A 72,089-nucleotide genomic window follows, 5' to 3' on the forward strand; every position below is an offset into this window, starting at 1 on the left:
TTCATCAATAGCTTGGAGTCCATGGTAATTCCAAGGTTTCTTACTTCTTTTGATATTTAGAAGATGGTCCCAGAAGTCATGCCAGGCCAAGTGTGGGTCATAATTTTTCCAACTGCCACTTGGGAGCATTTTAGTTTTGTATGCATTCAGTTTGAGTTGGATCCATGTCATTCACTGATCAACGGCTCTGAAGCAACTGAAGAGTTTTGAGTTTCTAATTTCTTTGGTGCTTCCATCTTATTAAGTATTAACAGACAAAACCGTAATGCCCCCGCGCAAAGGTAATAGTAATGTCTCCACAGCACCTCATTATTTATCACTAAAAATATCAGCTCCAAATATGTTTTGAAATATTTTCTCCAAACATCAGCTAAAGAGTTCTGAAAATACAGATATTGTTGTTTTGAAACGTGGTACACATATATTAATTAAATCAACCAAAGGTTTCTAATTAAGTAGGTTGAGCAGCACACCAGAGAGCAGCTTATAGGTAGCTAGAGAGCTACCAGTAGCTCATGAGCAATTCCTTGGAGAAGACTGAATTAGACTAACATACCTGAAAACAAAGATTTGTAGGGAAAATGTTCACCCCTGGAATAGACATCTATACTGACATGGAATGAGGGTGTCACCCTCTCAAGCGAATAAACAGGTGTAATCTTTGACCTGATGATGTGCCCAGCACAGGGTTCTTAGGTCAAAATGATGGGTATCTCTCTATTTAGGATGAGATGAATGTCACTCCTACATCGGGATGTTTATTCTCTTAATAAAAACAGTCTGCAAGCTGATGCTTTACATATGGCAACTTCTCTGCAAACTTTTAGACCTATTAAGGAAGTAACTGCAGTAGTGGCTCCATTTGCAGAACCGATTTTGCGACACAGATATCCCAACCAGACAAACAGGGATCTCTCGATAAGATGAACTGTCATTAATAGTGGTGAATCACTGGCCTCTGCCAAAATGTCGGACCAATGGGCACTCCAAATTGGTTTAAATGACCCAATTATTACAGTTTTGGAATATAGAAAATATTTTTTTCTTGTCACTGGCTAATGCAATGTGCAACCCCCTACATTATTTCCAAGTGAAACTGCTGTCTAGGTATAGAATGCAGATACTTTCTATAAGCATGGTCCCACTTAGTTTGTCTTGCATGGTTTTGCTGGCTTCAGGGCTCAAACAATGTTACAGACGGTATGTTTTTCCATCAAAACATCTAATTATATTAGTTTGGTTTTCAATGAGGTCTTGGTAGATAGTCGGGAAAATACACTAGTGTTTTGGAAGGTAAATATCAAATGTGGGATGCAGTGTGTATTTAAACCACCCACATAAATGACTATAATGTATGATTCCAGAGAGCACCATTGTATTTGGGCTGGACTGCCATGTCAAACCACTGCAAGGTTGCATTGCAAAGCAAAAAGAATTTGCTAAATAGAAAAAAAAGTGTTTACATATATATTAGACACGTCGCCCTTAGGGTGTGTCTTGCAAGTCCACAAGGCTGGGTGGATATAATATGAAAATGAGTCATGATAGACGTTAGGGACAAGTATGTCCCCATAGTGAACTGTTACAAAAAGCTTAATCTATTTAACTTGACAAACAATGGAAGATAATCCAAATATTTGACCAACTGCTGAATCTCAAGAACTGTAATGCCCATTTCAGGTAGTACTCAATTAAGATATTGAACACAGGGTCAGAAGTTCATTTTACAAAAGAGTGAACGAAACATAACATTACAGCTTAACATTTTTGCTGAATTTTGGTCTTTAATGGCTGGTCATATGCAGAGCTGAAGCCTCCATGACCATCCAATAAAAACAACAATTCTGCCCAAGCTATGTTCTCTCATTATGTGTCATTGGTAGGAACCTTTGAACCTGTCTTTAATATATTTATCACTGTATAAGTATGCATTTTCTGTGTACAGGCATATATGTGGCCCAACTGGAGGTCTGCCTTTTCTAAATGAGCTGGAGGTCTGCCCTTTCTCAATGAGATGACTAGATTGAGGGTTTGCATACAGTGCACCCCTTCACATTTGCAATGCACTACCCTGTCTGCCAAACTCTAAATCGAAGCCCCTGGTAATTTTCAACTTCAAGATGAATGGGACAGGAGGTGTAGCTTCACTAGATATGGGGGGGCCTTTCCTGGGTAATATATTACTCTTCCTCCCACCTGGAGCTTTTCACAAATTAAAAAGCTTCAGCAGTATAGCACAGTGATGGCATCTGGCCTTCTGGCGTCCTGCCCAGATATAGCTTATAGCTTTTTTGTGTTAGAGTGTTTTGAAAACCAGTTTAACCTACATCTCAGTTTCTGATGTAATAGTGCAACATAAAGGGAAAGGTATATCCTGTTCTGCAAGTATAAATGTCACAGGTTCTCAATCCCCCATACAAGTATGCCTTATTGTTATACACACTTGTTCACACATCACCAAACCCTAGGCTCTCACTGACACACATGGTAGTCCTTCCATACAGCCCTTAGTCATTGTATGTGTTTCAAACAGTAGTATATGCCCCTAATAAACTTTGGCATTGAGCTAATGCAGCTCTGCATGGGTATGTTCTAATATTGTACAAGTTGTTTGACCATTAATAGCTCACAATGATTTGTACTGCTCAGGAGTGGCTCTCACTACAGGAAAGGTTTCAGACCCCCAGCCTAGATTATGTTTGTGGCCTGAATTAATAACATAAGGACATCAAAAATGTAGAGGATATTCAACAGGTCATTAGAAATTAGGATTTCCTAGGGAAACAAAATATTGGTACATAATCTATGTTGACTTTTTAGAAACGCTTGTGAGAGGAGTTACAAATACAGACAAACAAAACCTCAGAAAACGTTTTTTTCTTTCCATACAGGTCAACGGCCATCAGACGAAGGTGATGTGGAAGGTCATCTGCAAGAACGTCTTGTCCCTGGAGGTCTATCACCGATGCAGTGTCCATTGCCGAAAGAGGTGGCGAGGATCTACAACACTGGCCTGGAAAGTCAGTTTAAGTACAGCTCGTCCAGTCCCCCAACTGTGGGAAACTCATTGATGCACCTTGAAACCCCCAATGGCCCACATACTGTACTTTTAGTGGCATATACGGACCTTGATGGACAGTTGAGGGCCCAACAGCAGCATCAAGGGTTTAAGTTCTAGCGTGAGTTCAACATGTTAAATAACTCATTTTTGCTACAGCAACTAATTTTGCCATCAACAAGGTTGACATATGTCCAACACAGAACAAGAGTTCTTGATGGTGTACTTTTGTGCCCAAGGTGTATGATGTGTTTTGTAGATTACATTTTGGGGAAAGAAACCACTTAATTTGTGTTCACTGCTAAAGGACTGTTTTGAGCAGACACATGCCTACCTAAACAACAAATATACATCAGGTAGTTTGATTTTATAAGGGACAGTAGTACCAAAGAGGCCACTGGTCTATATTGCGTCAGGTGTGATGCTCCTGCACTATTGTGCATGATGTTACATTAGCTATATTACAGGTGACGTAGCATGAACTGCTATTCTGATACAGTCGATGTTCCAAGGGTCACATTCGTAAGTTGGTTTTATACGCAAACAAGAGTTAGCATGTGGGCCAAAATGACAAGCAACATCAGGTTAAATAGCTACATTTGTGTTTAAAAACATACCCCAGATGTGTTTATAACAAAAATATTATTTACATTATTTTACATTTGGAATGTACATTATGCCTGGCCCTGTGAGCAAACACCACTGCACACAGCAGAAGGCCATGCGCAGCAGTGGTTTGATTCATGTAAAGTAATTAAAATTGCTTAACGTTAAAATAGGTACTTTAAAATTAGGAAATGAAATTAAAAAAAATAAAAAACATAGAAATTCCCTGAAAAAAACAAAGGTAAGGAGAATGTTATAGTTAGGAAGAAGAATTAAAAAAAATCTTTGAAATTCAATTTGTAAGGTATCTATACCTTGTGCCCTTGCCATGCACTGCTAGTTACACCCAGATAATACAGCACACAACACCTTTTATAACATCATTAAAAATATCAATGTAACAGTAGCAGTAAAATCATTGATGATATAACTGTGCGTGGTGAGGGCACAAGTTATAGTTACCTTAGGGCATGAGTTATAGTGACTTGTGGTAACCATAACTAAACTGCTGAAGCTCTAAGATTTTGTACATTTGAAATGTAAGCCTATAATGTCCTTGTAACGTTTGATTTTGTAATTGAATATATATATATATATATATATATATATATATATATATATATATATATATATAGATGCTCTTCATCAATGACTTTTTTTGTCATATGGAAGGAGACTAAATAATCAGCTCACTGCGTCACTGAGCATATCAATCACAATAATTTGAATTTCCACTTTACTGCCATTGTAAGCAAGGATATGGTATGTTTTTTAGACCTCACAATATTTGTGTGGCAAGGCAGGGTTCAGACCAAAAACCTACCGCAAAGCCACAGTGGGCAATACTATACTACACACAAGCAATTTTAATCCGACTAAATTGAACCACAGCATTCCATAGGCCGAAAAGATGCAAATGCACAGGAATTGTAACAACACAGATCAAATTAAGATTGCTGAGGATGAGCTGGCTAGTAGATTTGTTGAGAGAGGCCCCAGTGGAGCAGTGATCAAGGGAGTAAGAGTTAAAGCCAACCAGAAGTCTAGGGAGGAATTTCTTCTTGGAAGAAGGGATTCAGAGCAGACAGAGAGTCAACCACTTCAGATGATCGCAGGTTATAGTTTGCAAAATGCCCAGATGAGAGCCATCCTGAACAGAAATTGGCATTTGATTAAGAATGATCCAATGATTGGAGACACTAAACTTGATAGGCCATTAGTTACTTTTCGTAAAGCCAAGCCCACAAGGCAGGACCTTGTAGTTAGCAGGCCAGAGTGCATAAGAGAGGGGACTTGGTTTTCACACAGCCGGGAATTTAAGAAATGTCACCAGTGTATGGCTTGTACCTTAGGAATCAACACATGCTATGTGTCATCACCATTGTCGGAGTTCTCAATACGTATCAGTCAAAGTTTGCATTGTAAAACTGAATTTGCAAATCATGTCCTCAAATGCCCCTGTCCGAAGTTATATGTAGGTAGCACAATGCTAAAAGTCCATCCCCGCATCCTGCTGCATATCAGAGTGATCAGAAATAGGGATCCAAATTACCCTGTAGCCCGACAGGTAGAGAAATTCCATGATGGACAAGAGAGTGAACTCAGGTATTTTGTTTTTAACGCTGTGCCCAAGAGAATGCGAGGAGGCAATAGAGGACAGCAGTTGAGAAGATTAGAATCTAGGTACAGGCTCATGTTAGACACTAAGGCCCTGAGAGGCATTAACATTGATGAAGATTTACATGTTCATTTTTTGGCAGTGAACTAGTTTAAACATTCTCTGGTACTGACTTAGGGTCAGGTATTTTGTTTTTGTAGGGTATTGTTTGTGTCTCACATTAGAAATGTATAGATGATTCACTGTCAGATGAAAGCAATCACCCACTGGGGTTTAGTGTATTCAATATTTTTTCATTATTGTGTTTCATTTGGTCTGATGTTTAATCTAATGTTTATTGATACTTATGCCCATGTATACGAAGAGTGTATACATTGTACTTTAGCATTTCAGCAGTTCAGTGATCTTACAGTAGTGGGAACCCTGTTAGGCTAATTGATATTGTGTGTCTGTGACTTGGATTTAGGAGGTAATTTTTTGGCCACTGGGGCTGCCAGATCTAGGGGAGACAGGTGCCATGGGCGAGAATACAAGACAGTGATGTGTTATTTAAGTTTGAAAACTGTTTTTTTATTTTATTTTGTATTGAAGGGTGATGTCAAACACTGTATGTATTTTATTGATATGGAGTTGATCTGAATTACATTCTTCTGTGTAAAATGGAACTAGCAGGTTCAGTCTGGATTGTTCCGTTGTCTATGTCTATTAGCCAGGCGTAGGACAGGCAATTTGTCATAATGGTGAGACATGGCTACCCTATATAATGTATTGAGTTCATGATTATGGTGGTTTTGAGAAAGGCTGCACAGTCAACCTTAATGTGTCAAGCCTCTAATTATATTGACACTATGAACTGGAAATAAGGCTAAGTTTTTATGATCCTGAGCTTGCTGGTGCTCGTTTGTCATTGGAAATAGTGTGCACTTTGGTAAATGTATATATATATATATATATATATATATGTGTGTGCTGTGTAGCCAAGCAACAGCAAACACTCTGCTGTTTGACAGCGGGATCTTTAAGGCAGGCCCAGCTGTCAAAGAGAAGAGCATTCATTTCATCAGATGAAGTGCTTCAGCAACCACAGAGATGCTGTCAAGGCAGCTTTGTGCTTGTTGATGCATTGGCACCGCAAGGGAAGCCTTAAGGCGTCTCCTGCAGTGGCAGGTAGTCCATGGGGACATTTTTGTCAAATTAAAATATATAAAATTATGTATAAATATATATATACATCTACTGGGACCGCGGGGAGCCCTCCCGGTCCCTGATAGCCCTTAAAGTGCTTTTTCTTTAAAAAAATTAATTAATTAAAAAAAATCAAATAAATATATAGGGACCACATGGGAGACCTTGAGGGCTACCTCGCAGTCCCAGATAGCTCATGAGGGGATAAAAAAAATAAAAGAAAAAAAAAAACCCTGTAGCTTGTGGGTTTGAGGCTGGCAGGACTTGTTTAATTTTTTTTTATTATTGCATTTGAAAAAAACATTTTTTTATTTTAAATTAGAAACAAATAACTAATTCTAATATATCAGACATCAAAGACTAAAAACCTCTATCTCTCTCCCTCTCACTTTCTTTCACGCTCTCTGTCTCTCTTTCAATCAATTCTCCCACTCACACACCCACTCAGACACTCATGCACCCACTCAGACCTTCATGCACTCGCTAACAGCCCCAGTCAGACCCTCAAGCACCCACTCAGACCCCCTCACACAGTTATGGACCCACTCACACAACTACTCAGATGTCCCATACCCACTCAGAGATCCACTGACACCCTGGTTCACCCACTCACAGACCCTCACACATACTGACGCACCCCTTAAAACAAAGATGTATGAACTCTCACACCCAGACACGCTGACAGCCACTCTTATGCCTGATACAGCCTCTTAGACCTATTCTCACACCCAGAGAGGCTGCAGAAAACTTCCACTGTGCATGTGCAAAGGGCTTTGCACAGCATCTGATTTGTTGACTAGGGGGTTGGCAGCAGGGACTAGCTGAAGGTCAGCCCTTGGGATAACCCATATTGCACACAGGAGAAGGCCATGCATGGTGCAAGTTTGGGCGCCTATAGGGGGTTGGCCTCAGGGCCAAGCCCAGCAGACAAAGGCCATGCACAGTGGTGGTTGAATTCACATATAGTAAAGAAAATGACTATGGCCCTCATTACAACATTGCCGGTAAGTGCTGCTTACCACCATGCTGACTTCCGCCAACATACCGCGACCGCAGCGCTATTCCGCTACCCATATTATGACCCAAACAAAGAAATCCACCATTATACAGACACACATACAAGTCTGCCAGCCCAAAGGTCAGTGATAAACTGGTGGTACCAAAACCCACACCGTTACACCAACAGAAATACGCCCACAGCATCATGATCCACGAATCACCGCGGCGGTCATTAAACCACGGTAAACCATTGGCGGTATAGACCGGCGCACTCAAAATACACACACACATACAAAACTACTCCACATTGGACAATTCAAACTACACACACCTGACACACATACACACACCACACCCACACACCAGCACCAATATAAAACAAACACACACTACCTACAACCCTTTACGACCCAAAGATTTTGGCAAGTGAGAGAGAGACAAGCCAGGAGCACCCACTGAATCTGAGCCACAAAACACCATCACCCACACACCATCCACGCACCTCACAGCACACACCCCAACACATCACCCCACACACCCTCACACACACCACTCACACTACACCCATGGCACCACAAAGACACCCCAGGTTCTAAGAGGAGGAGCTAAGGGTCTTGGTGGAGGAAATCATCCAGGTAGAGACACAGCTATTCGTATCACAGATGCAGCAGACATCCATTGCTAGGAAGATGGAGCTATGGCGGAGAGTCGTGGACAGGGTCAATGCCGTAGGATAGCACCCAAGAACAAGGGATGACAACAGGAAGAGGTGGAACGACCTAGGGGGAAGGTACGTTCCATGGATGCAAGACACCAGATAGCTGTACAAAGGACTGGCGGTGGACCCCCACCTCCTCCCCCACAACTATCAACATGGGAGGAGCAGGTCTTGGTGATCATGCATCCTGAGGGCCTGACAGGAGTAGCAGATAACAGGACTCTGGTAAGTCAAATTTTTCCTACTTTATCCCCCACCCTACCTGCATGCCATCACAAACAACAACCCCTACCCTCACCCTCATCATGCCACCACCTCACATATACCCCACCATCACAACCCACCCATCCCAATACCAAGCACTGCATGCAACACCAATGCATGGACCCCCATCACAGACCTGCATGGACACCCATCATTACACCATGCACACTAGTGACAATCACTTAGCCAAACTAATCACAACTCACACAAACCAAAGGTGCCTTTCTAATAACAACCATAGAGGGAAACATACCCATGCACAAGATGGCAAATGCCGAAACAATAACAGTGCATTTACATCCCCACAGAGCCCCCACTCAACGTCACCAGAGAGGAGATGCCAGCCACATCCAGTCCCCCCCCCAGAAGAGGCCCACAGTGATGACAGCAGCTCTGCACGCCTGGATCACAATGACCAACCTGGCCCATCAGGGACCTCTGGACAGTCGGTTACCCAGGCACATTTCCAACCCATCACAGAGCCTCCCCCCATAGGAAACACCACCACAGCACCCACCCAGCAGGCCCACACCTCTGTCCCCAGGACACATCAATCAGCAGTGTGTCCACCACTACAGGGACCCCAGGCCACCCCAGAAACACAGAATGATCAGGGACCTGGGGTCAGTGGCAGTGGGCACACGGTTCAGGGGACAGAGGCACAGGACAACAGGGAAGCTGGGAGGACTGTGGTGAGAGAGGGGGAGGAAAGACCCAGGGAACCGACTCTTCACAAGGCACTCACCAACATCCTGGGAGCATACCACCATTCCTAGGAGACTATGGGCCAGATACTGGCCAAGTTGCAGGAGACCCAGCGGCTCCCGGAGGTCAGGCGGCCGCCATTTAAGGGGGGAGCAGGCCATGGCACCTAATTGTGTCACAGAAGACATAGGCACATTTACGGTACTACATGTTAACCTACTGTTTCTGTCACAACACGTAAGGCATTTTACTCAAGGATGTGTTTGAATATGACCATCTGCTCACCGTTTTTCACCCTAGAGTTCAACCGCTGAGGATGAATATGAGATGGAGACATCTCCCCGTCTACAGTCCCCTGGTGGATCTGACAAAAATGGAGGACAGGCACATTATCCTTACATACAGACTTGATAGGGCCACAATCCAAGAGCTGAGTGCCCAATTGGAGCCAGAACTGATCTCAGATATCCGTCAACCCATTAGGATCCCTCCTCTTGTGCAAATCCTATCAGTGCTCCATTTCTTGGCAAGTGGCTCCTTCCAAGTGATAATGGCCATGGCAGCAGGGATGTCACAGCCTATGTTCTCAAACGTGTTGACCAGAGTGTTGTCTGCCCTAATGAAACACATGCACAGCTAAATCGTTTTCCCTCCAGATAAAGTCATCATGCACAGACCCAGGATACTTTGCTTTGACATAGAGCTGTACTGGTCTGCCAAACACACCATCTACACATTCATAGAGTGATAGCTTTTTCTATTTCTAAACACTTGTTCAGTTCTCCAGTGGGGGGGACAAATGCAATATGTGTACCATCAATGGCACCAATGATGTTGGGGATATGTCCCAGTGCATAGAAGCCAGCCTTCACTCTGGCCAAATCCTCCACCTGGGGGAATACGATGCAGCTGCGCATGTGTTTCAGCAGGGCAGACAACACTGTGGTCAGCATGTTTGAGAACATAGGCTATGACATCCCTGATGCCATGGCCACTGTCGCTTGGATGGAACCACTTGCCAGGAAAATGAGCACTGACAGGACCTGCACTAGAGGGGGGATACCTGTGGGATGGCGGATAGCTGATACCAGGTCTGGCTCCAATTGGGCACACAGTTCCTGGATTGTGGCCCTATCAAGTCTGTAGGTTAGGATAATGTGCCTGTCCTCCATTGTCGCCAGGTCCACCAGGGGTCTGTACACGAGCGGGTGTCTCCATCTCCTATTCATCCTCAGTGGTTGAAATCTAGGGTGAAAAACGGTGAGCAGAAGGTCATATTCAAACATATTTCCATATATTAATATGCAATTTTTGCTTTACAGAAACAGTATGTGAAGTCAGTTGATGTGCCAATGTCTGCTGTGACGCAGTTAGGGTCCATGGCCTATGCCCACCTGAAATGGCAGCTGTCTGACCTGTGAGGAGAGGCAAGTGGAAATGAGGTAATTCCTCTGGCGTTGTGCGCCGTTGCGGTCGGCGGACGATGACCACCATGCAATACCGCATTGCTTATCATTGGGGCCTATGGGTTCCAGGAGCCAATGGCGATGTATGCTGGCTGTTCACTCACTTGCTACCTGACCTTCAACAGGACAGGACCTACATTGCAAGTGCTGCTGTGACCTGTGTCTGGAAGTGACAATGGCTCGAGTGTCTGGGAAAAGGGCCCCTGCCTTCACTTTGGAGGAGTTGGAGAGACTGGTGGATGGGGTCCTACCCCAGTACCCTTTACTCTATGGACCTCCAGACAAACAGGTGAGTACACTGTGAGCATGATGCGTTGGGTATGAATGTATGGATTGCTGTGTGTGTAAGCCTTGTGTAGTGGGGGTCTTAGGGGTCCTGGGCAGAGTGCTGCATGTATGGTGGTGAATGTATGTGCGTAAGGGGACGGGGGGGATATGGTGGACCATAAGTATAACAGTCCGGACGGTATGACTAATACCTTTTCTGCTGTTTTTATTCTGCAGGTCAGCGCCCATCAGAAAAAGGGTATTTGGCATGCCATCGCCAAGGAGGTGCAGACCCTGGGGGTCTTTGACAGGCGGAGCACCCACTGCTGCAAACGGTGGGCGGACCTGCGCCGCTACGAAAGGAAGACGGCTGAGGCCCAGCTGGGGCTGGCCTCCCAACAAGGAAGGGGTGTCCATCGTACCCTCCCCCCTGATGTTCTGCATCCTGGCGTTGGCCAATCCGAAGTTAGATGGGAGCTTGAAGGCATCACAGCAGCCACAAGGGAGTGAGTACAGATTCAGAATCATGAGTTTGCGCGCGTTAAGGTATTACTTGGGTGGGGGATGTGGGCTGTGGGTGCCCCTAGGCCAGGGCGAACATGGCAGGGTATGTTCAATGATGGGCAAGCTCAGATGCACTCCAACCCCAATAATGTTAGTGGGCATCTACTGCTGGGCAGGGTCCTGTGGGTTTCAAGTGTGCAGCTAATGGCGTTAGGCATTGTACCCATGGGCTGGTGGCAAGCATTGCAACTGGTAGTGCATGGCCTAGTGAACAGGGCTGTACACCAATGGTAGTGTTGTTGCTAGCATTGACCAAGTGTATCCTTTGTCTCTTCCCCCCCTTTTTGTTTTGTCACCCTGTCCTTGTGTGCATTAGCATCATCTGGCGGAGGAGCAGAGGCTCCGGTGATGGAGGGAGCTGCATCCCACATGGGCCTGGAGGCCAAATCCACCAACAGTGAGGGCACCAGTGGGACGGAGGGCGAGGGGAGCACCACAACGGAAACAGGTGGGGACAGTACCAACAGCGACACCTCCTCCGATGGAAGCTCCTTGGTGGTGGCGGACACCTCTGTGCCCACCCCAACTACAGTTACAGTCGCCACCCCCATACCAGCAGCCCCTCAGCGTGTTTCCCGTGCCTGCTTACCCAGGAGGGTGAGCATCTCCTTCGCCCCAGGCACCTCAGGCCCTGCCGCAGTCAGCCCTGCTGCCCTCAGTGAGGAAGCTATTGACCTCCTGAGATCCCTCTCTGTTGGGCAGTCAACCATACTGAATGCCATCCAGGGTGTAGCAGGGCATTTTCAACAAACAAATGCATACCTGGAGGGCATTCACTCTGGCATGGTGGCCCAACAGAGAGCATTCCAGGCTCTGGCCAACTCCCTGATGGCAGCCATTGTCCCTGGCTCCAGCCTCCTGCCTCCAACGTCCTCTACCCAGTCCCAATCCCCTCAACCCCAGCCTATCCGAAGCACACCTTCAGACCAGCAATCACCCAAATCAACACACAGAAGAGGCTCAGGCAAACACAAGCACCACACTTCATCTCACAGGCACTCACACAAGCACCATCCACAAGCAGACACACCAACATCCACTGCCTCCACTGTGTCCCCCTCCTCCTCCTCATCCACCTCCCTCCCAGTAGTATCTCCACTCACACATGCATGCACTACATCCTCATCCACTACCTTCATCACTGGCAGTCACCACCCCCACATCCATGTACACTTCCCCTATGTCCTCTCCCACTGTGTCTGTGACCCCTCCTCCCAAAGTACACAAACGCAAGCACTCAGACACCCAACAGCCATCCACCTCACAACAGCTTCCAGCCCATGCACCTGTACCCAAACACAGCAGACTGACGCCTCCTACAACCACTCCCTCTTCCTCCACACCCAAACCATCACCCTCTTCCCGCCCCAGTGTCCTTAAGAAACTCTTCCTCGCCAACATTGACCTATTCCCTACCCCTCCTCCCCCGTCCTTTGGGGCCCAGCACCTCAGCCACCCAGTCCACGGCCACTGTGGTTTCTGCAGCTACTGCAGGTGTGAGAGGCTCCAAGGAGGCACCCGTCAGCCCAGCCAGTGAGCCAGCACCACCTGCCAAGGCCAAGAAGGGTTCGCCACCTAGCAATGGCAAGAAGGGGACACCAGCCAGTGAGGGGAAGGAGGCACCACCAGCCAGCAAGGGCAAGAAAAAGACACCAGCTGGCAGAAGCAAGGAGGCACCACCATCTGCCAAGGGCAGGAAGGGGCACACAACACCAGCCATGGCACTTCAGCCGTCCGAGGCTACAGGTGTAGGCCTGGAGGCTACCACCACCACTGACAGCACCGCCACCTGCCGTGCAACTGGCATCCACTGAGCAGCCGTCACTGCCGGCTAGCAATGTGTAGTGGTGACTACATGGGTTGTAGTGCGTCCTGGCTCCTGCAACACCTGTCGGTGTGACACACAGGTGAGAGATTGTGACCTTGCCCCATCCAGGATGAAGCAAACTGGGCACAAGGCCCCTTCAGCACCAGTGGAAGAAGCCATTCACTCAGCCCCTCCTTACCAGGATGAAGCACAGTCGGCACAAGGCCCCCTCCAGCACCACTGGAAGAAGGCATCCACTCAGCCCCTCCTTGCCAGGATGAAACACACTGGGCACAAGTCTCCCTCCAGAACCAGTAGAAGACGGCATCCACTTGAGAGACTGTGGCTTTCCACTCCCCAGGACCAAGCAGTGAGCAAAGCACCCACCTGAGAGACTGTGGCTTTGCACTCCCCAGGACCAAGTAGTGGGGAAAGCTCCCACTTGAGAGTCTGTGGCTTTGCACTCCCCAGGACCAAGCAGTAGGCATACCACCCACTTGAGAGACTGTGGCTTTGTACTCCCCAGGACCAAGCAGTGGGCAAACCACCCACTTGAGAGACTGTGGCTTTGCACTCCCCAGGACCAAGCAATGGGCAGACCACTCACTTGAGATACTGTGTCTTTGCATTCCCCAGGACCAAGCAGTGGGCATGGAGCCCCCTCCAGGCCAGTGGTGTTGTACCATCTTCCGGCTGAGGTGCCCCCCCATTCCCCATCCCCCTGAGGTGTCTGTGCTTTTTCGACCTGATTCCCCTACAGTGTTCTCTCTGAATTGAGGCACGAGTCAAGTGTGGCCTTGGCCTAGGTGTTATGGCCCAGTGGGCCACGGACATTTTGGAGTGGGCATTGTCCCTCCTTTTGTATATATTGTACATACTGTTTATTGTTTAAGGACGTATATATATCTAAAACTGTACTATTACACTCATTTTAGTCCATTCCTTTTGTCCTTGCGTTATTCCTGAGGGTTACGAGGTGTATATGTGATGTTGTTGCATCTGTTTGTGTGTATGGTGTTGGGGGTGGGGGTGTTGCATGTGTGTGTCACTCTCTTTTTCCTCCCCCTCCCTTGTGTGCTAGGTGCTGTGATCATCTCTGTGGTCGTCTTCGCCGCCGTTTGTGTTCCTGGTGTATGAGAAGGTACACCAGCATTGGAAGGAAGGGCAGCTGAGGCTGCATAGCGTTGTGGTTCTTCCTTGAGTGTCGAGAGGTGAGTCTTTTCCCTTCAGAGTACTGTTTTCACCATGCTTTTGATGGCGTTGGTACCACCCAGAAAAGGCTGGCGGATAGGCGTGTTGTAATGCTGTGGGCCGTACATTGTCTTCCGCCTGGCTGTTGGCAGTTACCGCCGGGGTGTTTGTTGCTACCGGCGTGGCGTTCAGTGTGTTAAAGTGGCTGTGTGTGTTGGCGGTTTCCGCCGTGGTCATGATTCCATTTTTTTTACTGCCGCTTTATCACCGACGCCAGGGTTGTAATTACAGCCCATATGTTAAACAAACATAAAAATTCACTGAAAAAAACAAAGGTCACAAAGACATTATAGTTAGGTTTTTACTCATAAAAAACGTAGAAATTCAGCAGTTATAGTTAGAGTCCTTTCAAGTAACTAAAACTTAAGCCCTAAGATAACTATAAGTTGAACCTTCAACATGCTTAGCTAATTACTTCACATGTTATATCATTGATAACATATTCTATGCCATCTTTCATATTCTCACTGCAACAACTGGAATACAATTATTATTCAACTATGCAAGGTGAGGGCTCGAATTATAGTTACCTTAGGGGGTAGTTTTAGTAACTTGAAAGAACTCTAAATACAAATGCGGAATTTCTATGGTTTTGTATGAGTAAATTCAGAACCTAACTATAACCTCCTTGTAACCTTTGTTTTTTTCAGTGACTTTCTATGTTTTTTCAACAGATAAATTCATTTTTCCCCATTGTAGTCAATGGGCTCCATAGGCTAACATTAAGTGACTTTGTTTTAAAACAATTAAGTCTCATTTCTGACAGAGAGGAGGTGGTACCTACCTCCACTATTATTACAGAGGCGGTTTGGCCAAAGCCAAACCGCCAAAATAACACACCGACCGCCATGGTGATAACGACTGTCACTTCGCCCCCATGGCATTTTGAACCCGCCCACCTCCATGGTTTCTGTGGTTTATGTACTGCCATGGAACCCATGGCAGTAGGCACTATCAGTGCCAGGGACTTCCTTCCCTGGCACTGATAGGGGTCTCCCCCGCCCCTCACCCCCTCCACAGAGTCCTCCCGCCCCCCCATATACACACACACACACACACACACACACACAGATACATACCCATACTCACATGCATACACACATTCACCCATGCATGCATACATTCATACATACTCACTGCAAAACTCACAAACATACATCCAGCAGGCACGCAAGCACACAACACAACATGCATGTACACGTACACACACTCATGCACACACGCATTTACACACGCATGCACACATTTAAACACAGTCACACACACCCCCACACATGCACACAACACCCCCGAACCCGACTGACCTGCTTGCAGGGGGTCTTCCGGCAGGAGACAGGACATGGTGCTGCTGCTAGCAGCAGTGTCCGCCAGCAAAACACAGCCAGGCCGAATCATGGAACATGATAAGGTTGGTGGTGTTTTTGCTGTCGTGGCTCTGCTGCTGGCAGCAGCGCCACCTTATCGCCATCTGCTGCCATGACCGTTGCCGGTATTCTGCCAGCCTTCTGGCAGAATTCCGGCTGCGGACATAATGGCATGGACGGTCGGTAAGTTGGCGCTGCTGCTAGCAGCAGCGCCACGCCAGCAAAACACCACCTACCTTATTCCATGATACGCCTGGCTGAGTTTTTCTTGGGTTTATAAAATTTGAATTTTTACATAACTATGGTTGGCTGTTGGAGTTGTCTGGATATTTTCTGCTCATTTTGGGAGTTGGAAATTGAGTTAGATTTTCCAACTTGTGCCCTGTGAAGAAACAAAATCACAGGAAAGGAAAGGGACAGGAACACATGTCTGACCCGGCACAGTGGCAGAGGTCATTGGCATGGAAATCCTAGTGTGCTGGGTGGAGGGCTTTGGACATTCCCTGTTGTGCTTGGCCAAAGACCATGCTCAGTAGTTGTTGGGCACAAGTGGCAGGTTGGGTGCGGGCATTGGCCACCAGCAAAGAATTGGGTGCAGACCTTGTGACAAACCCTCACCATGTGCAGCCAACATCCATGTGCAGCAGGGTAAAAAAACAAGGGCATTCAGGAAAAAGCACAGTAAAGCAGTTGTAGTTCTGTCTCAACCCCACAAAATGCACATAACGCATGCCATTACTCCCATTTCTCACCATAAATAAAAACCCATTTGCAACAGGAAAGTTGGTAATCAAGCAAGCGTTAAATACGGTAGTTGATGGTGATAGCATTGATGGCATGCACTGTGTGCATTTCCTACCATAACAGGAACATTTAAATGGCTTTCATGACTGAGAACTAAGCTGTGACACTCATATTAGCATGTTTTTATGAAGGAAAACATAATTAATTTTTTTTTTTAACAGCTCACAAATGTTTGGGCACACTGCAACCCTTTTTTGAAATCCTCATCACACATGAAATTGTGGCCGTAGTCTGCAGTCGTGACAGCTAGACCATGGATTCTACACCTCTTATGATGGCTCCTGAAGTCTGCAGTCTAGTTGTTGAGGTCAAGGACTTCCAGCATAACCTTATGTGTGAAGCATGCAGCACAGTTGTCACAACAAAGATTACTAGTACTGTGCTAGGTCTCTGTAGTCCATCCTCACAAAACAGCATGCAAACTACAGCATTTGATCAGAATTTTATTTTAACATTTTCTCAATTTGGATGGCCCATTTTGGATTCCATTCTATTCCCTGTTGATCAGAGTGTGCTTACTCCACCCCCTTATATTTCCTTATATCTTTTTAATATGAGAACCATATCTGCCTTCTACAATGACAGCCACAAGAGAATTGTTTCCCTTGTGCCAGCCATTCAGAACCTCAGTATCTATATTTGGTATGCCGTTCTGAAATGGATAATAAAAGCAACAATCTCGGTTGTTCAATGACTGATCGTTCTAAAAATGTGAAATGAGTCAAGCCACCACAGACTAATATTTGACTTCAATGGGTTATCAGAAAGACACATATAAGAGGGGCACTGTACCGGGTAGGGAATCGTTGCAATTGTGGGGCACACTGCATTAGGCCATCTTCGCTGCCACACCAAAAAACAGACACATACACTATGGTAAAGGGCTGAGACTGATCGTTGAGTGCCTAGTTCACTTTTATATATCACCTCGACTGCTCCGAGCTGGGGTGTTGCTGCCTACATCCCACCGAATGTTAGATGGCATGGACCATCCCCACATTGGCATACACAAGGTCACAAAGCCTTTAGCTGGGTGCCAGGTTCGGCCTCAGTTCATAACATTGGCTCCTCCCACTCAATGGGTCTGTGCACTCCTCCTCCACACTGGCCTTGGGTGTGATTTCGTCTGTAGGAGCAGAATGCACTCTGGGGTCATGGAGCTTTGAGGTGTCGGAACTACAGGCCATCCCGCAATAATCATCCCATTCCCAACCTCTGGTGTTAGTGTTTCAGTGGCCAGTGACATATTGTTATCCTCTCCTTCCTTCCTAAAAGGGGACACAGTTGATCTGAACTATAATATGTTTCTTGGGATTACCTCCTGTCCTCTTCGGGTGGTTATCATTGTCCCATTCACCTCCATCACCGTCCATGCTTCTCTCTCGAATGGAGTGTGGAACTTCCATCCGGGGTGGCGGTCTCTCATCAGGACACAGCCCCCAACCTCCAGGTGCCTCTACGCAGCTGACCGGGCCCAGCTAACTCTCTTGTTCATCTTCCGTTGCCTCAATTGGTTGCCCACTTCATCCAGCACCTCAGGCTGCCAGCCTGGCCCAGTCTGTATACTGTTCTTAATGTGTCTTTTGAATATGAGGTGCATGGAAGTGCATTGTTATCATGCAGTGAGGGATATTGTGATATGGTTCTAGGAATCAGTGTAGTTCCCACTCACGCTCAGTATTCTGTTCCACCGGCACATGGAGAGCCTTTTATGTTGCCTGCATATACCTCTCCAACATGCAGTTAGCCTAGGGCTATTGTGGTATTATCTTCTTGTGTGAGATCCCCAACTCCACCAGGTCTTCTCAAAATTCAGCTCCCTGAAACAGAGGGCCATTATCTGTCCAGACTGTCTCCAGTATGCTATAGGCTGCAGACATTTTCTCCAAAAATGTCTGACATAACAGAATGGCGTTGTTGCCACTGGCCCCACAACAGGATACTTGGAGTGGAACTCGCCCATGACCATAGTCATCCTCCCATCCAGGAAGTTCCCAAAGTTCAAGCTCACTTTCTCCCTCATGGCCATTGGTGTGCATTCTGTAACCACCGGTGCTGCCACCGTGGGGCTCCCAGGACCTGTAACATCAGGCACAGCTGTACTGCTGGTTCTATCCTGGAATCTATGCCCAGGAACAATACTTTTCCCCTCATCCTGACCTTGGCCTGGTCAGCTCCTTGGTAGCCTTCATGTGCCAAGTTGATCACTCTGCCCTATATAGAATTGGGGATAACAATGTGGTGACCTTGCATCATGTGCCATCTGCCATTGACCTCAACTCTTCTTCTATTGTCTACAGGTGCAATAGCTGTGTCTTTTCATTGGTTGGCATCCTGGAGGAAAACATTTCCATGCATGGTTGCTGATTGCCTTTGCCACTCTCTGGAGGCTGTCATCAGCCACTGTGGCTTTCCTGATGTCCTCTATTGTCATTGCTCTGGGGTACACTGTCACTGCTACCATGCATGCAAACTCTTCTGCCCACTCACTGCTCCTGTTCAGCCCATCCACATGTACAGGAGGGTGCCAGGAAAGGAAGTCCATGAGGGACTGTCTCCGTCGATACATCATACAAACCCTGTAGGGCAGTAACTGCACAGCCCACTGCTTGATCCGAGGGGTGTGGGTGAGGTACTGTATCCACAAATAAACTCACCAGTAGCTTGTGCTCAGTTATTACCTTGAACTCCTGCCCATTTAAGTACAAGTGAAAATGGTGACAGACCCACTTAAAGACTAGGGCTTCTCATTCAGTTTGCACACATCGGGCTTCCGTGACTGTTAGCAATCTGCTAGCAAACACAAGTAGGGCCCACACCCCAGCCCCCTACTCCTGGGTAAAAATGTCTCCTAAGCCTACTGGGCTCACTTCCACTTCCAACTTTGCTGCCTTGTCAGGGATGAAATAGGCCATTCCTGCATCTGCTAAGAGAGAGTTCTTTATTCTGTCCAGAGCCTCCTGCTCCAGTGGACCTCATGACTACCTCACTCCAGCTTTAGTGAGTGCCCTGAGGGGCTCCAAAAACATGGCTAGGTGGACAGGAATTGGCCACATTAAGTTGCCGTGCCCAGGAAGCTGAAAACCTCTGCTGCATTCTTTGGCATGGGGCTTCCTTGATCACTGTGGATTTTCGAAGTTTCCACTTGTGCCCCTCCCTTGAAAATCCAAACCAAAGTACTTGATCCTTGCCTCGAAGAAAGAGCAAATGTCTTTATGTAGGGTCAATCCATTGTCCTCATCCTCTGAAGCATGACCATTTGGCGTATATGACGATCAGCCAGTGTAGTAGAATAGATTAAGATATCATCATTAATGTTGAGGAGCCCTTTGAGCCTCAAACGCGTCTTATTGTTTGCTTGCTGAACCACTTCCAGAACTGAAAAGATCCCAAAATTTAGGGCATGCTTTAGATCAGGGGTTCCCAACCTTTTGACTTCTGAGGACCCCCACTTGATCATTACTACAACCCGGGGACCCCCCCCTCATTATTGTAATCCGTGGCCCCCCCCAGTGAGTCATTACTGAAAGCTAGGGACCTAATCTGTTAATATTATTTAATTTTCTAAGCTGTTGTGGACCCCCTCAGAAGGCTTTGCGGACCCCCAGGGGTCCCTGGACCACAGGTTGGGAACCTCTGCTTTAGATCTTAGCGGTGGCACCGCCATACTGCTGCGGCAATGGACCTGAGAAGACTATCAAGTCAACAGGGTTCCACTCGCCCTATTTAGATGTTACAGCCCTGTAGGCGCTACACTGGTGGTTTTCTGCTGATGGAGGAAGAGCAGTGCGGGATCCAACTGACCTAGGCCATATGTGTCCACCTGCATTCACACAACACAACACACCACATACATTCCATTATCCACTGTTATACTACCATAATGCAACACACACATGCCGCAAACACACATTAATGTGCATTGATGACACAACATACAAGCACTATTGACACTGCACCCACACCTGACATAATCACAACATCCTACACAACTGCACACTCATACACACACTCACACATCACAACTACAACATAATGACAACAACCGCCACTCAACAACACTCACCTGAATATGGCACACACCAACACAACCCACAACACAGCATACACAACATCTAATGCCATATGCAAGTGGCATACATACTCACACATCCACATCACCCACTTCAGCTCTCTCCATCTCACCCAGCCGTTCGCATTGCATACATATACATGTATTGAATCTCACACACACACTACTGGAAGCATAAAATGACAGGTACATCTCCCCTTGCAATGTGCACACATGGACACATTTTACAGGTATGAGTGTCCCATCATTGTCGTGCCAGCATTCATTTGGAAATGAATACTGACACCAAAATGACAGCTGTGTATGTGTGTGATATGTGTTGAGTACCAGCATGTCCCTATCCGTGTCTGACCCACTTCTGTCCCCGACATATGCATGTATCAGTAATTTTAAAAGTTACTGTGACATGTACATGTCTTCAGTGGTACAGAGATCATGTGCAGTGAACCCCCAAAGTACACAACCCATGCGGGTTCCCTATCTTCATGTCCAGCGATGTTGGGGTTGTGTTTTCTCAGTGGCCAGTGGCAGCAGCGATGGAGGGTGTTGTCCAGTCGTGTCGGCCAGAAACAACAGTGGAGTGGGGAAAAAAGGTATATTCCCCCCCCACACCCAACCTGCCAAGTCAGAAGTGGAGGTCGGACCGACACATTTTGCTTGATGGTAAGGCACATGCAAATCGGCATAGTGGTATGTGTGGTTGGGGTCCCACCACCATCCACAATTTCCTACAGTGCTGTTGTGGCAGATGGGTATCCTTGGCAGAGTTGGCGGGATTTTGGCTGGTTATCGTCTATCAGACTGCCAACATCTTAATCGGGTGGGTGTCACGTGAAGACGGTGGATGGGTTTTCTGTTGCAAAAGTGCCGGCCGACCCGTTACTGCCAACATCTAAATCAGGCCCTTAGTCTCTTGTATCTTCTGAGCCCTAGGTGTGTTTACAATGTCATGAAGTACCAACTGATGGTACCCTGCATTAAAAGCAAACTTGGAAACCATTTTCCACAATTGAGGTCATCTTTGATGTCATCCATTGTGGGAGTAATGTGGTGCTCTCTGTAGATGGCACGGTTAGGAAGCCTCATGTCTGTGCAGAGACGAAATGCCCCTGGCTGTTTTGGTTTGTTTGTTATCACAGGGACAATCATGGTATGGGCCCAGAAACCTTCTCTCTTGCATTCATCTGCTCTAGTTACTACAGCTCCACTTTGACTTGGTTCACGTAGGTGCGCCAGTGGAATGGCACTCAACAGTGTCAGAGGGCTGTCTCCAAGATTGTCTTTTTGATATGTGGTTTGACTGGGGCCCATTTCTGCACCTGAGCCCTTGTAACATATCCAGGAATTGCTCAAATGGATGATTTCCCTTGCAAAGAAGACAAGACCCAGGTGTTCGGCATTGTGTCGCACACTCTGCATTCCTTCTCCATCCACCAGCACATGGAATTTCATTCAGATCTCTCTTTCCTCATTTTGGACTGTCACATCCACAGTCTATACCAGGCAGAGCAGTTCCTTACTCTTGTATGCATCTATTTTGTTTGTGATGTTTGAATGAGCGGTCATGGATGTAGCAATATTTATTGCTGGTCATCACGTTGACCAAGGCCACCTTATCAATCAGAGCTGGCTCCATGGTTCCAGTGATGATCACTTTGTAGTCCGGTTAACAACATTGGCCTCTGGTACTTGGAGCCTTGTAGGAGAAGAGGAAGACTTCTTCCTCCCCATAGTCATATTTTTACACTCAGTCCTCGCTCCATCAGTCTCCACTTCTGCTTTTGGGCAACAGTTGTTCACCCACAGTCAGGTGGTGTACAGTCCTTGTCAGCAGACCCTCACAAAGTGGTTAGGCTTGTTCCACACAGAGAACATGCGTCCTGGCACTTCTCCACCGGGTGGTATTCCAAGCCCTGGGTTCTGCAGGAGGCATCAGCTTTCTGGTGCATCATTCTCTTTGGCAGCAGTGGCCTTCTGCAAATGGCATCAGTCGTTATATACTTGATGATGGGAAGCTAAGGAGTGGTGGTGTGGCCAGGCCACTTGTTGAGCCCGATCTCGATCAATCGCACGTGCGGGCCAGAATAAGCAACCCTTCAAGTTTGATCCCTGGCTTCTGGAGAATGTGGCTCCAGAGATTGCCTGAACTGCAGATCCTGTATAAACTGAGCCCTGACCTCTTTCTGCTGACCATTGTCTGTAGAGGTGTTAGCTAAAGCTCTCAGGCAGGCATGGAAATTGTCCATTGACTCCCCTTCTGCTGTGCTTGGTGCAGCTTAAAGCATTCAAAGAGGTTTAATTGGGGGTCGAAATGGGCATTAAAGGCAGTTATGGCTGTGTCATAGTCATCAAATTCCCATGTGCCTGGGAGGTGTTGGAACAGTTTATATACCTTCACCCCACAAAAAGCAACAACCTCCTACCTTTAATGACTCTCTCCCTTGTGGCCCTGAAGTAGTCCTCCAGCCAGCCCACCCAGACCTTTCACCTGGGGGTAGCTGTGGCCAGGTCCACCAGTTCACTGAAGGGAGCTAAAGGGCTGATGGCTGAATGGGCTTTCACAGTTGCCCTCACAGCATCTGTAATGAGGCCCTGTCCAGCTCCCCAGGTCCCACCTGCTTGTGCATCATCCGCACTGGAGCTACGTGGCTGACGATCACGCACCTTCTCTTTAGTCCTTCAGGTAATGGGGACTCACGAGCCTTGGAGGCACTGCTGGTGTTTGTGCAACTCTCACAGGCACCCAATCTCAGTTTAATCCCTCTCTCACTTGCATTACTCTTTATTGCTGTCGACACACTCCTATACTAATTGCAACCCCCATATTTTCAACATGTATTGTGAGGCGTAGCTTCCACCAGGTGGTGCTGTGGCACAGCATGGGCATGGACCTTCTCGCTGGGAAAGCAGTCATGCAGTAGGGTCTCATTACTCCTTGATGCATATGTCATCTGCAGGCACTCCTCTTGATGCCTGCAATCCTCAATTGCCCAGCATGGGCTTGAAACAGTCCCCCAACTGCAACAACAGCAACACAAGTAGAAGGAGGGGTGGTCTCACACACAGCGGCAGTCCCATACCACACCAGACAAGGATCCTACTACAGCTAGCAGTTTTCCTCCTTGTTAGAAATGGGGTCTCTAGTTGGCAGATGTATACACCCTTGTCCAAGTAGGGACCACAATCCTAGTCAGGGTAAGTCACACACTATCCAAATTATCCTGTGCCCATCCTCTGGTAGCTTGGCACTGAGCAACCAAGCTTAATTTAGAAGGCAATGTGTAAAGTATTTGTGCAATAAATCATACAGTAACACAGTGAGAACACCACAAAAATACAGCACACAGGTTTAGAAAAATATATGATATTTACCTCGTTAAATTAAGGTCAAAACAATAAAACTTCAATAAGCACAAGTTGAGATATCACTTTTGCAGGATTGAAAAGAGTCTTAAATCTTATAAATCAACAGTTATCTCTTGGTTTCATGAAGTACCTGGTTTGCGTCAAAAATAAGAGGCGCAGAGACCGCAGAGGAGGAGATGCATGGAAAAAATAGGTCTGAGTCTGATTTTCCAGCACAGCACAGACGATGTGTAATTTCTTTCCACGCTGCAAGGGCCTTTGCGTTGATTTCTCTCACACAGTTTTGGTTCCTCACTGTGATGCGGGGATCCTTTTGATGCCCAGGGATAATAGGGTGAAAATCCTGGGCATACAGGAACAAGTCACAGGTGTTGCGTTGATCCGGTAGGCGGTGTTTCAAAATTTAAATCGCACAGCAGGTGCTGCGTCGATTCTTCACTCAGGAAGTCAGGCTGTGTTGTTCTGGTTCAGTTGTGCATCAGTCCAGAAGGCTCTGTGTTGCATTTCCATCCGCAAGGCAGGCACTGCATCAATTCTTCACTCAGGAAGTCGGGCTGCGTCATTCCGGCCCAGCTATGCGGCGATTTCTTGGTTGCAAAACGGCTGTGCGTCATTTCCGGCAGTCTGTTCGTCAATTTTCAGCACACAAGGAGTTTCCTGAAGAGATTAAACCTTTTTGGCCCTGAGACTTCAGAACACAGGAGGCAAGCTCAATCCAAGCCCTTGGAGAGCACTTCTCAGCAAAGTCAGAGGGCAGCAAGGCAGCAAGGCGACAGCAGGGCAGCAGTTCATCTCAGCAAAACAGTCCAGATGAGTCCTTTGGGCAGCCAGGCAGTTCCTCTTGACAGGTTGCAAGTTCAGGTCCAGAAGAGTCTGATGATTTGGTGGGGTCAGGGACCCTGTTTATATCCCCAAAAATACCTTTAAAGTGGGGGAGACTTCAAAGAGTGGTTTTGAAGTACACAAGTTCCCCTTTCAGTACAGATATGTTTGCTATGGTCCCAGTAGGGGGGTTTGGCAGTCCATTGTGTGAGGGCAGGCCACTAGCCTTTGAAATGTAAGTATCAGGGCCTCCACCCTTCCAGCCCAGGAAGACCCATTCAGTATGCAGGTGAGTGCAGGTGTGACTGAGTGTCCTGTGTTTGTGGTTGTTGGGGTGAAATGTAAAAGGGAGCTGTCAACCAACCCAGACATTTATCGGAGACAAGTTCTGAGGCACAGAAGGATTTTAAGTACAGAAAAATGCTCACTTTCTAAAAGTGGCATTTCTAAAATAGGAATAGTAATATATAATCCAACCCCATCAATAAGAAGGATTTTCTATTACCATTCTGGCCACACTACATATGGCCTGGTTACCCCATTCTGATCAGAATCTACCACTCAAACAGTATATGAGGGGAGCTCTAATGCATCCTATGAAAGGAGCAGGCCTCACAGTAGTGGAAAACAAATTTAGGAGTTTCCCACTACCAGGACACATAAAACACACATGTACATGTCCTGCCTTTTACCTACATAGCACCCTGCCCTATGGGTCACCTAGGGCCCACCTTAGGGTGACTTATATGTAGAAAAAGGGGAGTTTAAGGTTTGGCAAGTACTTCTCAATGCCAAGTAGATGTGGCAGTAAAACTGCACACACAGGCCTTGCAGTGGCAGGCCTAAGACATGGTTAAGGGGCTACTTATGTGGGTGTCACAACCAGAGCTGCAGGCTCACAAGTAGCATTTAATTTACAGGCCCTGGGCACATGTAGTGCACTTTACTAGGGACTTAAAAGTAAATCAGATATGCCAGTTGGGAATGAACCAATGTTACCATGCTTAAGGGAGAGAGTATATGCACTTTAGCACTGGTTAGCAGTGGTAAAGTGTGCAGAGTCCTAAAACCAGCAAAAAGAGTGTCAAAAACAGTGTTAGAAAAGTGGAGGGAGGCATTGGGTGATGACCACGGTAAGGCTCTCACGTCCAACACTCCTCATTGCCAGTGTACTGGGGAAGGGTCATGCTGCAATTGAAAGGCACTCTCCATTAGGCCCTCTCGGTCACAGTATCAAAAACAGAGACATACTTTGGTAAGAGCCCGGGACTGAGCCCCACGCAGCTTGTCCCCTTTAATTTATGTTGCATGCGTAGGTCAGTGTTCAATCAAAGTGCCCATTTGACTCACTACAGGTACCTGTGGGATAAACAGGTTTTAGGGAAAAAACATTCTAAAGTGAGAAAAAAGTAGAGAAAAGAGACAGTGAGAAAACAGGACAAAGTGGATATGTTGAGAAAGAAGACAAACTGTGATGATGCATACAAGAAACATATATAAAAATAAAATAGGGTAAGTTGTTTGCATTTGTAGCCGAGAACGTATGGTATTGTAACTTGCCATCAACGCTGGAATGCTAGTAACCTCCGAACCCTCCTCGTGTTGTGAAGTCAGACAGCCTGCTGTGGTTAGATCAATACTTTGTAAATTGTACCTGAATCTCCGAAAAAAGGAACCTCGCTAACCATTTTTCCTGGTGTTCATCCTTCCAGCAGGTTATAATTATAAACATGTTTACATCTGTACAGCTATACTTGACGAAGAACGTTTCATAAATGTCATTACAGCTTATGTAATGGTGGATAAGAGGACAACAGTAAATTGGCATAATCCACCCTCAGGGTGAATAAGTGAGGCTTGCGTCACTACCTTTTCCAGCAATTGCATTTTTGTATGAGGGTGTGAAGTAAGCGCATGTTAAGCACGATGCATCTGCGCTATGGTAATATTAGGATGACTAACATTAAAATATTGGACATATCTAAATGCATCATGTAAAAAAATAGAATCCACTTGTTTAGAACTAGGTACGCCGAAGAATGCAAACAACAGCATAATAAAGAAGGTGCGCATGTTATGAAAGTAAAATAACATTTTTCTAGGGACTAAAGTTGGAAAGCAATTAACTAAGCGGCGGGAAAATATCCTGAAGCTATATGCATCAAGGAGAGCTTGAAATGGAACATAGGCTTCGTGTATACGGATGAAATACCCACTGGAACATAAAAGAAACAAATAATATAAGCTGAAGTTAAAAGACGCTGCAGCTGAAGTGGAATCATGATATTTAAAATAAGCAACACAAGGAGGGAACAATAGGCAAAGGGTAAATATTTCTTATATTCCATCGCTAATGGGAAGTTCTGAAAATATTGCATTGTTATTGAGAAAAAACAAGATTATTATTAATAATTATTGCTTCAACGTGTGTAAAAGCTCTCGGTATTCACATCAATAGAATGCCTACTTAATTCATTAGCAAGAGGCCACGCATGACTGCTATGCCATCCAGAAAGTAGGCCAACTGGATTACATCATGAGAAACTGCCTCTCTATGTGTTTCTTTATCGTGGTTCGATTGTTTAAAGATGGAAAAACAGCATTAAGATGGAATTCGAATATGTAAGGTATTACCCGAAAAAATGTACCTGCAACCTTAAATGATCCACATGTTGTCACCGTTTACTATAAATTACCATTCGTTGCACCATGCGCAAAATGTTGGCACCATAGGGTATTACCAAACATAACTCTTCTTGCTAAACAGAAATATTGATTCACTGAATCAAGATAACCGTGTCAAAATCTAGTTTCTTCTGTTGAAATAGTGAGCAAGAGCAAGCGATGGTTAGGTTTGAGAAAATGGGGCATTTGTAGTCGTTGAAGGCAGAATATTAGTCATGGGAAATGTCTGGCACTTCCACAAAGTTCTTAATTGATGGGCACTCACAAATATGGTTCCCCATTGTACTATCCCACCAACATAAGACTCTGAAACACTATCTCACAAAAGAAATGTGTGGTTTGAGAATGGGATAGGCATAGAATACCCTCGAATTTAAAGAGAATGGAAGAGAGGCAGTTCCTGCTTCTCAACTAACTGCATATTTGTGGGGTTCAGACTTGAATGGATACTCCTAGAAGTCCACAACAGTTGTACATTTCCAAAACGTTTTCTTTTGTCTTTTGTTAATCAGGGGTAGCAGTAAGCAATCCCAGAAGAAGTAAGCATTAAGCATATGCTTGCACCTTTGAGAATTCCGAACTTTGGCCCTCATTACAACCCTGGCGGTCGGTGATAAAGAGGCAGTAATACCGCCAACAGGCCGGCGGTAACAAAAATTGAATTATGACCAGGTCGGAAACCGCTTAGACAGACAGCCATTTTAACACAACAACCGCCACATCAGTAGCAACAAGCACCACAGTGGTAACCGCCAACAGCCAGACGGAAGACAAAGTACCGCCCACTGTATTAAGACAGGCCAATCCGCCACCTTTTCCGGGGCTGTACCAAAGACATCAAAAGCACAATGGAAACAGAACACAGAATTCAAAGGACTCACCTCTGGAGACTCAGGGAACAACCACAACGCCATGGAGCCTGAGTTGCACATCTTGCACATCTTGCCGATGCTTGTCTACCTTTTCCTGCATTACGAACATCAACGCCGGTGAAGACGACCACAGTGAGTACTTCCGCCTAGCACACAAGGGAGGGGAGGAAAGAGAGTGACACACACACGCAACATGCAACACCCCCACCCCCAACACCATACACACAACCATATGCAGTAACATTACATATACACCCTATACCCCTCAGGAATAATGCAAGGACAAAATTAATTGATTAAAGTGAGTGTAATAAGATACAATAGTATAAATATGTGCTTTAAAATCAAATAGTATATATATATTTACAAATGGAGGGACACTGCCCAGTCCTCAAGGTCCGTGGACCACAGGGCCACAACACATAGGCCAAGACCCTACCTCAGATCTGAAACAACACGGAGAGAACACTGCAGGGGCATCAGGTCGAAAATACACAGGCACCTCAGGAGGATGGGGAATGGGGGAGCACCTCAGCCGGAAGATGGTACAATACCACTGGTCCTGGAGGGGGCTACATGCCCTGTGTGATGTCCTGGGGAGTGCAAAGCCACAGTCTCTCTAGTGGGTTGTTTGCCCACTGCTTGGTCCTGAGGAGTGCAAGTCCACAGTCTCTCTAGGGGTGGTTTGCCCACTGCTTGGTCCTGGGGAGTGCAAGGCCACAGTCTCTCTAGTGGGTGGTTTGCCCACTGCTTGGTCCTGAGGAGTGCAAGGCCACAGTCTCTCAAGTGGATGGCTTCTCCACTGGTTCTGGAGGGGTCCTTGTGCCCAGTGTGCTTCATCCTGGTGAGGATTGGGTGAGTGGATGGCTTCTTCCACCAGTTCTAGAGGGGGCATTGTGCCCAGTGTGCTTCATCCTGTCTCGGATGGGGTGAATGGATGGCTTCTTCCACTGGTTCTGGAGGGGGCATTGTGCCCAGTGTGATTCTTCCTGGCAAGGGTGAGGTGAGTGGATGCCTTCTTCCACTGGTTCTGGAGGGGGCATTGTGCCAAGTGTGATTCATCCTGGCAAGGGTGGGGTGAGTGGATGTCTTCTTCCACTGGTTCTGGAGGGGGCATTGTGCCAAGTGAGGTTCGTCCTTTGGAAGATGGGGTGATTGGATGGCTTCTTCCACTGGTTCTGGAGGGAGCATTGTGCCCAGTGTGCTTCATCCTGTGGAGGAAGAGGTGAGTAGATGGCTTCTTCCTCTGGTTCTGGAGGGAGCATTGTGCCCAGTGTGCTTCATCCTGTGGAGGATGGGGTGAGTGGATGGCTTCTTCCACTGTTTCTGGAGGGGGCCTTGTGCCCTGTGATGCAAATCTTGGGGAGTGTAAGGTCACAGTCTCTCACCTGGGTGTCACATCTACAGGATTTGCAGGGCCCAGGATGCACTACAGCCCATGGAGGCAGGATTACACACTGCCCACCGGCGGTAATGGCTTCTCAGTGGTGGCAGTGGCAGGGGTGGTGTCAAGGGTGGCAGTGGTGGGGGGAGGCTCCAGCCCTTCCCCGCAGGCTCGGATGGGTGCCCATTGGGGCTGCTGACGCTGGCAGTGGTGATGCTGGCAGTGCTAGTGGCGGTGCTGGTGGCGGTGCTGGCAGTGGTAGGGGGAGGCTCCAGCATATCCCCTGCAGCCTCAGACGGCTGCCCACTGGGGCTGCTGCTGCTGGCGGTGGTGCTGGTGGTGGTGCTGGCAGTGGTGGGGAGAGGCTGCAGCCCATTCCCTGCAGCCTCGGATGGCTGCCCACTGGGGCTGCTGCTGCTAGCAGTGGTGGGAGGAGGCTCCAGCCCTTCTCCTGCAGCCTCGGACGGCTGAACCCCCATGGTTGGTGGGGGCTCTGAATGAGTCCCAGCACCAGGCCTCTTGTCCTTTTTTCCTGCTGGTGCAAGTCCCTTGCCCTTCCCTTTGGCAGCTGGTGGTGCCTCCTTGCCCCTCCCTTTAGCAGCTGTTGGTGCCTCTTTGCCCTTCCCTTTGGAAGCTGGTGGTGCCTCCTTGCCCTTCCCTTTCGCAGATGGTGGTGCCTCCTTGCCCTTCCCTTTCTCAGCTGGAGGTGCCTCCTTGCCCTTCCTTGATGCACCTGGTGCAGGCACACTTTCAGTGTTGCTGCCTGGTTCCCTGGATCCTCTCCCACCTGCAGTAACTGTCGACACTACTGTGGCTGTGGACTGGGTGTCTGAGGTGCTCACCCGGGTTCTGACCACCCTGGCCCTTAGGGACATTGGGACAGGAAGAGGGTGAAGGTTTGAGAGTGGAGGAAGAGGAAGTCGTTGTAGGAGGTGTCTGTCTATTGTGTTTGGGTGCAGGTGCATGGGCTGGATGCTGTTGTGAGGTGGATAGTTGTTGGGTGTGTGAGTGCTTGCATTTGTGTACTTTGGGAGGATGGGGCACAGACACAGTGGGAGAAGACACAGGAGATGTGTGCATGGATGTGGGGGTGGTGACTGCCAGTGAGGGGTGTGTAGTGATAGGCGTGATGGTGATGGAGGTAGTGGATGAGGATATAGTGCATGCACGTGTGAGTGGAGACAATACTAGGAGGAAGGTGGAGGACGAGGAGGAGGGGAACACAGTGGAGGCAGTGGATGTTAGTATGTCTGCATCTGGATGGTGTTTGTGCGAGTACCTGTGGGATGATGTGTGGTGCTTGTGTTTGCCTGAGCCACTCCTGTGTGTTGTCTTGTGTGCATGCTGATCTGCCTGTGTGCTTGGCATAGATTGTAGTTGAGGGGAATGGGACTGGGTAGAGGAAGTTGGAGGGGGGAGGCTAGCAACATGGACAATGGCTGCCATCAGAGAGGAGGCCAGAGCCTAGATTGATCTCTGTTGGGCCGCCATGCCAGAGTGAATGCCCTCCAGGAATGCATTTGTTTGTTTCAAATGGGCTGCCAGCCCCTGGATGGCATTCACTATGGTTGACTGTCCAACTGAGATGGATCGCAGGAGGTCAACAGCCTCCTTACTCAGGGCGGCAGGGCTAACTGGGGCAGGGGCTGAGGTGCCTGGGGCGAAGGAGATGCCCACCCTCCTTGGTGAGCGGGCATGAGAAACATGCTGAGGGGCTGCTGGGAGGGCGGTGCTGGTATGGGGGTGGCAGCTGTACCTGTAGTTGGGGTGGCCACAAAGGTGTCCGTCACCACCAGGGAGCTTTCATCGGAGGAGGTATCACTGTCCGAACTGTCCCCTCCTGTCTCCACAGTGGTGCTCCCCTCGCCCTCCGTCCAATTGGTGCCCTCACCATCGGTGGATTCGGCTTCATGGGCCCTGTGGGAAGCTCCCTCCGTCGCTGGTGCCTCTGCTCCTCCGCCAGTTGATGATAATGCACATAAGGACAGGGTGACAAAACAAAAAAGGGGGGAGAGACAAAGGATACACTTGGTCAATGGCTGCTCCAACACCACCATTGGCATACATGACACACAGAGACCAGCCCTAAGCACTACGTAATGCACCACCAGTCACAATGCTAGTCACCAGGACATGGACAGGAATACCCAACGCCAATAGCAGCATACCTGAGACCCACAGACCCCTGCCCAGTAGTGGATGCCTACTAGCTTGGTAGGAGGTGGTGTATATCATACCCTGCTCAACACGGTATCTACCCTGCAATGTCCGGCCTGGCCAAGGGGCACCACAGGCCAGCATCCCCCACCCGTAGACCACCCCACCACACGCATGTTGTATATTGGGAAACTGTACTCACCCCCTTGTGGCTGCTGTGATGCCCCCAAGCGCCCATCCAGCTCCGGATAGGCCACTGCCAGTATGCGGGCCATCAGGGGGTTAGGGTTCCTCGTTGGGAGGCTATCCCCAGCTGGCCCTCTGCCGTCCTCCTTACCCAACATCTCAGGTCCTCCCACCATTTGCGACAGTGTGTGCTCCGCCTGCCGTAGACCCCCAGGGTGTGCACGTCGTTGACAATGGCATGCCATATACCCTTTTTCTGATGGGTGCTGGCCTTCAGAAAAATAAGCATAGAAAAAGGTATCAGTCAGACCGTCCGGACTGTTACACTCATGGCCCACAACAGCCCTCACATCCCCTTACACACAGACATTGCCCACCATACATGCAGCATGCTGTCCAGGGCCCTTCCACCAACCGCCCCACATGAGGCCCCCACCCACAGCACTCCATGCATTCATGCCCCATGCATCGTGCTCACAGTGTACTTACCTGTTGGTCGGGAGGCCCATACAGCATTCACATACTGGGGTAGGACCCCATCACCAGTCTCTACAGCTCCACAGCGGTGAAGGCAGGGGCCCTTTCCCCAGTGACACAAGTCATGATCGGTTCCAGACGCAGGTCACAGCAACACTTGTAGTGTAGGTCCTCTCCTGTTGAATGTCAGGTAGCAAGTGAGTGAACAGATAGAAAATGGCAATCACGTCCACGGCGGTGCGTACCGTCACCTCCTGCATACATCACCGTTGGCCACTGTAACCCATAGGGCCCAATGACAACCAATGAGGAGTTGCACAGCGCTATTCAACCGCCTCCCACAATGGCGCACAATGTCAGCGGAATTACCTTATTTCCACATGTCCATTCACACAGGACAGGCAGACGCCATTTCGGGGGGGGCAGGCCATGGCACCTAACTGAGTCACAGTACACATATGCACCATTTGGGCCTATCCAACAATATTGTGTTACAGTCACAACATGCAATACAGTGTAGTGTTTGGAAATGTGGAATACTGACCAGCTGCTCACCGTTTTGCCCGCTAGATTACAACCGCTGCGGATGAATTGGAGATGGAGACATCCCCCTGTCTACAGACCCTTGGTGGACTTGGCAACAATGGAGGATAGGCACATTATCCCCACCTATAGACTGGACAGGGCCACAATCACAGAGCTATGTGCACAACTGGAGCCTGACCTGATATCTGCGATCCATCACCCCACCAGGATCCCCCCTCTTATGCAAGTCCTATCTATGCTCCATTTCCTGGCAAGTGGCTCCTTCCAAGTGACAGTGGGTGTAGCAGCAGGAATGTCTCAGACAATGTTCTCAATAGTGCTGACCAGAGTATTGTATACCCTGATTAAAACACATGTGCAGCCACATTGTTTTCCCCCAAGTGGAGGATTGGGCCACAGTGAAATCTGATATCTATGTAATGGGACATTTCCCCAACTTAATTGGGGCTATTGATGGTACAAACATTGCATTTGTCCCCCCCCTGGCAAAATGAACAGGTATTCAGAAGTAGAGAGAGCTTTTACTCCGTGAATGTGCAGATAGTGTGCCTGGCTGAGCAGTATATCTCCCATGTCAATGCAAAGTATCCTGGGTCTGTGCATGATGCCTTTATCCTGCGGAATAGCAGCATCCCAAAAGTGATGGCTCAACTCCAGAGGCACCGGGTGTGACTAATTGGTGAGCCCTGGTTCCCACCCAGAGGATGTTGGTGTATGAGTACGGTGTTGGCCATAAGGGTTAGTGTGTGTCTAACACGTGTCCTTCGATATTTGCAGGTGACTCTGGTTACCCCTACCTCTCATGGCTACTGACTTCAGTAAGGAATGCCAAGACAAGGGCAGAGGAACGTTACAATGAGGCACGTGGGTGGACAGGAAGGATTATCGAGAGGACCTTTGGCCTCCTGAAGGCCAGGTTTCGTTGCCTCCATCTAACAGGTAGATCCCTGTACTACTCACCCAAGAAGGTCTGCCAGATAATCGTGGCATGCTGCATGTTGCATAAACTGGCCTTGAGACACCAGGTGCCTTTTCTGCAGGAGGGTGAGGCTGGAGATGGGCGTGTGGCAGCAGTGGACCCTGTGGACAGTGAAGATGAGGAGGCAGAGGACAACAGAACAGCAGTAATACAACAGTACTTCCAGGGACACACAGGTAAGACACTGCAACTTCACTTTACATTGACAGTTTTGTGTACAACATTGTACATGGCAGGCAGATTCTCCCAATTCTAAGGCCCCTCACTGTGTCCTTTGGCATTTCTATTTTCAGATATCTGTGCCCCACTCTGGCACCTGGTGTGTTGACTGCAGCCTACTACAGTTCATTCTTATGTATACATTCCTGTACAGTTGTATTGCAGTGTTTAAAGCTTGTTTAATGAATACACAGTTCAATCATTTGCCAGACTCCGTACTTGTATTTTTTTTAATGGTATTTATTTAAGTGCCACTAAGTAGAGGGGTATGTGCAATGGGCTGGGGTGATGGTGGAGGAAGTTCAGGATAGAGTCCAGTCTATTTCTGTTGGCGTAACAGTGTGGGTTTTGCTACCACCAGTTTATCACTGACCTTTGGGCTGGCGGACTTGTGTGTGTGGCTGTATAGTGACGGATTGGTATGCGTGTGTCATAATATGGGTAGCGGTAATCCGCCGCTCCGGCAGTATGTTGGAGGCAGTCAGCATGGCGGTGTCATAATTCACTCAGGGTCAGATGTACTATGTTTGTATGGTTGCAAACAGTCTGAATGGCTGATTTTAACCACAAAAACACTTTTTTGAAAGGTACTAAAGCCATTTTACAAGCTGGCACATTTTAGAAGTTGGTACATTTCACCAATTGCAAAAATGACTTTGCAATTCTGAGCGTATTCTCGATCAAGATGGCAACGGCGCAGTGAGCTCTCCCGATACATCTTACAATAATGAGATATTTTACCACCGAGAAGGAGGTCTTGGCATTTACATACCTTGAGAAGTTGGTCTAATATCGTCTCTATCTATAAGAATTGTGAAGCTGTATTTTGGTGTCCTATGGGTTGCATTGTCAGAGGATTGTGTTTACCGACAGTGCACCGACAGCTTTGTTTCTGTCAGACATGCAGCAGTCCTTCCAGGAAAGAGTGCAACTGTGTCTAGGTCAGGCCTTTACCTCCTCTTCACAAAAAAGGTACAAAGGTTCATCAAAACAGACTTGATCATGAACTGCAACTTTACTTCTTCATTCACTATGAAACCTTTCTGAAAATGATGTAAATATTGGTAATTTTTTCTCCTATTTCTGGCCAAATTGAAACACAGACTATATTATTTCTGTAGTTTTATTGGTGGCCACTACTGCAGAAATATGGCACCAGATAACAAAGAATATGGGCCTCATTATGACCCTGGCGGTAGAGAACCGCCAGGGCCAACGGGGGCGGGAGCACCGCCGACAGGCCGGCGGTGCTCCCTTGGGCATTCTGACCGCGGCGCTTTGGCCGCGGTCAGAACGGGAAAACCGGCGGTCTCCCGCCGGTTTTCCACTGCCCGTAAGAATCCTCGAGCTGCGCCGCCGAGGGGATTCTGACAATCCCTACCGCCATCCTGTTCCTGGCGGCTCGCCCGCCAGGAACAGGATGGCGGTAGGGATTGTCGTGGGGCCCCTGGGGGCCCCTGCAGTGCCCATGCCAATGGCATGGGCACTGCAGGGGCCCCCGTAAGAGGGCCCCGCTAGTATTTCACTGTCTGCGTAGCAGACAGTGAAATACGCGACGGGTGCAGTAGCACCCGTCGCACCTTCCCACTCCGCCGGCTCGATTACGAGCCGGCATCCTCGTGGGATGGGAGTTTTTCCCTGGGCTGGCGGGCGGTCTTTTGGAGACCGCCCGCCAGCCCAGGGAAAAACTCATAATACCCTCCGCGGTCTTCTGACCGCGGATCGGTATTATGGAGGGCGGCATCCTGGCGGGCGGCCTCCGCCGCCCGCCAGGGTCATAATGAGGCCCTATGTGTCTTCAAAGAAAAGGAACAGGTTTCCTCACCACCACTGTTAGTAATTAGGTCTGTAATAGGCAGAGGTATACACCCTGTCCAAGTAGCGACCACAATCCTAGCCAGGGTAAGCCCCAACACAACCTGAATTATCCTGTGCTCACCATCCAGTACCTTGGCTCAAAGCAGGCAGGCTTAGCTAAGAAGCTAATGTGTAATTTATTTGTTCAATAACTCATACACTAATACAGTGAAATCACCACAAAAGAACTCCACACCAGTTTAGGAAAATAGATATTATTTATCTGAATAAAACAAGATCAAAACAATAAAAAGTCAATATGCACAAGTAAAGATATCACTTTTTGAAGGTTTAAGCCCTATTCCATAGAAAACAATGAATGTATCTCTTTAGCACAAAGTACCTGGCATGCGTCAAAAATAACTGCGCTGGAGGCCGCAGAATCAGAGAGGCATCAGAAAGTAAATCGATGCACCGATTTTTTTGGCACAGCAGAAATAATGCATTAATTCTTTCCTTGCAGGTAAGGTGATGCGTTGATTTCTAGGTATGCAGCCTTGGTCCCTACTACAGTGTGGGTTTTGATGATAAATTGATGCCCAGGTGTGATGTGTGGAAAATCCAAACACACTGTGATGATGACACAGGCACTGTGCCAATTCTGTTGGTGCTGAATTTATTTCACATCCACGAGACAGGCGCTGCATTGATTCTACAGATGCTGCGTCAATGTTTCTGACATGGTGGATTTTCTTACTTAGGTGAAGTCTTTGATAGCCCTGAGACTTCTTAACCGGAGGCAAGCTGACAGACCCTTGGGGATCATTTGTGGGGGGAAGGCAAAGTCCTTCCAGCAGAGTAAGGGAGCAGCAGGCAGCAGGGTAATAAATAGGAGAGCAGTCCTCTCATAAAAGCAGTCCAGATGAGTTCTTTGGGCAGAACAGCAGTCCTTCTGACAGAGTCCAGCTGTAGGTCCAGAAAAGTCTGATTATAGGGGTCACAGACCAAAGAATATATACCCAGAGATGCCTTTGAAGTGGGGGGAAACTTCAAAGAGTGGTTATGAAGTGCACCAGTTCTCCTTTCTGTCTAGACTGTCTGTCAGTAGATCTGTGGAGAGTTGTCAGTCCTCTGTGTGGAGTCAGAGCACTAGACTTTGAAGTGTAAGTAAAAGATCCTCCACCCTTCCTGCCCAGGAAGACACATAAGTATGCAAATGAATGCAAATACAGCTCAGTATCCTGTGTGTATGGCTGTCTGGGTGGAATGCACAAGGGGAGCTGTCAACCAGCACAGAGCAAATGTGGATTGGGGACAGACTGTAAGGCACAGAGAGCAGTAAGTGCAGAGAAATGACTACTTTCTTTTTTGTATGATACAGGAAGCTCATGAGAAAGATAAGATTTTATCCTTAATGATTAAGAGGTATTTCAACACTAGCTGGTAAGAAGAATGGAGTTCTATACTTTTCTCGATGCCTTCACATATTCTGCATACAAATTATTATATTAATGGTAGGATTGTATTTGTTAAAATACAAATTGAGAAAGTTATCTTGAGAGTATTTAATGTTGATTGTCCTTCTGTAGATGATATCGTTTATGGGAAACTTTCAGTGCTGAAGTTGTTAAATTAGGAAATGTGCCTTCAATTGTTGGAAGAGACTTCAACCTAACATCTGATCCATTGCTAGACAGATTTCTGCATCCCAGTTTAAACCTCTTAATTGTTCTATAGCTTCAGATCATTTCTAAAAAGAAATAAATTGTTGGATATTTGGAGACTTCATTTTGAAACTAGGAAAACATTTAACTTTTTTTCTACTCCTCACTCATCCTACGCCAGAATAGATTACCTTGTGAAATCCAGATGTTTATGTCAACCAAAAATATCTGATTAGAAACATATCCTTTCTGACCGTCCCAAGATATAATTTCCAGTTGGAGAATTAATGCTGAGAGTCTTCTTCAAGATGAACATGACACCAAATTGCTAAATGCTTTTGGATAATTTTTTACACTCAACATAAACAATGATACTTCAAACACTACTAGACATTAGGCATTCAAAGCCAATATCAGCAGTACTAGAAATGGGGTCTCTGGTTGGCAGTCATATTGCACTCTGTCCAAGAAGGGACCCTCAGTCTAGTCAGGGTAAGGGAGTTACACTTCTAAGACAACCCCTGCTCACCCCCTTGGCAGCCTGGCACAAGCTGTCAGGCTTATCTCAAACCCAATGTGTAAAGTATTTGTACCAACACACACAGTAACACAGTGAGAACACCACAAAATGGACACCACAACAGTTTAGACAACTAGCCAATATTTATCTGAGTAAAACAAGACCAAAATGACAAAAATCCAACATACACAAGCAAAGTTATGAATTATTAAAGATTACATTTCAATATAGTGCTTAGAAACACAAGTGCCATGATTTGGTGATATCAAGGCATCGTGACGGAGTTGTTCCCAACAATCCAACGCTAATGGCGCGGATCATGGAGTCACATGGACCCCCAGGTACAGTACCTTGTGTAAATGAGGAAACAAGTCAGTGAAAGGAGTCTGGGATCAAGGCATCACTAGATCTGGCAAGGGATCAGTGCTGGTGCTATGGAGCAAAGGAGCGGAGGTGTCAGTGTGAGGAGTCGAGTCCTTGCTGCAGAGCTGCGGAGGTGAGGCAGGGTTGGTGTGAAGTGTTGGATCTACGAACTTCCAGTGGTCATGGTGTGGAGTATCAAAGTCAGGTGTCAAGGACATTGGTGACAGAGCACTTCGGGACTCCCGGAGTCATCAAATTCAGCAAGGCTGCAGCAGTGGTAGGCCTGCCGAGTCGTCGCACACCAGCGAGAACCATGGCTTCAGTTGCGGACAGCATCACGGAATCTGGCAGCAACATCAGTCCGGATTCGTCTGAAGTCGTCGCACTTGGATTTCCTCTTGAATCCTTCAAGTGAATTAAAGTCTGGGATTTTGGTTCCAATAGTTATACCCCTTTCTGCCATTGAAGTTGCCCAAATTCAAAGAAAAGTCTGTGTTGTTTACAGGATCCTGCCTTGCCCAGGCCTAGCACACTAAGGGGTTGGAGACTGTTTTGTGTGAGGGCAGACACAACCCTTTTAGGTGTAAGTGACCACTCGTCCCTCCACTGTAACCCCGATGTCCCATCAGGATATGCAGGTTATACCCCAGCACCCTTTGTGTAACTGTCTAGAGGACATGCACAAACAGCCCAACTTTCAGTCTGACTCACACAAGGACTCCATAACCAGGCAGAGCCACAGAATGGTTAAGCAAGAAAATGTCTACTTTCTGAAAGTGGCATTGTGACGGGTCGGACCAGGCCGACCCGCATACCACTACAACTTGTGCTGCCTCTGCCCCTGGCAGCACGGAAGCAGCCCGAGGTGCAGGCCTTCCCATTGGATCCCTTCTGGGCCGCGGGAAGGAGGAGCCGTAAAAGGGGTGGCTCCACCATACCAGAGTAGAGTGATCCAGAGGAGAATTATGAAGGAGCCGACGGGTGGAAGGACGGAAGAGAAATGGAATGACCACAGAGAAGAAGAAACCGAAGACGCCTGGAATCCTCGGCAGAAGAGCGGACCGGAGCCGACACCTTTACAGTCCGGACTCAGAGGCGAGGACCGCTGGCCCATGCACATGAGTGAACCCGCCACGCTTCAGGAGAAGCGTGGCCACGCCAGGTACGGGGTTTTGACACAGGGAAAAGGAGTGGGAGGTGGGAGGCAGGAGGAGAAAGGGAAACACGGGCACGAACCCAAGGAGCACATACGGGTGGGGAACACAGGGCAGAAAGAGGGAAGAGACAAAAGGACAAGATGCAGGGAGAGCATATGAGCCTAAGATAGGAGCAAGGAGAGAGAAGGAAAGAGAAACAGACCAAGGGGAAGAAAGAGAAAAAGTATTAAGAAACAGACAAACTCCAGACAGTAAAGAGAACAAAAAAGGAGCAGAAAAGGAAGGACAGGAGAAGAGAAAAAAAATGCACAACAGAAAGCAGAAAATAGACAGAGAGAAGAGAGAAAAAGAAAGGAGGAAAATTCCCCACCGGCAACAGGGAAGAAGAGTGAGACAAGGAAAACAGGGTAACGGAAGAACCAGTAAGAAAAGAAGAGATAAGAACAGTGGAGACAAAGAGAGACAGAGAAACTAATTATTGAGACATTAGAGTGGAGAGAAGAGAAAGAGAAAGAAAGAGAGTTGTAAACAAAACACTTACCATACCTATTCTTCTTCTGTTCCCACACGCTTCCCGAGATGCCTATGGAAAGGAAAGAAAGAAGAAGACGAGATTAGCGGCCAGAAGAGAGAAGACGTCTACCAACCCCTACCTTAAACTCACCCCACAGCAAAGAAAACTACCCTGTAAAAGAACAATAAAACCTACTTACCTAAAAAGACAAACAGTCTGGTGTACTTGATCGGCCAACCTATGACAAACTGGTGTCAGAAGTGGGATTTAAAATCCAACTAAATCCCCAGAATGGAAGAAAAACCCACCATGGCGGATGTTATAGCGCAGTTAGCTGAAGGACAACGCCATCTCCAGTTAATGTGGGAACAACAGATGAAGGACGCTCAAGAGGAGCGTGAGGCCTTACAAACTGCCCTTAAAAGTCAGGCCACAATCATGGCTAACAACCAACTAGTCCATGAAACTGCACTTGGTAAGCTAACTGAGACCATCGCCCACACTAAGGTACATCCCAACGTACCAAGTAGTGTGTTAAAAAAATATCAGGACCAGGAAGACCCAGACTCCTTTTTCCTTAATTTCGAGAGAGTGGCAAGCTCGGCTAGTTGACCAGAAGAGAAGTGGGGGCAGTAGATTGCCCCACTATTGACGGGACAACTACAAGCATCATACCAAGCTATCAATCCTACTGGTAATCTCCCATATAAAGATATAAAGAAGACCATCCTAGAAAGGGTATGACTTGACAGCAAGAGTTATCGGTCCAAGTTCCGACACATGAAGTGGCTTCCACAGGAGAGCCCGCGTACCCTATACTACAGGGTACAACATGCTGCTGGTCGATGGTTGCATCCCACCGAAAAGACCCGAGAAGAGATGTTTGACGTAATCGCATTGGAACAATTCTTAGACGCCCTACCCAACACTACCCGTAATTGGGTCCGCCAACACCCCGGGTTGAGCAATGAAACGGCCATTGAGCTAGCCTGCGCATTTCACAGGAGTCCAGACTTTAAAGCAAACCCCAGCAGAACCCCGGTTCCCTCCCCTGTGCGTCCCAGTATAGGAAAAAGAGCCACCCCACGACCTCAGGGTACACACGATCCCGACAGGTTACGGATACCCCTTCCTCTCCAATCCTCTTTTCCCACGACTGGACCTCAGTGTTATCACTGCTCGAAATGGGGTCACATTGCACGGCATTGCCCCCAGAAAAAGGACATGGAAGAACTGATGGAAATAGGAGTCACAAAAGGAAGGGTGTTGTGGCCAGGAGAAACAAAACCTATATACACCCTCCCTATCCTTCTCAATGGAAAGGAAAGGGTAGCCCTGGTAGACTCGGGTTGCAGCCAGAGTGTTATACGTCAGGAACTGGTTGAACCCGGACAAGGGTTACCCCCGCACAAGTATCAATCGCCTGTGTCCACGGGGACCAGGCGTACTATCCGGTGGTAAACATTAGTTTTCAGCGGAGAGGAGAGGAAGAAAATCTCAAGGTGGGGGTATTACCTCATCTTGAAGAAAATATTATCATTGGGACCGACTATGCGGCCTTTTCCCTTTTGTTGACCAAAGCAGGACAGGAACACGTCATGAAAAAATGGTGGGAAGAAGTGCCATATGACGTGGGAAAGGTAGAGAGTCGGCCACCCAGAATCCGTCTAAGTAAACGACAGAAAAGGATACAAAAACAGCAATATTCGGGAATAGACTATGGAAACCACAAGACGAAACCAGGAGCTGTAGGCAAGGTATGCACAGTGGCAGGAGATTTTAGACAGAGTCAGAGGGACGATCCCTCCTTAAAGAATGCGTGGGAAATGGCATTGAGTGACGAGGAGCCTGGGGTGGGACCGAAATTCCACATCCAAAATCATCTTTTATATAGACTTCCCCTGTCTACTAATGGCAGGCAGAAACAATTATTAGTCCCTGGTAGTCACCGACAACAGGTTCTGCAGTTAGCTCACGGGGACCAAGGGGAAGGGCATCTTGGTAGGGAGAAGACCGAGGAGGCAATACTCCGGAGATTCTATTGGCCCGGGGTCTTCGGGGATATTCGTAGATATTGCTTGAACTGTCCGAAATGCCAATTATATAATCCTATCACACAACCCCCTGCTCCATTACAGCCACTCCCAATTATAGAGACCCCTTTTTCCCGGGTTGGCATGGATATCATCGGTCCCCTCATTCCGTCCAGTAGAGGTAGACAGTACGTCCTGGTGTTGGTTGATTATGCCACTCGCTATCCCGAGGCTATTCCCCTCCCCAGCATGCACACGAAAGTAATGGCCCAAGCAATGATTGAGTTTTTCTCAAGGGTCAGTTTTCCTAAAGAGATCTTAACTGACCAAGGCACACCCTTTATGTCCCGGCTTATGGGGGAAGTAAGTAAAACCTTGGGGATAAAACAAATTAGAACATCAGTGTATCATTCTCAGACTGATGGTCTCGTGGAAAGATACAACCGAACTATTAAATCTTTACTCAGGAAGAGCCTTTTCTGAGGATGGAAGGGATTGGGAAAAAACGACCCCTTGTACTCTACGCAATACGCACCCATACTCAATCCTCCCTAGGTCATAGTCCATTCGAATTGTTATTTGGCCGGCCACACCGGACTCTTCTCGAAATGTTAGTCGAACAATGGGAAGAGACGGACGGGGAAGCAAAAGACCTCCTTACATATACTAAAGAATTGAGGGAGAATTTACAATCGGTCTGGGAAAAGGCCCACACCAGTCTCCGAGAAGCCCAAGAAAAACAGAAGAAGGGATACGACACTGGTAATGTGCTTCGTACTCTTAACGTAGGAGATAAGGCACTGGTCCTCTTTCCCAGTAGCGAGAATAAATTATTAGCACGGTGGCAGAGGCAAACGAAGTAGTAGAGCAGATCAACCCCACAACATATAAATTGGCTCTCCCTCATAGACACGGTAGATAACAGATCTATCACATAAACCTGTTAAAAAAATGGCAATAACCTGATAGTGTCCAAACGGTCCAACATATCACTACTGACAATAGAGAAGATATCCCGTACCCATCCCTTTCCCTCCCACACGGTCAGGAGGTGTCCAGACCTCAGATCAGTACATCCCTCCCGGATCCACAAGTAATATCCCTCTCACAGGTCATAAATTCCTATAAGGATGTGTTTTCAAAACAACCCGGACATACCCCGTTAGCTGAACACAGCATCCGCACCAAGAGTGAGTCTATATCAAGACAAAGACCCTATTGTGTCCCAGAGGCAAAGAAAACCTTAATCAAGCAAGAGGTCCAGAATATGTTGGATGTGGGGATCATAGAGCCATCCAACAGCCCGTGGTGTTCTCCTGTCGTGTTGGTCCCAAAACCAGATGGGAGTACTCGGTTTTGTGTGGATTACAGGAGGGTCAATGAACTAACGTATTTTGACGCATACCCAATGCCCCGTATGGATGAGCTGTTAGAAAGATTAGGACAAGCCAGGTTCATGTCTACTCTGGACCTGACGAAGGGGTATCGCCTTTGCAGCTCCCTCCGTGTTGTGTCAGTTTACTGTTCTACCCTTTGGGTTACATGGTGCCCCTGCCACATTTCAAAGACTAATGGATAAGGTCCTACGTCCACACCAACCATATGCGGCTGCATATCTAGATGACATAGTGATATATAGCCAGACATGGACTGAACATCTCAATCACTTGAAATCGATCCTACAGGCATTGAGGGAAGCCCAGTTAACAGCTAACCCCGAGAAATGTAGACTGGGGTTTACCACGATTAGGTATTTAGGGTATGTCTTGGGGCAGGGACTGGTCCGTCCACAAATAGAGAAGGTAGAAGCAATCCAACAAATCCTGATACCTAAGTGAAAAAAAGAAGTACGTGCCTTCCTCGGTCTGGTAGGGTACTATAGAAGGTTTATACCACAGTTCTCAACAGTAGCCGAACCTGTAACCAACATACTGAAAAATGCTACTCCTAAAACATTCTCCACCCTTCCCGAGGCAGCCCTCCACAGTTTTGTCCATCTCAAGAATGCCTTGACTACCGACCCGGTATTGTGCTGTCCCGAATTCCATAGCCCTTTTTTTCTACAGACTGATGCTTCTGACGTGGGACTGGGGGCTGTGTTATCACAAACACAAACGGACTGATCTATCCACCCCGTCTTGTACATCAGTAGGAAATTACTCCTGAGGGAAACACATTACCCCACCATTGAGAAGGAATGTCTGGCCATTAAGTGGGCTGTTGAGTCTTTACGTTATTATCTCAGTGGGCGTACCTTCACCCTCTTGACGGATCATGCACCTCTCACCTGGCTCACTCGCAACAAGGATACGAACGCTCAGGTTCTAAGATGGTTTCTCTCTTTGCAACCCTTTTCCTTCCAGGTGATCCACTCTCCGGGCCGTCACATGATGAATGCTGATTACCTCTCCCGCCATCCAGCTCCTGAGCGTCATCGACAGACGCTCTCTAGGGGGAGTGCCTGTGACGGGACGGACCAGGCCGACCCGCACACCACTACAAATTTTGCTGCCTCTGCCCCTGGCAGCACGGAAGCAGCCCGAGGTGCAGGCCTTCCCATTGGATCCCTGCCGGGGCCGCTGGAAGGAGGAGCCGTAAAAGGGGTGGCTCCACCATACCAGAGTAGAGTGATCCGGAGGAGAATTCTGAAGGATCCGACGGGTGGAAGGACAGAAGAGAAACGGAGTGACCACAGAGAAGAAGAAACCGAAGACGCTTGACAGAAGAGCGGACCGGAGCCGGAGCCTACACCTTTACAGTCCCGACTCAGAGGCGAGGACCACTGGCCCCGGGGAGCACATGAGTGAACCCACCACGCTTCAGGAGAAGCGTGGCCACGCCAGGTATGGGGTTTTGACACAGGGAAAAGGCGCGGAAGGCGGGAGGAGAAAGGGAAACACGGGCACGAACCCAAAGAGCACGGACGGGTGGGGTACACAGGGCAGAAAGAGGGAAGAGATAAAAGGATAAGATGCAGGGAGAGCATATGAGCCTAAGATAGGAGCAAGGAGAGAGAAGGAAAGAGAAACAGACCAAGGAGAAGAAAGAGGAAAAGTATTAAGAAACAGGCAAACTCCAGACAGTAAAGAGAAGAAAAAAGGAGAAGAAAAGAAAGGACAGGAGAAGAGAAAAAAAACACACAACAGAAAGCAGAAAATAGACAGAGAGAAGAGAGAAAAAGAAAGGAGGAAAATTCCCCACCGGGAACAGGGAAGAAGAGTGAACAAGGAAAACAGGGTAACGGAAGAACCAGTAAGAAAAGACGAGATAAGAACAGTAGAAACAAAGAGAGACAGAGAAACTAATTATTGAGACATTAGAGTGGAGAGAAGAGATAGAGAAAGAAACAGAGTTGTAAACAAAACACCGTACCTATTCTTCTTCTGTTCCCACACGCTGCCCGAGAGGCCTATGGAAAGGAAAGAAAGAACAAGACGAGATTAGCATCCAGAAGAGAGAAGACGTCTACCAACCCCTACCTTAAACTCACCCCACAGCAAAGAGAACTACCCTTTAAAAGAACAATAAAACCTACTTACCTAAAAAGACAAACAGTCTGGTGTACTTGATCGGCCAACCTACGACAGGCATTTTCAAACTAACAACCTAAAAACCACTTTCACTAAAAGATGTATTTTTAAATTGTGAGTTCAGAGATCCCAAATTCCATATTTCCATCATCTCTCAGAGGGAAACTGCACTTTAAGGATATTTAACCGGTGGGAGAGATAGACCTTGCAACAGTGCATACCAAATTTGGCAGTATTTCACTTTTAGGACATGTCACATTAAAAACTCAAAAGTACACGTCCCTCTGGACTACCTAGGGCCTACCTAAGGGGTGCTTTGCATGTATAAAAAGGGAAGGTTTAGGCTTGGCAAATGATTGCACTTGCCAAGTCGAATTGGCTGCCAAACACTGCACAGACAAACACTGCTGTGGCAGGTCTGAGCCATGTTTACAGGGCTACTCATGTGGGTGGCACAATCAGTGTTGCAGGCTCACTAGAAGCATTTGAGTTACAGGCCCTAGGCACCTCTAGTGCACTTTATTAGGGAAATACTAGTAATCAAATATGTCAATTATGGAAAAGCCAATTACACATACAATTTCACATAGGGAGCACTTGCCCTTAGCACTGGTCAGTAGTGGTAAAGTGCCCAGAGTAAGAAAAACAGCAAAAACAGAGTCCAGCACACAGCACCAACCTGGGAATTAGAGGCAAAAAGCTAGGGGAGACCACACCAAGAATGCCAGGTCTACAAGCAGTATTGCTATTTCCAATATGGCTCACAAGAACAAATAATTTTTTTCCAAGGCTCACATACTTAGAGGAAGATATATCTAAATATAAAAGGCTGTTTATTTACTCTGCTACTTTAGACTACAAGAATCGAGATACAAATATAATAAAAACATGCTAGTTTATAAATCGCTAACAATAAAGTGAAACTTTAGTTTCAGGCCAGTAGATCTAGTAATTTGCTTACCAAATATTTAAATATAAAAATAATAAATTATGTATACATGCTATTCGTTCAAATACTGGGCACATTTTAATATTCTCTAAGAACATTTATTGAATTCATTTAATTTCTTTTACGTTCATGTAATATGCCTAACCTCACTTAAGATAATCAAGACTTCATGGAAAATCCAGTTTCTTTTTTTGAAGAACAATCTGTCAATAAAACCATTACATTTAGAAAGTTTCTTGGCCCCGATGGCATCTCTGACAAATTTTATAAGGTATTTAATATACGAATAGCACCCTATAATTTCACCCTTTTTACAGATGTTGCGCCAATGGTTTGGCTGCTGGGTATTTTTTTGATGCCTTAAATGTAGTTTTTCCTAAACCAGGCAAAGACCCTACTGCTATTTGTAATTATAGGCCAATTTCCCTACTTAAAATTCTTGCTACAAGATTATGTGCCATTCTTATTAAGTTAATCTAAGCTGACTAAATTGCCTTTGCAAACAATACATTTCCTTCTCACAAAACTAGGTTAGTTACATCAATATCTAGTATAGATTTGCCTTCAGGACTGTTAGCACTAAATGCGGAAAAGACATTTGATAAAGTCATTTGGCAATGTTTATTTAAAGTTATGGAAATATGTCATTTTGGTTTACCATTTATCAACTTGAATAAATCCCTTTATGCATCTCCTACTGATACATATTTAGTTAATGGACATATCTCTTGTTCGTTTTGCGTTTATAGTGATGCTAGCCAAGAATGTCCTATTTTCCTCTTCTTTCTACTTTAGCTGTTGAACCTCTTGTCAATTTTATTTAGAACACCCTACACAATAGAAGTATTCATAGTAATATTTAAAACAACAGCCTATGCAGATGATGGTTTATTTTTCATCCCTGACCCAGAATCGCTGATTCAATTTATTCTCGTTACAATCAACAAATACTTAGATATTTTAGGGTACATGCAACACAAAACTAAATTATTTCCTTTAGATGTCCACTGTACACCAGATTTGATTAAACAATATACATACATTGAAATATTTGGGTGTTTTCTTTGAGGATACTGTACTGTCTACTCTTGACATAAACAGTGAGTCTATTATACACACAATTACCAATAAAAAACATAATTGATCATCACTGAACTTTAATTTGTGGAGGAAAACATAATCATTCAAAGGGATGATTAGATCCCAAATATTATATATATTGTCTATATTACCTATCTATTTCAATGTATTCTTTTAAAAAACAACTGCAAAAATAATATCCAGCTATTTATGGAATGGAAAGACCACTAGGTTCTTACTGGTTTCAAAATACTATTGTATCCTATACTTACCTGTGGATGGAGCTTGAGAAAGCCATAGTTAGAACCTTTCCTCTAATGTCCATACCCGTTCTTTCCAACACCCAGACTTTTCTTAAGCCTTCTCCTATTATGAGAGCAAATAATCATGTTCTTCTATTCTATGATACATTATCTAACAATACTATTAAAAATTATACATGGATATATCTTTGTTTCAATCCTCATAACATAAAATATTAGAAAAGATGGATAGATGCCGGTGTTTATTTTTATCTATCAGATATAACCCAAGATAATACCTTTTTATCGTTTACTGACTTGAAGTAAAACATTTGCAATACCCTCACAGATCTTACCCAATATGAAATATTATGGATTTATCATCTCAATATGTTTCCTTCTGTTATTCCAACTGTTCAGACCCCTGATATTGGAGTAACGTTAAATGTTTATCATTATGGTGGTCATGTTACAGCAAGAATATACGAGAAACCATTGTCTAATAAACTATACCACCTAGATCACATTAGATATTTGTGAAACATTGAATTATCTGTTACTTAGTGATATAATATTTGGCAACACATACTTTCATATAACACATTCAATTGGAAATCTGTCTCCTTATGCCAATCAAATTAGTTAATTTTATATAATTGTCTATGAACCCCTTAGAGGCTATTTAAATCCTACTTAATTGATAACCCAATTTGCTGCCATTTCCAGACTCACAATCATTCTCTGAAACATCTGTTTTACGAATGTCCTCTCATCCTCTCACTTTGGACTAAGTATGGGACATTATCTATAAAACTGTAATTTTTTACAATAAGATTTCACATTCCATTATGATATGTAAAACATTTGCTATGTCTTCTGATTTATCTAGAATTAACCAAACACTTTTACATTATTTAATTTCTTTGGCAGGTAAATCTATTATGCCTTGTGGAAATTATGTTAAACATTTATCAACACAAATGGATCATATTAATGAGAAAAAGAGATTGACTAGCCTCAATATTACCTATACATACCTTGTACAAACATGAACTGCTTTGGAAACTCATAGGGCCAGATGTAGGAAATGTTTTGCATGGTGCAAACAGCGGATTTAGCTGTTTGCGCCATGCAAAACACACATCGCGATCCTCACTCCCATTTTGCGAGTCGGTAACCTGGTGTTCCCCTTCCTATTTGCGATTCACATTGCGATGTAGAATTGCTTTGTGACTGCAAACGCAGTTATCACCCATATCAAATGGGTGCTAACCCCCATTGGACCCCTTCCCCCTTGTGAATGGCCCTAAAAATATTTTTTCAGGGCAGGCAGTGGTCCTATGGACCACTGCCTGTCCTGACTGCCTGCCCTGAAAAAATGAAACAAAAACGTTTCATTTTTTTGAGTGTATTGCAACTCGTTTTCCTTTAAGGAAAACCGGCTGCAATACAAAAAAAAAAAATTGCTTTATTAGAAAGCAGTCACGGACATGGTGGTCTGCTGTCTCCAGCAGGCCACCATCCCTGTGAGTGCTGCGAATTGCAAGGGGGTCGCAAATTGCGACCAACCTCATTAATATTAATGAGGTGGGTCTTTGCGATCCCCTTGCGATTCGCAGATGGTGTCAGGGACACCATCCTACATATGGGTTTGCGTCTCGCAATTTGCGACTCGCAAAGCCAAACATACTTACATCTGGCCCATAGTCCTTTATGACTCTCTTGCTTTATAGTGTGACATCATCATAACATGATATATTTATGAATGCACGTTGAATTAACATTGTTTATATAGATATTAGCTAATTGTCCTTATTATTTATTTTCATTATAATGTATAGTTTTATAACATGGTTATATACTTACACAATTATTTCTAATCGTACTGTCCTCACTACTTCATCATGTAAGGCATTTGTTACTCTTTTCTGTCACTTTCTTGTCTAGCATAAAACTAATAAAATATTTTGAATCAAAATGGATTTGAAATTCCATATTGAGTCAATGTATTGTAGAAGTGCTATAAGCATCCTTTCTAAATATGTCACAGTATGAAGTCTATCAATGTTGTGCAGTCAGAATCTGGCTTCGACACATTGACAAATTACCAACTTCTGAACTGGGATGCTAAGGCATTTTTAAAAAGGAAGGGATCTTTTGATATATCCCCACTGACCACTATATAACTCAAGGTAACAGTGACTCTCCACCTCTTGACGCATGTGTCAGGACACAAATATGTTTCTTGTGGAAGCTTGTCATGACCTCGTGTAGATACAGCTGTAGGCGTTCCCGATAAGCTGTACCAGGACTATCATGGTGTCCCACCCAAGCAAACTGTGGATTATAAACCAGACATTTCTTGCCTCAAGTGTGCAGTCTTTGTTGCTCATTCCTTGCTCTACCATCACCCTTTCCTTGTCATCCTAATATCCAATGCAATTTTTTAATACAAAAACCCACAAATGTGACACAGTACCCGAAATGTGACATTTGATGGATGTGAAATTTTGCATAATTTTGACTATTTCAATTTGCAGAAGACAGATTTGAGCAGAAAACATTTTGCTAGAACCGTATTTCTGAAACCCAGAGACATATTTTGTAAAAGAGATTCATTTCCTTTTGTATGTCTTGACTTTTGAGTGGGAGGTGTGCATTTAGAGTAGAGGTGATGCAATTTACCAGCAAGTTAATTTCAAGAAATGTTACATAATTTGGCAATCATTTTATAACTTCTCTTACCCTCCCTGACAGCCAACAAATGTAGTATCATACAGCAGACCTATGAGTCAATTCCTCTTTTCTCACCACCTTTGAATGTTTCATTAACCCAAAACCATTTCAAATAAAGAGTATTTCATAGCCATAGCAAAAAACACAGTGGGCAGCTTGAACTGGGACTAACCTGCATATTCCCCCTCTCAGTGCAAGTCAATGTCTTATGTTCCTCCCAGGGTCACTTGCATATATGTTTCTTTGCTAGCTCACACATATTAAAAACCCATACATTTCTAATTCCCCTCTCCAGTTTTTTTATCTGTGCAGATCTCCAGTGTTTGAACATTCAGTAATATTGTCTTTGCCAATGAATATCTCAATAAAAACACATTGCTTGATGACTGACCAACTCTAGAGCAACCATCACTGCCTTTACACCTTGCTTCAGGAACAGCCTTCTACACCATGAGTGCTGCTAGTATAGAGCAGCAAATTAACTTTCTGTGGTGGCTATGCCATCATCCACCATAGCAGCTGCTTTTTAGGCCTCCTGTTGTTCAGTGGCTTCCCTTGACACTTGCTTTTGCACCAGAAGTGCACCTTTCGTATCTCAGCAGCACCCAGGATGGGCTTTAGAAGGTTAAATTAATGTAATCCATTTGGTAACTGAGGCATTAATCTATTGTATGACTAAATCATTCAACCCACACTACCCCTGTAAGCTCACTCCTATTTTCTACTACTTATTATTGTCAATCCTTTTTGTATTTGCTTTATTAATGTCTTCTTCCATATCCTACAGGTGGTTACTTTCTTGGGGTGACGACTGGAGGTTTACAGTCATACCATTCTTGAAATGTATTTGCCAACATTGAGAAAATCTCTACGATTATTATGTCAGTCAGCTAGTTGGAGAGGGCAATGATGGCTGTATGGAAGCAGCAATAAGGTGGGACTTTAGACCCTGGGAGGTAAGCTGTTAACATACCTCCTGAGTAGAGGTCATAGCCTCTCCCACTCTGGAGGTGGATTATCCATAATTTTTGGCGACCGGCTCTCCATCGATGACGGGGACCTCTGTGACCTGGAATTCCAGGCTTTTCTGTGCTGAGCTTTTTCCTACCAGCAGAGGGAGGGGAAGTCCCTATAACCCCACTGGAACAGGGACAAGAACAATATAACAATCAAAATATCCAGAAGGGATCAATATATACCCACCTATCAAAGCAAAGACCTCAATTTTTCACTGAAAAATTATTTCTTTTCATTACAGTTAAAGCAATTTAATCATAGTGTAAACAAATTACCTGTGTACCTAAAAATCTAATACACAGAGTAAAATCTAAATATATACAAATCCTACACATAAAGAAAAACAACCAACGATTCCATTCGGGCACCGTAATACATAAAACATAGGCTGCTTAGCCATCCAGTGGCAAGCAGTCACAGAAAAAGGTAGTGACCGTAGTTCAAGGAAAGTATCTAGCCTCAGTGAGAGAAAACAATCACTGGTAATATGTCCGATACAGTCCACAGATTATCAAATCCAACAGTTCAGGAATTCCAACAGTCACTCATTCGAAGATGCCATTCCCTGTTGGTCAAGTTGGACCTGATGGTCATGTTTTCACTGCTGTGGTGGGACGCTACCCTTCCTTAACTAATACCCCACTTTCCTACACATTGTATTTTAAGATTTATAGGAGAGTGCTGTCATTTGATCGTGTGTTGTAATGTGTGTATTAGCTATAAATGCGGTCAGAGGCATTGGCTTGATACTTAATTTAATTAAAATTCCTTTCCCTTCCTCCGGGGAAGTCATAGGTTTGCCTGGGATCTGTTGGTCTGAGTGAATATAGGTCTGCTTTGTGATTCCTATACAAGGTAGGAAAGCAGTTGTCAAAAGAATGTGTATTTTTAAAATGAAGGTATAGAGGCCTGACTGAGAAGTGTATTACCTCAATGAATAAGGAAGAAATGAGAAAGATGACTCCATGAATCAGGAAATTTACCGATTAGCATTCAGGCAATTTCCACTTATTCCTTTGTATATGCACAAAAGTTTCACAGCCTGAAATTGACTGGGGTAGAGACAAAATGTAGGGAACACGTGACGGCCACATAGGGGGAAGAACAAGCGTCCCAGACCATGCAGTGAACTGGAATGTTAATGGTTTGGGGAGCACAATTAAGAGAACTATGATATTAAATATCTGGAACAACATTCCCTGGACTTTGTCTTCTTGCAAGAGACCCCTTTAAAGGGCAACAAATGCCAAGGGTTGGACAGGATGAGATATTCCCTCACGGCACACGCAGGCTTCACAACTGACTCCGGGGGGGGGGGGAATATTGGTTAAAAAAACAATTTCATTCATCTTGCAACACATGTAGCATGACCCGGCTGGGAGGTTTGGAGCACGATCAGGTAACTGGCAGTGATGTGCCCTGAACTTGTGCTCTGTCTACATTCCACCAGAGATGCACACGGAACCACTGTCAGAACTAAGTGCCACGTTAGTGGAAATGCCATTTGGAGTCCTTATTTCGAGGGGACATAATGGACCTTAATACTGATAGATTCAAATGGACAGGCGGGACAGTGGGACCTCTAGGCTGCTGTTTTTTGTTGATGCCTTTGGCTTGATAGACCTTTGGCGGGAACAACACCCCGTTGAGTGTCAATGTTCATTTTATTCGGTGGCACACTCCAGTCACTCTCCCTTAAATTACCAATTGACACAACATATTCATGCACGCAGGTTCACACAGACCCACCATAAGGCCAGGGGTATCTCGGATCACTTCCCGGTGGAGGGGATCTTTAAGTGACAGAAACCCAGATGAGATACAATGCCACAAATAGATTTCTGGTATTTTTGGAGAAGAGAGATCAAGGCGGGTGCTGGGTACTCAACATACGTGGAAGGGAAGGGAACCAGCGGGACATGACCTCCAAGATAGATCGCATATACTTGTACCTCTTACTATGAGATGCTATACATACCCACCTCAGAGGCAACATCGAAAGACTGTATTGAGTTGCTTAAAGACATTAAGGTTCAAACCCTGTCGGATGATGACAGGGAGACTCTGGAGAGCGATATTACAATGCAAGAGCTGGTGGGTGCCATGAGGTCATTACTTTCCGGAAGCGCAGTGGGCCCCAAAGGCCTTCCGGTTTAGATCTGTAATGGAATGGTCACCAAGGTAGCTGAACACATGCTGGCAATGTAGCAAGAGGCACTAATGGAGGGAGAAGTCCCCATTGATCAGCGTATGGTCACTATAGTGGTGCTTCCCAAACAACACAAACCCCAACTGACTGCTCATCATACTGGCCCATATCTCTGCTAAATGTCGAGGCCAAAGGCTTGGCTAAGGGGATGGCATTTAGGCTGTGCAAAGTGATAACCACACTAATTCACCCCGATCAGTCCGGGTTCATGCCATATGAGGGAACACGACTCAATCAACAATGGTTATATAGTGCACTTCACATGACAAACGATCCCCATGGGAACCAACAGTGGTCCTTTCCTTGGACGCAAAAAATGGCATTTAACAGTACTGAATATGACTATTAGTTTGTTGTTCTCTGCAATTTATCCCTGAATTTTGCACTGGGTCTGCCTTCTGTATATGAAACCAGTAACACAGGTCAGAGTCAATGGAGTTCTGTCCTGAATGTTTAACACGAGCGAGGTCTCACATTTATCCTCAGTGATATTTGCACTTGCATAGGAACATTTGTCAATATGGGTCCACGACAGCCTGCTTATTTGGAGGATTAATGGTGCGGGTAATTGGGAAGAACACATTTGTCTTTATGCAGATGATGTTTTGTTGTACTCAATGAACCCTCATTTGTCAATTGGTAGACTGTTACAGGTGTTCTGTATATTCAGAGAACACTCCGGGTACCTAACTATATGGGATAAATCAGGTTTATTCCCATTGACAGGTGGTATACCATGGTTATCCCGAGGGACGCCGCTACCGGTGGAAATAGAGGGCTTCACTTACCTAGGCATTTATAGCACAACCAACCCCATGGAATTCCTGCAGATGAACTTGTACAACATTTCAAATAGGCTCCAGCGAGGCATCGGTCATTGATGGACACTGCCTTTGTCCTTGATGGGATGGGCAGCCCTATATAAACTGATGGCCCTACCCAGACATTTGAAAGTCTTGCAAAACACACCATTCAGGTGGACTTTCTTCCATAGAGCATACCAGGAGGTGCGCTTTCTGCTATGGAATGGGGGGAATGCACAGATAGCACTGCAGAAGCTCCAGAAGGGAGTTTATGATGGGGGATTGTCAATCACAGATGTCTTTAAATGTTACTGGGCTTCATGGTTACTGGTCATAAATAAATGGGTATACGTCGATCATCAGGAACCAGCCAGGGAGGCAATGGGACCCAGGGGCTACTCTAGGCTTCTATATATGAAATGGCAGAAACAAGATTTACAAATGCATGTGAAGACAGCTGTGGAGGTATGGTTAATGACCCTTAGATATCTGGGAAGGGCCAGAAAAGTGATAGAGCAAACCCCCTTATGGGACAGTTATTCACTGTCGGAAGTGGGCAGGCTGGAGGACTTTTCTAAGTGGGCACACCTAGATATTGAACGATTGGGGGATATTTGGAGAGGACAGGAGCCCCAGTCTTTTGAGGCAGTACAGGCAGAGTTCCAACTGGCAAACTCCCAACACTATCGCTACCTGCAATTAGATCACATCCTCAGAGTGCATTTGCCCAGGGGAACTCAGGTGAAAGAATCTTCTCCCCTAGAAGACTGATTACTACTTGACCCAATGACAGAAAAAGCTATTTCCCTACACAAAATGATAAATAACACCCCCAATATATTGGGTCCTCTCAGAAAGCAATGGGAGGAGGATGTTGGTGAAATGGACAATGAAGAGTGAAGTGAGGCATTGCAGGGCTCAAGAGTCATAGCTGTGAGCCTGGTTTCCACCTGCTGCAGCTCTGAACCCTACATAGATCATAATATGCTGCAACACTGCTTCACGAAAAAGGTAGGGCACCCACAAGTGAGTGCACATGAGGTTGTGGGCAGGAGGGCACTTTTCTCCATCAGTGGGCCTGTCCATGGATTTAGGCCTATTAGGAAGGAATCACAAGATTGTTGTCCAGGGTAGCTGTGGTGGAGGTCCTGATGGCAATCAAGTGGCTTCTCCTGAATGTGAAGAGGGAGATGACTTGGTCAAAATACATAATTCTGTGGCTAAGGGTTGGGGCCAGAGTGGCCAAGAGCAATGTTGCTAGAGCTTTGGGCATACAAATGCCTCCAAGGCTTCTGGACTAGGTGAAGGATATGGACTGGTGCCAACGGGCCAAAATAATAATATAAAAAGGGAGGGGCTGCGTTAAAAAATGGGAAAGAATTGGGGTAAATGGTGTGCTTATTGTGATGATGGAATTTAAGTGGAATGAAGTTGATTCAGCTAGAGAACAGAGACGTATGAAAGGAATAAACCCTGGGGAGTGTGTCTGGTCTTTGGATTGTGAACGGAGGGGAGACCCTTCTGTTGCTATGCAATTAGGTGATTTGCTCAATCCTGCTGATGCACTTCATACTGCTTGTATCATGTGTTGAGAACGCTATTGTTTCTCAAATAAAAAGAAGTTAAAAAAATAATGCCTTGGGAAATATAGCAAGAAGGATGCAGTTGTGATTCAACTCACATGCTTAACAAAAATAATGCATTCATAGAGACTATAACAAATATAAGCAGAAACGTAAAATTGTGAGAATGCACTGACATTTTCTAAATTTGTATTTGGACAAACACAATTTTATCAATTTAAACTCCAAAGTAGCATGTAAACAACCACCCTTTGTATGCAAACACAAAATCTACTAAACTGAAATACTAATGTTTGACAAACATCTCCACAGTTGGTTCCCACTATGGTGGTCAACTGCTCTAGGCTCCACACCTTCGACTACCCCTCCAGCTAAGATTCTGGTTATCTGTTTTGCCAAATAGATTGCAGCCAGTTGTTTCATAATTCTAAAAATGAGTTTTCTTGGATACCTTGTGTTGCCTATAAATCTTTGTGCCAAGCCCACATCAACTCACAGGTCGATTATGCCCTCCACCTCTGCATTTCTAAGTACATAACTCATCGTCTACAAGTATTTACAAATTCTGCAGCTGGACTGACACTCAAGCGTCTGGCAAGGTATCACATCTAACACCATTTTAAGGAACTGCATTGGTTGCCTATCAATAAACACTCCCTCTTCAAGATATCATGCCTTGCACATGAAGACTTTTATCAAAATTGCACGGCCTACCTGAGCAAAATGATAAAACATTATCATCCTTTCAGTGATCCCTAATATTCAAACTCAAAGATAAACACTTATCTGATGATCTAGCACTAAAATGAACTTCCCTCCTATAGCGGTCAGGCTTTGAACATGCTCAAAAACAACTTATTGCCTTGTTAATCTTTAAAGCGTAGGTCTGGTAGATCTCTTCTTGGTAACTGAGCTAGTATAAACTCTCAGGTATACCTGCACACATTATACAACACTAAAATTGAGAATTATACTTATGTATTATTAGTACCATCACAAGATGAGGAGAACAGAATGTGGACACCTAGAGATAATTAGGACTTTTTCCTCTGTTGATCTTGTGTCCATGCATTTCTTAACATAAAAGCAGGACATTGATGGTTTTCTTGTGTGGTTTTCAAATGTGTACCATGTGCCAAATCACTCACAAGGAAGATGGAGGAATTTAGATTAAAAAACTGAAAAAGCCATAAATATTATCAGATTTCACATGACATTTAGTCAGGATTTGGAAAGAGAAAGCAATGTACACCTATTGGTTTATGATGACCAAATGGTTTTTAGGTGTAAATCATATAAATAGTATGCAAAAACAAATTTTACTGCAATAAGTGTTGCATAATATGCTGAAAATGTTGATTTCATTTGAAAAGTTTGGATACTCTTCATGCAAAATGGTCACATTGATGATTTTTAATGATGGTTTATGTGAAAAATTGGGCTGCTGGTTGAGGCGGGTATGAACACTTCTCAAGCAGTAGCCACAATCCCTGTCAGGATGAACCACAAATGTCACTAAATTAACCTGGGCTTAAGCCTCTGGTAGCTTATCACAAAAGCAGTCAGCAAGAGGTAATGTGGAAAGTATTTATGCAGCACACAAACAGCAATGGAGTGAAAACACAAGAAAAACCCACACCAGTGTAGAAAGATAGAGTAAAATGTATTACAATATTTGATAGCATAGCAAAATCAGTAGAAACAGAGATATGCAAAATCAAAGATTTAGGTAAATAAAATGCCTAAAAGCATGAAGCACCTAATGGACCTGACATCCTTGGAATGGTTTTCCCCAGCTTTTTTCCTTCCAGCTTTCTGTTTTCGATTACCTCAATTTCTCTGGATTTAGGATTCTGAACATTTTACCACTGCTAAAGGTGGTATAGTGCTAGTGCTCTCTCCTTTAAACATGGTAACATTGGCTCACAACCAATTGGCCTATTTAATCTACTTGTCAGTCCCTTGTACAGTGCTACTACATGTATCCACAACTGTAAACTAAATGCTACTAGTGAGCTTGCAGCACGTATTGTGCCACCCTCTCAGTAACCTTTTAATACCTGCTCAGGCCTGCATTGCAGCCTAATTGTACAGTTTTAAATAGAAATTTCATGTGGCAGGAAGTTGGACATGTATGTTTAAGTTTTACATGCCACAGTAGCAAAAAAAACCTTCAATCTGTTTTCAACAACTAAAAAAGCCTACCTGTCTCATAGTATAATATTGGGTTACCTTATTACATTTACTAAGTGATGACTTTCAATTGGGAGTAGATTGGAATGTCATGTTTCTAAAGAATTTTAATCTAAAACCCTCTCTAACTGGAAAGTCAGATTTTGTCACAATTCTGAAAATGCCATTTTGAGTGGCATTTTCTTCTCTCTTGTCCCAACCACTTGCTGCATGTATCCTGTCCCCTAAGTAACATGACTAGGAGTAGCTGTCAGTTGGTATTTGTGTATTGCCCAAAGACAATGATACAAAGGGGGAGTAGGTTTTAGCAGGATAGACCACATCTGACTTGATAGGGGGGCAGAACTGTTGTCTACCACACTTGCCCATCACAGATACTGACTCAGCAAACTTACAAAGGATTTGACACTAGTCTTTTTGTGCCCCCATAAAAGCAAGGGACCAGGCACGGAGGCAGGATATTCCAAGCACCTCTGGGGGTGGAAACCTCTAGAACCTTCGTATACTTTAAAGCTGGGACCAGGTAAAAATATTGGACCCTCAGATCCAGCTCTTCAGTACAATTCTGGACCTGTTGATGCTACAGAAGAAGGGCCTGTGCTGCTCTGCTTCCAAAAGAACTGCTACCCTGCTTCCCTGTTACTCTGTTGCCCTGATGCATGCTGCCTTACTTGCTGAGAAGGAAGATTGGACCTATACACTTCATCCCAGGGTGCAGTGACTTTAATGGTCAGCTTATTGATCTCCTGTTCTATAGGGACATATCAAGCTCCAGAGGCCTCCCTGCATCTGTCCAGCTGAGCTACTGCCTGAAACGTCCATCTGGACCTGCAACTGGACCTGCCTGAGTCCTGCAGTCCTCTGCTGGAGTGAGTTCCTAATCCCCAAGAGGTGTCCCCTCTGTATGTCATCAGTTGAGCTCTCACCAAAAAAAGGAAAAATCCTGACGTTTTGGGCTTTTCACAACCACAAATGGGCTTGTTCACATCAAGATCTTGATGCCCACACCACCCACCAATGTAAAGCTCCATAGCATCCATTAGCGACACCTGGCAACATGAGACCTGCACTCCGCAATACAGCATCAGCAGCCCGGGCTGACCACTAGTGCAAACCTCCAGCATTAACCATCCACGACGCCCAACAGGATCTTCGCGTGACAGAGAGTGACACCCTGCCTGCTCCTCAGCTACACGAACGGCCTTGCACAATGCTTCCCCGGGTCCTTGCGGGCCCCTTCATTGACAATGTAACTCTTCCCGCGGAACTTTTGAAGGTAACTTTTAGTGGGACTAACTTGATTCCTTTATCCTGCCCACTCTCCGTCATGAACTTTCACCTGATCTTGCATGACCAAATAGCCACATGTGGCACTTTGTCCTTTTAGGTGCTATACTTATCTGAAATTTTTAAATGGTATATTGCTGGAGCTACTGATTGGATTTTTGTCATTTTGGTCTCAAATAATTTATTCAATTTTACTCTTTTATTTTAAAGTTGGTGCAGGATTTTTATTGTGTTTTTTCACGTTATTTCTATTTGAAGTACCAAATAAATACCTTACATTTTGCCTATAAGTGAAGCCTGACTGCCAAGCAACCAGAGGGTTAAGCACAGGTTAATCTGGGGTTTGCTTGTGTTTCACACTGACAAGAAGTGTGGTTGCTGCTTGAGTGGGGTTTTAACCTCCTCAACCAGTAACCTAATTTCCTAAAGTGCCACTAGCAGGTATCTGGTAATACTGGAACAGGAGAAAGTCACAAGTTTTGGAAGACCCACTGAAAAGTTACAACCTCAAAGTATGTAGCAAAGTGTCTACTTTGTAAAGGAGAAGGGGGTGAAGAGCATGGAAAGCATCGAGGATGGTCACGCTATAGCTCAAAGATCAAGTCAGGCATCACTGATGATCATTGCTGTTGTGCAAAGATCCGGTTGGGCATTGCAGACGATCTTTGCTGAAGCTTTGTGTTGGTGGGCTCCATGAGCTGTTGATAATGTAGTGTGAAGTGCAGATATTGCTTTGTCAGTTGTCACTAGTGGTTGCTGTAGTGAGAAAAGTCAGATCCACTGGAGGTTTGCATTCTCAGCTATTGCAGGTGTTAGGATATCAGAGTGAACCCGTAGAGTTACTTTGCCTGGAATGAAGGGTCCAGGTCCAGTCTTCCTTTCCAGAGAATGCAGCAAACTTCAAGCAACAGGGCACTCCTCTGGCAGCAGGGTAGACCTTCTTCTGTTGCATCCACAGGTCCAGGTGTGCACTGAAGAGTTGGCCTGAGGGTCTTAATTTTAAACCTGGTGTTAGCTGTAAAGTTGAAGAAATATATGGAGTATCCATCCAGAATCCAAAGAATCCTGCTTCTATACCCTGGTTCTAGGAAGTCTGGAGTCACAAATGGTTAATGAAAAGATCTTTGAGCTAAGGCAATGTCTTTGAACTGTAAGTGGGGTTGTGCACTACTTCACCCTCCATCCTTCCAGGTTGGCCATCCTGCCTGTGAGAAAGGGCCTCTTTTGACATGGTAGCCCCTCACTTTTTGCCTGGAAAGTTCTGTTGTTTCAGACTTTAAGTGCCCATGACCCCTGCTAAACAGGTTCCTATGGCCAGGTCTATTTTCCCAAAACTGTACTATGTGGTATGGTACTTCAGCCTCCTTTGCCATTCCCTTGTGAATAGTACCCTTGATACCTAGGGCACAGGTACTGAAGAGGGCCCACAGACCTGCAACACCAATTGTGGCACTATGACATGCACCACACCAGCCTCCTGCAGACTGCAATGGAAGTACATGACCAGGTGCATCCAAAGTTGCAAACTCAACATGGTACTCACCAAGAGTGCTACGTCCACTAACACTGCATGCAATTTAGGTAACTCACTCCTCTGACAGGCCTTACAGCCCTAAGGCAGGGTGCACTATTATGCATGTGAGGGCATATGTGTGCATGAGCAAATATGCCCCTACTGTGTCTTTGCTAATTCTTAAGACATAGTAAGCGTACAGGGGAGCCATAGCAAATGCATGTGCTGGACATTGGTCAATATGTGCTCCCCATCTACATGATGGCCTCTCTGAACCCTGGATTGTTTGGCATCAAACAACTCAAACACAGAATAATAAACCCACACTTATGCCAGTGTTGGATTTACATGAAAAAGTACCCAGAGGGCACCTTAGAGGTGCCCCCTGCAATACCTAAGAGCCCTGGCATGGTTGTTGACTGGTCCTAATCAGCCCGCTACCACCAGACACAATTCTGTACTCATGTAGAAACAGCCATTTGCTCTCAGGCGCAAGAGCACAAAACCTTTCCTGGATGGAGGTGTTACACCTCCTCCTCCAGCCAGGCACCTTCCACCAGTGGTTAGCTTCAAAGGCTTTACTGCCTTGAAATCTGACCTCTGCCTCTGCTGCTAGCAGCAGATGGCTGCCCAATAGTTTTCTCCTGCTTTAGGTGGGAACACCAGTGGGAAACCTAGCAAGGAAAGGAGGAGTGGTCAGCCTGCACCACGCCTGAGATATGGCAGGCAAGGTGGCCACTCCATTTAATTTCCCTCCATCTTGGGTGACAGGAAAATAGCCAATTAGGGTTCTGGGTGTGACCTCTTCCCACAGGAGGTGACCACTTAGTTGGTGTAACCACCCTAAGGTAGGTGGCCCACTTGCCGTTACCAGGTACTCCCCATTATGCCCCCTAATTGCAGTATTAAGAGGACATCCCTAGACCAAGAGATTAGATTTGATGGACACAAAGAAAGCCAGGACAAAGAAGACCCAAGGCAAGAGAACCGAAGCCTTGCTGCAGAAATAAAGAGACACAAAACTCTGCCAACTTCTCCAAAGACTCAATAATCGCCACTGAGGTTTTGCCTGGAAACCCAAAGGACTCTAAAAAAAAACAGAGCACCTCCAGCCTTCTAAAAATCGCCAAGCACCTTCCTTTGAGTGAAGATACCACTCCCTGCACCCAGCAGGCAAGGAACCCACAAAGTCTGGTAAATTGATCAGCTGCTGACCAATGACCCATACCCAGCAGCCAAACTAAATTTCATACAATAACCCTTAAGGACAAGGCATGCTACAGTGCCAAGTTTGGTGGAACTGTGACTCTCTGGGGCTGCGGAATCCTACTAACTAGGGTACCAGAAACACAACGATGGACACTCAAAAGCCCAGAAGAAAGCACCGGTCATGGAACTTCAGGATACCCAAGAACCACCCCCTAGAGTGGCCCTGCTGACCTGCAAACCTTCCTCAAAGTCTCCTGCTCCTGACTCCAAGGACTCCAAGACGCATGACTCCTGGCTGACCGATCTGCACTTCATCCAGCCTCCCTGGCCACTACATCGACAAACCAGCTGTGCTCTAGGGGACCCTAAACCTTTGCGACCTCCACCCTCCAATGATACTCACGGGATTTACCTTTAGTTCCAACTTTGCGGTGTGTTTCTGAGTGTTCCCCTTCTCCTTTGAGTGCCAACTCCAAGACCTTCAGCCACTGCTCCCGCTTGAACTGGGAACCACCCGAAGTTCTCCAATGGGCCCATTGGGCCCTTCAACCACTGTGACCTAAAAATAGTAGCTGAAATTTATGAGAGCATTGCCTACTTTTTAGATACATTTTTAAAGTTTTTCACATTGATTCCTGCAGTGCGTAATTATGCACAGAAAAGCAACATTTTCTAAACTTTGAAAAATAATAACTAAGAAAGTACTTAATGTAAATTGATGATCTTGCTCTTAAAATGTTTATAAAAATCTGAAGTATTTTTGTAAATTGGCCTTAAGTTATTTCTCTGAGTGTGTGTCCACAGTTATTGATAATGTGAGTACAGTAAATGCTTAGCACATCTACAAGATAAGCCTAACTGCTTACCCACACTACCGCAAATACAGAGCATTAGTTGGTCTGCTTTTTACCTCTGGATACCAAAGTGGGGTTGCTTGGACTCTCTGCACAGTGCATGTCATTTTTGTATACTATATAGACAGCCGGCTTCCTACACTGCCAAACCCAATCACTTTATTGTGTGTGACTATCTAGAAGGAATTTACAAAGGCCAATTTCCATTATACCTAGTCTTTTGACCCAGGAACAGGATGCAGGCACCAAATGGTTAGGACAAGAAAATGCCAAATTTGTGCTAGTTTCAGAATTATGACCTAAGATTCAACTTTACCTTTACAAGGTTTGTAAATTAGAATTCTTTAGACACCAAATATGAAATTTTTTCCTGCTCACAAACAAAAGTTATCACTTAATTAATGTAACCCAGTATCCCAATTTTATCCTATGGGAGATGTAGGCCTTTCAGTAGTGGAAAATGAATTCAGGAGTTTTTTTACTATCAGGAAATGTGAAACTTAAACTTACAAGTCCAACTTTTTAATACATTGTACCCTGCACTAATGGCTGTGTAGGGCCTACCTTATAGGTCACTTATATTTAAAAAAAAGGCTTGGGCCTGGCAAAACATGTATTTTGCTGGGTCAATTTGACAGTCTAGAACTGCACACACGCTGTGATGTCAGGCCTCAGGCATGTTTAAAAAGGCCAGTTAGGTGGGTTGGCCCAATGAGTGCTGCAGTCCCAATAGTAGCATTTAACCAAGGCCCTGCGTACAGGTTCAAGTAAATTAAATGTGTCAACCTGGTGTGAGCCAGTTTTAACTGGTTTGGAGCAGCAAGCTTAAGCACTTTAGCACTGGCTTGCACTAGTAAAGTGCACAGAGTCCTAAAGTCAACAAAAACAAGTTCAGAAAACAGGATGGGAGAAGGCAAAATGTTTGGAGGTAACCCTACATAGATGCCAAATCAAACAGTTTTCCATCAGCCATATGTGTACAATCATGCATTCATTGCTTCCAATCCGCTGGGATCTCAGCACTTCAAATCCAGATGCTATGTCAATGACTGCGTGCGGTTTCAACAGCAACTTAATGCAAAGTGATTTGAACAACAGCTTTACAGGTTTTAACGATGAGATCTGGGACATTCAGCCAATGAATGTGCAATGGCAAAGGAATTATAAGCAGGGCAATGCACAACATGGATAACCAAGAGGGGCATGGAACATGTGTGGATTAGTTCCTAGAGGTGATATTGATCACAGGCAATGAACCTCTCAACTTAAATCTTTTCTGGCTACATCCTTAAAGGAGACAGATAGCACTCTCACAAGAAATGCCAGCAGCATGGAATCACCCCAGGTCATGACCACAACAACTTGTGAAAAACAAATCTGTGCTTTAAAACAACAACTAAAGCTTTGAAGATCCCTAGAGATGACAAGGGGGAGAATAAAAAAAAGGAACCAAAGGAAATCCTGGAGTTGGAACAATAAAAGTCATACTCCAAAGCCCCAAGCGGCAATGTCGCTTCGACCAATTGGGAACCGTATGTTACAAGTCTAGACAGGCAACAGGCGGGGGACAAAAACTAAAATAAAAATGAAAGCAAGGATCTTGGCAAGATCGTCTACCAGCATCCAAGACCATCTAGCTCATTGACTGGCAATCTGATAACAATGAGCCCTGTGCAACTAATGAAGGCAATCAAAGCAATGCGAACAAGTGGCACTCCTGGCCCAAGCGGTATCCCGGAAGCAGTATACAAATGAGCCCCAACTAAATGGGCCTCTATCAGGCACCCTTATTTCAGCAATATCTATTCGGGTCAGCCATTCCCGAGTCATGGAGGGCTCACTGGTATCGCTACACATCCCCTGGGAACTATAAGCTAATTGCGGTCCTTGACACAGAAGGGAATTGCTTCATCAATATTTTAAATATGGAGCTCCAAGGCTGGGGTGAGGGAATTAACTTATGTTTGATCAGCCAAACAGATTTTCAAAGAGGATGTCACATTGGGAAAAATCTCCTCTGCCTCTCCCACCTGAGAGAAGCAACCATGGCCGCAAAGGGCAAGGCCCTCTATGTTGGCTTTATAGATTTTCAAACAGCTTTTGATAACATTACAAGATCGAAGTTTTGGTCAAAACTGAATGTCTGGGGAATTTCAACCAACTTACTCAAATCCATCATTGTGCTTGTCCACATGCGGGTCAAAATAAAAGTCAGTGCTGAATGGGCCACGACTGCAGCAATTAAGACATATCAGGGCCTAAAACAAAGATGTATATTGGGACATTTATTGTTTACCCTTTATCTGGTTGACCTGCCAACCCATCTAAAGATGGCAAGGGCCTTTCCACCAAAAATGACAGACACCAGAATACAATTGTTACAATATCCAGATGATACTGTGCTCCTTGATTTGACTACTGGGCTGCAATGACTCCTTATTGCACTTGCAGCCTATTGTCAAAACAACACCCTGAAAATTAATGTCACAAAAACAAAAGTCTTGACAATTTCATCTAAACAGAAAAAAGTGAGTCCTGGTTCATTGAGGGGAGCCCTGTGAAAGTCTTTACCTCCCCAATTGAATGGCACACACCCAGGTTCGACTGGAGTTCTGCTTGATCTCTCAGCAATGGGCACTCAAAACTAAATTTTTAATATATCTTTAATATATTGTGTAAAAGCCAAACAAGCAAAAGGAAATATGCTAAAACGCATAATTTGGGAAAAAAAAAAAAATCCCCTTGTTAACTAGCATAAGTATCTCCACTATGCATTGGACACTTTAGAGGTTCAAGAGATCTGGTAAAGAGGTCTCCAAATGTCAATAGCCTCCAGACTGATACGCAAGCAAGCAAAAACAATCTCAAGGGAACAGGATGCTAAGATTACCAAGAAATTGGCCCATGACAGTTGGGCATCCATACTGTGTGAGCCAGGGGCCCTGGCGATCTATCTTTCCCTGCCATTTAGACTGATGCTCAAGCAGGAGCTAATTGGGTTAATTCTACTAAAAACATACTGGTATGGCTGTTGAAACTCTGATAAGCAGGACAGACGCTTCTGATTCTGGAGATTTCTCAAGACTTGGCTGTTCAAGCAGTAGCAGCCTCCCCAGCGCCTTGAGACCCTCCCTGATTGATTGATTCTGTGCAATGTATGAGTAATCAATCCATATCCTTTGCATCTGTGAAAAGCTGCTCCCTCTCAGAGTATTCTGTCTGCACCCAATATGGCGCTCATTACATGTTAGTACCTGTAGTGCAGCCGTTGAAGCATGTCTGAAAAGCAAGTCCTCATAGCTGGCAGCTCGATTCCTGAAGTTCTTGAAAGCTGTTTGGGCATTACCAACATGTGCATTAGACACTACACCCTATTAAACTGCTAAAGATATCACAATTTTGTAATGCTCAACTTCGCAAGTTTTTTTCTCTCTTTTTGACCAGGCTACCTTCTTGACTAGACATTTATGTAAGGTTTTGATCTACAAAAATCATTCAGTAATTGCACTTTAACCGGGTCCCCGTTAGGAGGTACTGTGTATTGATAAGCACCTTCTTTAGTAGACCTCCTGTTAGCTCTTGAGGCCACCTTAAAGGTATTGTGTGCAGTCATGGGGCCAGTATTGTACCCCATTAAGGGGTAAAAATTGCATTTTAGATTATTTGTGTATTATAATATCTGTTATATTTATGCAACCTTTAAAGGGACACTTTTTTATTATCATATTTTTTCAAATTTTAGTGATCTCCAATTTACCCAGGTTTTAGGTCTCTCAGACCTTTGTAAGTACTGTTATATTGCTGACACAAAAATGCATTCATGGTTTTATTGTAATGATTCTGAATAAAGGCACAATAAAGAATTTATCTATCTTGTTATCTATATTGTGCATTGTGCAATAATGGGTGTTCATATTGAAATTACATGTAATAGTCATTATTTGTAAGCCTTTTCATTCGAAGGGTTAACATACACATTTCTGGAGAAAAGAGCTTTAAGAACTGAGGGCCAGATGTAGCAATATTGCAAATTGCGAGTTGCAATTTGCGAGTCCGAGCGACTCGCAAATTGCAACTCGCAATTTGCAATGCAGAACGGTGTCTCAGACACCGTCTGCGAGTCGCTATGGGGTCGCAAAGACCCACCTCATTAATATTAATGAGGTGGGTCGCAAATTGCGGCCCCATAGCGACTATGGGCACTCGCTAATATGGAGGCCTGCTGTAGTCAGCAGACCTCCATGTTCATGACTGCTTATCAATAAAAGGAAAACGAGCTGCACTTAAAAAAAAATACGAAACCTTTAGTTTCTGAATTTTTTCAGGGCAGGTAGTGGTCCAAGGGACCACTACCTGCCCTGAAAAAATATTTAGTGGTCCATTCACAAAGGGGAAGGGGTCCCATGGGGACCCCTTCCAATTTGCGAGTGGGTTACCATCCACTTCAAGTGGATGGTAACTGCGACTCCATTTGCGACCGCATACGCGGTCGCAAATGGAATTGCATTCCACTGCGAATCGCAAATAGGAAGGGAACACCCATTCCTATTTGCGATTCGGAAATGCATTTTGCGAGTCGGTCCCGACTCGCAAAATGCATTTCTGCATAGGAAGCTCCGGTTTGCGACTATTGCCGTTTGCGAGTCGCAAACAGTTTCCTACATCTGGCCCTGAATTAGGTATTTTTCACATTTATGGCCATGTAATGTGTTTTGTTAATTTTAAAAGTCCATGTGATGTGTCTCTATCCTGAAAAACCATATCATCAGGTGTGATATCTATCAATCCATTGAGTCAAATCATTGAAATAATTGCGGTCTATATAAAGATATAATGGTTAGTTTTAGAAGAATATGCATGGTCCATATAACTTCATACATCTCCTGTTCTCAAACTAGTAGTGAAATTGGTTAGTTATATGGAATATACAAACTAATGATTTCGGTGGATGTTAATGTGATGTTAATACTTACGTTTACCTGAAATAGAATGAAACATTAATAAAATGCATTAGAGCATTACCTCGGTTATGCTTGATATATTGCCTTGATTAATCTAAGGGTTGATTTAGAGTTATGGGAGAAGATATTCCATTGTAACGGAGACAGAGTACCCTCTCCGCAAAACTGAAGTTCCACCCATTTACAGTCAGCTCAGCCTTAAGCATGCAATGCAGCCTATTCCAGCTCAGTCGGTGATATACTCCTCTGATGGCCAAATGTGATAATGGCCATGGAAGGTTTGGACATTCAACTACCCATCTGATTTAGCGTGCACATCAAATGGTCACTTTTTACTTTTTATACTGCTGTGAAACACAGTGTAGTAAGGGACAGTAAAAACATGTATAAGACCCCCCACAACATGAGAGAAACTCCCATGGTGTGAGGGTCATTTTTCTTCAAAAATAAAATCCTACTTTGAGATCTTGTTTTTGAAGAAATAGAAATAAGTTAAAAGTTTGACATGAGGCTGTAATGTTTAACAGAGTCATTTGGCATACTTTTAACCCATTGACAGGAACTATGATGTTGATGACGAATGTCATCTACAGACCTGGCAGACAACTCTAAATATGGAGTAAATACCGTACTCTGATCTCTAAATCAGGCCCTTAGTTCTTTTTATTAATGAAATAATGAACTTCGGTGAATTACCAGCTTTTTAAATAAACACAGATAAACTGGATGTGTATCAAGCCAACCATGTCATTCTGTGGCTAAAATTGAGGGACCAAAGTGCACACACTTTGTGACAGTACAAATCTGAATTGCAGTTGACTCCATAATAAAATGCACTAATTGATTCTAGTCATCATGGCCAAACGGAAAGTTCTTCCGTTGAAAGGTATCCAAAGCACTCCAGAAAGAGAAAGCAATCACAGTGTAAAATGTAATTAGTAAGAAGTGCATTTACCCTAGTGAGGTAGGACAGTTACTTCCTGTTGTCGCGTGGGCTCTCATTATTCTAAATGAGACTACTGGATTTCTAGGTAGCAGGATCTATAACGGTGTGGGGGACTGAGTCTGACCCACGTGTAAAGAACTCTGTCACCCTAAATCCGTTTTTTTCTCCGGCTAACTAGCAGTGCCTCATTTCTCCCATGTGGAAGGAATGATTTGGCAGCCGAGCGCATGACATCTTTGGAACTTCTCAGGGAAGTCGTGGTTACTCAGATCCAAACCAACTCTCTTATTTCCAATATGATCTCATATACAAATGACAAAGACAGTATAAGTTTTATATAATGTTTTTAATAAAACAACTGTATTTTAGATATTAAGGCGTGAGCCGCAATAACCAGAACGATACAACACAGTAGGATTGAAATAGTCACCAGGAGAGTAAAACATAAGAACACAGCTATCATATTGTCTAACAGTTTCTACTCTCCCTCTGCTTGTTCTATTTAGAGCACAGCATGTTAAGCTCCTAGCTTCTTTATAGAGACCAGGCCACCAGTAACGAGCCTGTAAAAGTGAAATCGTGGCAGCCACCCCAGCATGTGCAGAAGCCACCCCCTCATGTGCTGCAGAAATCAATCGAGGTCTCTCAATTTTATTGGGAATTTCACGTACACCAATGCCTGGAATTTTAACAGTAGCATTCAGCGCACCATTCAAGCAGTAACTATATTTTGAAGGAAATCCTTTAGGAAAGGGCGTGCCATCAACCGTAGCCTTTATGGCAGCCGAAATTTCTGTGTCTGGTTTGGTACTCGAACGAGTCACTGCGGCCACAGTGGCGACAGCCACTGCCGATTTCGCGGCTTCATCAGCCAAAGTATTCCCAGCAACGTGTATTCCAATGCGCTGGTGTCCAAGTGTATGCACAACATGGACTTTAGGAAGCGTTTCCTTCAGATCCGCAACCTTACCCCACAACATTTTATGTTTAATGGTGTTGCCTTTAGAATCTCTGAACCCATTCATCTTCCAATAGTGTAGATATTCATTGAAAGACTGAACACAGTAGTAGGAGTCACAGACCAGCAAGGTTAAAGTTGCCGGATCCGCGTGCTACAATGCTAACAATAGAGCTTTGAGCTCAGCCAGCTGTGCCGTGCAATCTCCCAAGGTTTTAGTATAAGTATGTCGTGGGCAAAACACGTCCCCCTCCATAGTGCCGCTCACCACCGCACATGCAGCAGAATACTGTTGTTTAGTCCCAACCGCTGGTTGCGCAGAGCCATCGGTATACATGACCACCTGATATTGGTCAATAGGCAACGTACCAGCAGGAACAGGGTATTCCATTTCATATTGAAGAAATTCTTGAGTCTGCAGTTTAGGGTCAAATACATAATCTACATCAGTGGCTGTCAAAGACGTAGCCCATTGTATCCATCGCGGGTGTAAAGCCTTCGAATTTGGAACACTCGCTTTTGTAACTGCCTCTAAGGCCGGAATTGGGGAAACGACAACTATGCGTTGACCCTGGGCCAGCAGTCTTTCTTTAATACCAGCCATCTGTACTGCTGTGAGAATTTTCTCAGTCTGTGCAAAACGTTGTTCTGCAGCAGAATACAAGTGAGACTTGTATGCAATCGGGACTGTCTCCCCCTCATTAAAGGTGACATAAGTAAACCCAACAGCCCCAGGTATCACCCTGATGACTAAATGTGTCTTATTGTCCCGTGTGTGTAAGTGTTTAACTGCTAAGAGATCACTTTGTAATTCTCGTAGTATGTGTGTATGTTCAATCTTCCAAAATCTACTCGAAAAATTCGGACGAATCAACTCGTATAAGGGTTTTATACGCGTTGCATAATCAGGAATGTAAGTTCTGCCAAAATTCAGAAACCCCAACAATGACTGGAGCTTCCGAACCGTATTAGGAGGCTGCAATAAAGCACATTTCTCCAAAAAATGTGGCGCTAAGCTCTTGCCCTCACTCGACAACTCATATCCCAGGAAAATGACGCTGAGGAAGGCAATCTTCGATTTCTTAAAATTAAACTTATAGCCAATATCAGCAAACCCCACAACAATGCGCGATACACGCCTTAGATGTTGCAGAATCTCATCGTCTGTCAGATATATGTCATCAACATATGATAATGCTTCAGGGTCGAACTCATGCAGTATTTCAGTTACACGAGCCGAAAACAGTCCTGGGCTATTCTTATACCCCTGAGGCAAACGACAAAAAAAATTCTGAGAGCCAAACGCACTGAAACAGGTATAGTCCCGACTCTGGGGCGCTATATTCTGGCAGAAAAATCAATTTGAGATATCTAATGTTGTCTTGTATTTTTTACGCACTATATTATTCATAAGCCCTGCGCTGTGTGAATTCTGTATTGTATATGCGCGTGTATGACTATTCAAATGTCTATAATCCACCACGATCCTATATGAATGGTCCGGTTTAGCAACCGGAAATAAGGGATTAT

This window comes from Pleurodeles waltl, chromosome 6 (genome assembly GCF_031143425.1).
Source record: "Pleurodeles waltl isolate 20211129_DDA chromosome 6, aPleWal1.hap1.20221129, whole genome shotgun sequence".
NCBI lineage: Eukaryota > Metazoa > Chordata > Amphibia > Caudata > Salamandridae > Pleurodeles > Pleurodeles waltl.